Source organism: Rattus norvegicus, chromosome 6, assembly GCF_036323735.1.
Source record: "Rattus norvegicus strain BN/NHsdMcwi chromosome 6, GRCr8, whole genome shotgun sequence".
Taxonomy (NCBI): Eukaryota; Metazoa; Chordata; class Mammalia; order Rodentia; family Muridae; genus Rattus; species Rattus norvegicus.
Window position 1 is genome coordinate 131747046 of NC_086024.1, and position 72089 is coordinate 131819134.

The window sequence follows — 72089 nt, forward strand, 5'->3', positions numbered from 1 at the left end:
TACCTAAGCTTTCCTGTAGGGAAGAGGCAACCACAAGGTGATGCCTAGGTAAATGTTTGAACAGACCTCTCTGAGGGTCCAGGGAACATACAAGGACCTGGCACTGCGGAAGGTGACAAATTCCTGCCTCTGCCTGGAAAATTCAAAGCCTTAAGATGGAGGCAGAGGTGGCCCAAGTACATAGCATCTGCTGGACTTGATCTTCCTCACATGTCGTCTCCTCATGTTCTTGTGCTGTTCACTTTCATCTCTGACCAAACTAAGGCAGGAACATCAAGTTTTGAATATCAACACTAATACAATTATCATGCCATTGAGCAATTTTCAAGGGTCACATTCTCCAATAATATAAAATTGCAAGGTGTGTTTCATTTTTTCACTAACAAGGAGCCACCCTTTGCGGGTGTCACAGGCTATATGGTGTGTGTGCCCGGGACTGAAGTTTTAATCTTGGTTTCCCAAAGTGACCATGTTTAAAGGGGAGTTGGTAAGTAGAAATGAGGTCATCAACATGAGTCCAAACTCAACATGGTTTGCTGTCTTTTATCACTACAACACGCAGAAGTACAAGGCAGGCTCCAAAGGAAGACACACGGCAAGGCCAGTGTCCATCTGCTGAAGAAGAGGCCTCATGAATGAGAGTATGCTGAAACTTCTTACCTCTTGGAAAATTACTACATAAACATCTGTGTTCAAACTACCCCAGGTCCAGCATTTTGTTATAGTTGCCTCAAGAAACTGATACACATTGTAAGACAAACATTTCTATTGTCTGCTGATCATCTGTCAATTCTTATCATCTACTATTAATGATCTGTCTTCAATCTATCTATACCTATATCTGTTGACTACCTATCAATCACCTATGGATATCACCTATCACCCATGTTTCTGTCTATTGCACACTATCATGTTCTATCACCTATCTATCTATGTCTGTTACATCCACTATATCATCCATCTGTCTGTCTATCTATCTATCTATCTATCTATCTATCTATCTATCTATCTATCTATCTAAATATCTATCTACTTATCTATCTGTATGTATCTTCTGCTATCTATCACCTGTGGGAGTTCAGTTTTCTTTTCAAGACAGAGTTTCTTTGTATAGCACTGGCTGTCTTACAACTAGCTCTGTGGACCAGGCTGGCCTCGAACTTTCAGAGATCCACCTATATCTGTCTTCCAAGTGCTGGGATTAAAGACGTGTTCTATCACTGCCTGGCTTCACCTGTGTATTTATCTGTCTTCCTGTCATCCTCATTATCTTCCCAGAATCTATATAATCTCTCTCTACAGTTGTAAAAGACAGATTTATTTCAAGTATAAAACAGTATGAAATAGATTTAAACTTCAGATGGTCCATCAGGTAAGTGATTCCTATTTTGGCCATGATAAACTCTCTTTACTCCTAATCCTACTCTGTGTGTGTGTGTGTGCATGTGCGTGTGCGTGTGCGTGTGCGTGTGCGTGTGTGTGTGTGTGTGTGTGTGTGTGTGTGTGTGTGTAATCACATGGTTGTAATCATGGCATACATATAGAATGTTTTAATGTTCCTAACTAATTCTTCAATACCCAAAGAAATTTACAAATATAACAGAGGCAAAACTGTTCATCTCGTGTCTTTGCATTGATGACTGAAATATTATGTGTGCAATTTTCCCATTCATAACATTATCACAGGATCATAGGAAATGCACACAGAGGAAGGAAAGAAACCACAGAAGGAATCCTAAAATCACTGATACCTTTGCCCTCTGGAAGAATCTGACTGAGAAATTTAATGAGAGGTCTTTCATACTGTGCTCACATGTCTGTGGTGCTGCCACATGAATGCTGGACACACTTACCTCTTCCCCATATATTAATGATCCTTTCTGCACCTGTTACTTTTGCAGCAATTATGCACTGGAAGGGGTCTCAAGTGTTTAAATATTTAAAAGTATAAGATTTCCTTTTGAAGGTAGAAACGTATAAGATCTCCTATTTTCATGCTCCAAAATGGCACTTCGTCCTGAGACCAGAGAACTTATACTTTAACAAGGTACGTAACATGGACTGAACATTCCCATCCCATTAAAATTTGATGTCAAGTAAACAAACAAACAAAAAAAGATGTGAACTTTTGGAGGAGAACATGCTGAGAAGGTCGAGGAGAATTGGAAAGAAGAAATATAAAATGATATGAGGTATGCGTAAAATCCTCAAAGAGTAAGTGTAAAAGGTGTTTTTATAAATCACAAGTAAAACTCATAGACTGAAACTCGAATAGGACAGTGTTAGGCAGGGCCCTGAGGCTGTATCCCAGGACATGTGTGCTCTATCAACAATGAGAACTGTGCCCACTTTCTCAGGACAGTGCCCTAAAGGTTTCTGTCTACAAACCAGAAAGGGACTCCCTCAGGCCTCACCCATGACCTCAGCTCCCAGTTCCCAGGGCAGCTTGATAGGACTGTCTGTAGTTCAAGGTGGACTTGAGGAAGGAAGGCAGCACTGCTCATCTCTCCTGTCTAGCTCACCCCTCCAGAATTCATTCTGCAATGAAGCGTTCCGTGAAGAATCATATTAACAAATCCCAAGTAGCCAGAGGCTGTCCCAACAGCATTAGCTAAGTTGTCCCTCTCCAGCTCCCTCGCCATGTTAGATCTTAAACCTGAAAACTCAGTAGCTTAAGGGAACAAACTGTCCCCTTGGAACTCTGTCTTGTAGCTTGGAAGCTGGTGCACAGGACAATGTATCTCCTGGCTCTGCTCTGTAGAAGTCAGGAGTCTTTGGCCATGGCCCCATCAAGAGGTCCAGCTAAGAAAAGCTGACTTCCTGTTCCCCCAAGTTGGTGGTGAAATCTATTCTATGTTAGCTTGGGACAGAGGTTGTTGTTCCTGTTTCTCAGGTCTAATTGAGGATCACCTACAACTCCCGCTGCTTGTTCCTGGATCCCTTTCTGAAGGCCCTAATCTGTGTCATCACTCAGGCCTTCAATAAAGACATGGTCCCCACAATGAAGGTCTTATCTGCTTAGGCCAGGCCCATCTGCAGAATCTCTATTAATTCAAGATCTAAGTTCATTTGTGAAACACCTTTGCCCTTGTCAGTAAGGCAATTTATACAAGGAAGTACCATCACTCTGTGCAACGGTTCAAAACCACAGTGGACAGAGAAGAGACCACACAGGCTGTGATCATCAGGGTTGGGCTGTATGCCAGCATCCTGACACTCCCTGTCACTCATCACCACTCCCCATTCACCTTTCTTTCTCTGATGCTGGGAACTTCCCTTTCTTTCTACATCCTGTGATGACCTGCTAGAGAGTGCTGCTGCTGCTTTGGTCATCATCCATCCTCAAAGAGAAGCCTGCCTAGTCTTATTTGCAAGGAAATAGATATTCCTGTGGCACAATTAGACTAGGAAGCCCTTGTTTCATATTACTTCACAAATAGTTATCTGTGCGTTAGCCTCCTCCTTGTCCATGAAAGAAATATCCCAAGAGCTCTCAGTGGCTGAAACTATGCTCTTTTCATCTTAGTAATGAGCTGTCATTCAGACTAAAATAGCAACATTAAAACAAATTTGTGTTCTCATTCACGATTTCACAGATTGAAGATCTGAACCTACAGTGGGTATCGACGATCCCAGAATAAAGGTTTTATAGCTTGTTGGAGTTGTCTTTTATTTTTAACAAGATCACTTAAAGGAAGCATTTGGTGGCCTTTCTTTGGCAACTGAAGCCCTGGCGTAGCTACTCTTGCACTTTTGGGTTACTGTTCAGTGATGTAAGGGTGAGAGGGAGCATGGGTATTGCACTACAGTAGTTGATCTGATAAATGAGAGTGTGATGCAGGAACTAATGAGCAGGTAGTGCATACTGGGTGGATACGCTGAACAAAGGGTGATTTTTACCCTGGCTGGGAAGAAGCAGGACAGCAAAAGATGACACCATGACGCTCAGAACGGTCATGAAACCTTCGGCGCTGCTTATTTCCACAGTCTTCCATCAAACCCTTAGGCTACAGTTGGCCACTAAGGACTAAAATCAGAGACAGTGAAAGCACATATCAGATAGTTCTGCCCTGAGGAGTCTTACTCCTGTGTTTATTCTTTCCCCACAGCCAAATCTAGCATCTTCCCAGTCTCAGTCTAGAAACCATCTCATTTGAATTTTCACTTTGTGCTGGTTGACCACGTGCATTGTATCAGGGCAGAAAGTTTAGCTACTCAATGCCATCTTTCCATGTACGCCATACATAGTATTTCCTTCAGATTAATTAAACACACAGGTGTTGAGGATTGGTTCTGCAGTAGATGCAACCGTGTGCAAAGTATCACCGAGCTCCATGGAGCGTCTGTGGAAGTGAAGGCAATAGGTGAGAAATAGACAAGGAAGTGAATGGAGTCACTCAGATAATGCAGGTGCTGAGGAGGAAGGGGAGGTGATGGAGAGCACCATGGGGGTAGACAGGGAAGACTCCTTTGCTCTGATTCGCTGTCTCTGCCTTCTCTGCTTCGCTTCCTGTTTTTATTTTTGTTTGTTTTTAAATTTCAGTTATGAGTACTTATATTATTTTCAGTCTACTCTTTCCCCTCTCCAATTCCTCATGTGTTCACGACCACTCCATTCCCTCTCAAATTCATGACCTCTCTATGTTTATTATTGTTACATATGCATATCTATAAGCATATCTGTCTATCCACCCTTCCATCCACACACCCAGCCAGCCAGCCAGCCATCTACCCATCCATTCATCCATCCGTCCGTCCGTCCGTCCGTCCATCCATCCATCCACCTATTCATCTATCCATCCATCCATCCTTCCTTCCATCCTTCCACTCACCCACTCACCCACCCATCCATCCATCCATCCACCCATCCACCTACCAACTCACCCACCCATTTATCCCATCTATTCACCCATCCATCCATCCATCTATCCTTCCACCCACCCACCTAGCCTATCTATCTATCTATCTATCTATCTATTATTATTATTATCTATCTATCTATTATTATCTATCTATCTATCTATCTATCTATCTATCTATAGTATTGCTTCTATGCATATGTTGTGGGCGTATTTCGGGATGACCATTTGAGGTATCTATGGGGGACTTGTCACTCCCTCTCTTAGCGTGTACCTCTAGATGTGGGTGAGTATTTGAGATTTTCACCATCCCTGCTAACATGTCAGTTGCAGTTGTCATTTGTTTGGGCCTTGTTGAGGGGACTATAATGTTAAGTTCTTATAGGTACAGAGCTTCTCCATCATTTACAAAAGACACTACCTGGCAGCTGACAACTTCTCCTTTGGTTCTTACAATCTTTCTGCAGCATCTTCTGCAATGTTCCCTGAGCCTTGGGTGTAGGAGTTTTGTTGTAGGTGTGTCAAATGTAGCTGCACACCATGCAGTTGTGTTCTGATTTTAGAGAGGTTGTTGATTTCTGTGATGGTCTCCTTAGCTTGATTTCTAACATCAGCTAACTTTCATCAGACATCTGTCCCTGCTACAGTCACAGAGAGGACAGCCTACAGCAGAGCTCACTGCTGACAAGTCTATCTTGAGTTGGCTCACATTCCAGGGTGAAGGTCTCAGTCTCATAAAGCTGTTCCCAAGTCATACTCATCACACACAGTAGACACCCACATGTGTGTCTGTCCAGCGTGGCTAAAAACTAAGATCTCTGCCTTTCCCTATCTCCTTTTCACTGTGTTTTCTGGGGCAGTTCATGGAGCTTAGGAGCCCAGTGACTCATTTGCACTTCTAAATTTATTTTATTTTAGGTTTATTCTAAACTGTTACAACATTCAGGCATACAGAGAGACAGATACATGGAACAAGGCCTGGGTGTAGCTTTTGCATCCCCTTTGGCCACTCCACCTCTGATCTGGTCACCTCCATCTAGAAGTTCTCTGAATCTTGTACTTTTGAGGGTTTCTTTATTCCCCTCTGAGTGTTGGGAACTTACCCTGCAGCCTTGAGTATCCTTGGCAAGGGCTCTGCCATTGTGCCACATGTGGAGCCTTCCTTGTGAGTATTTAAGGGGCTTCATTCTACAGTCATAACCTATTGTATCATTACCTTCATCCTCTCCCCCGTCCCATGGAGATAGATGGGGACATTTCCAATGTTCACCACCAGAGTTGGTCCTTGACAACCTACAACCTTCAAGCCACCTGTCACCTGGTTAATACACAAAAAGGAAGTCACCATTCAATGAATTCCAAGGATTGGAGGGACCTCGTACCTGAAAAGGGGGAGAAGGGATAAAATCTAAATAAGCAGATGGATGTAGAGGTAAAGGGAAAAGAAGAAGAAGAAGGAGGAGGAGGAGGAGGAGGAGGAGGAGGACGAGAACGAGGAGGAGGAGGAGGAGGAGGAGGAGGAGGAGATAGGTGCTGAGTGATGGAGACAATGAAGATGACAGAGGTAATGGACCTGGGTAGATGGAGTTGATGGGGAAGAGATAGGTAGAGAGGAAGATGGCAGAGTTGAAGATGAAATTGATAGAGTTATAAATGTCTGCACAGGTGGTGATGATCGGAGGATATGAATATAGGGATGGGAGAGAGAGGTGAGGGAGGGAGAGAGAAATGACAGAGGTGGAGGCGGATGACAGAAAGAGCTGTGCTAGAGAGATGTGAATATGAAAGATGAGAGATGGCAGAGACTGAGACAGAGGGAGGAGAGAGCAAAGAGAAGACTGGGGTGGAGATGAAACAGAAGTGGGGATGACAGAGAGATAAGAGTACAAGTAGAGATGAAAGAGGTGGAGATATGGTGGCCCTGACAGGTCCATAGGTGGCACTGGGTGAGGAGATGCAGGGATCCTCTTTGAGATGATCTGGGGTGCAGACACATCCTTAACTAATCATGAAATCAGAAAGAAGATGTCAGGGGCAGAGGGGCTGCTAAAGACTCAAGAATTGTACACACTGCTACCTGATGTATGAGTGGGAATCGCGTATCTACATCAACCTCTATTTGGAAACATGGATCAGACTACACAGTGTCACTTATAGGGCACCCTGTAGTGATGGAGTGCTGAAAGCATGATCGGCTTTATTGACTCTAGAGAGGAGTCACAGCTCCTCTCTTGCTAAGCAATTGTTGCTAACATGCTCCTGATTTCCAGCTATTGCTTTTAGAAGGTCTGTTCCTGGTCAGTGATCAGTCCTGTTGCTTTTCTTCAAATTCTGTACCATGGGACTGGAGTTGATGGAGAAGAGATAGGGAGAGAGAGAGAGAGAGAGAGAGAGAGAGAGAGAGAGAGAGAGAGAGAGAGAGAGAATGTGCATGTGTGTGTATCTCTCTCTCTCTCTTTCTCCCTCTGTGTGTGTGTATCTGTGTTTCTCTCTCTCTCCCTCTCTCCCTCTCTCCGTGTGTGTATCCGTGTCTCTCTGTGTATCTCTGTCTCTCTCCCTGTATGTGTGTGTGTATATCTGTGTTTCTCATCTGTGTTTCTCTCTCTCTCTCTCTCTCTCTCTCTCTCTCTCTCTCTGTTTGTGTGTGTGTGTGTGTGTGTGTGTGTGTGCGTGCACACGCATGCGCACATACCTGTGTTCACATGCACATGAGCTGGAAGTCATCAGGCACTGTCTGCCTAGTTTTTGAGACAGAGTCTTCCTTAGCCTGAAGCCTGTTGGTTCAGCAAGGCAGGCTGGCCCAGGGATCTTGTCTTCACATTCCCATGCTGGGATTACAAGCACAGCCCATGATGCCTTGTTTTCTACAGCCATACTGGGAATTGAACTCATGTCTGCATGTTAGCATGGCAAGCACTTTCCTGAGGAAAGTATCTCTTCAAACCTGTTTCACAACTGCACACTCTGTTTCCACACTGCCCCATAGAAGTCATCCTTCTCTCTTGTGATACGTCGTCCTTTGGTCTAGGGAGGAGGTGGTATCCTTTCTGTGATTATTTTGTTGGACATAGTCACCCTTGTCTATTTGGCTTCTTTCTCTGTGGACCATTCCCTTCCAATGTTTTCAAAGGATTAACTTCGTGGATTAAAAGGGATCGGCATCCTTGCAGCGTCTTTGGCTCTGACCTCTGCTGACTTCCCTTTACTTGCAGCTACATAGATAGAAGAGTGGGCTTCATAATCATAATTCAGTTGTCTAGGAGAAGCATGACAATTCGTTACAAAGGTAGGTGTTCGTAAAGAGGAAGAGATGGACCAACCCAGATGACATCTTGGTAGCATGTCTTGGCTGGGTCCTTCCCAGGACATCCTGTTTTTTGTACTAAGCTGTTCTTGGTAATCAGGAATGCACACCCATCCTGACTACAGAGGATCTGGCTGGAACGTATGCTAACACAAATCTGCCCTGCTGACAGCTAGTGAACTACCTCTGTCCTTCACGGGCCTTTATCTTAAGTGTTGAAGGGTCTGCTATTAGATTTCCTATGTTGTCCTGTTTATAATATCTTCCTAGGCATAGGACAAGACATAGTCATTGCCATCTTTTCTTTAGAACTGTGCCCTCAACGCACTGAAAGCTTGTAATCAGTGATGTCCAGCATCCCACAAGCATGGGCAAGCATTGCACACAGAAACAGCCGAGCTGATGCTGATCTCTGCCGCTGCCACCAGCAGCCCTGTCTGCCATCCTCATCCTCACCACCATCATCTCTGTCACCATGGAAACAAGGCTAAGCTATTTAAGCTTATCTGGTTAGAGGGACTCCATAATCCCCAGGACAATTATGCATCTTGAAAGAGGGAAACACAGAAGTTCCATACAAACAAACAAACAGATGAGTGCTCCCCCTTGTCCCACGCTCTGACGTGCTGAGGACCATTACATCCATAAAGAAAGCTACCACGGCTGATTCTCCCACCCTGTGGAAACTCTCTTCCTTTCTCTTCATGCCATACCCTAGTCTTGTCTTAAGAGAGTAACTATTTTTCTGATTATTCTGTCGGTGCCTTTGATAGGCTGAGGGTAGACTTTCAGTCTCCCTGTTTCCTACCACGGCAAATCTCTTGTGCAGATTGCATAGATTTATGTCCAAACTCTGCCATAAGTTTTAAACATCTATTTGGACAACATTCATCTAGAATTTATTATTTCTGCGTTACTTCATGAAGCATGGGCTGCACATGGAGGGGAATGAATACAAAACCGAGGGAATGATCAGAAAGTGTAAAGCACATAAGCTGTTCAAATTCATGGCCTGTGCCTGGATGGTTGTATGTTCAGGACAGGCAGGTACAGCACTGGCTTCTAAGACTGACTCCCTAGAGTATGGATGGCCAATGGAGTTCCGTGTGACCTACGTGGACACCCACTGGTCATTTATTCTTCTGCACCAGCAAGCTGTTAGCTTCAAGTCACTTGTGTTGGGAATGGATGAATCCAAGTCCGTCTTCAAGAGTGAAGGGTTCTATCTACAGAAGGGGACTTTTCAAGTGGGTTGTGCTGGCCTAATACTGTCCAGTTCCTCATTCTGGGGAAAGCATTCTTTGCTCCACATGCTGTAGGAGTCTTAGTGCAAAAAACTTCCTGATACTGAGATGTTGAGCCAGGACACTGAGTAGTTTGGGAATATGTGTGGAGATTCGGGTTTCCTCTTGGAAGACAGGCATTGCCCTGGACCCTCATCATCATGGTTTGCTTCGTCTAGGTGTGACAGCAAAGTCCTATGTATCCTACACACAGAGGCATTTTCTACGCTGAGAATCGATTACCACCAGGAGCTCCTGGAAAGAGTCAGCATTTTATTGATGAATGCTGTTGATGTAGGCCTTCCACTTTGAGCTGTGACCTCAGGGACAAAGCCCTTACCCCAGTTTCCCTCACCTAGCTCCTAATCTTTTGACAAAGTTAATATCTTACGTGAACTTAAAACTTACTTCCGTTGCTGAGCTCCTCCTGGCCCTTTCACCACCGGAAGCTCTGCTGTGGTTGAAGCTCACCTGCCAATCATTCCCTGGGAACCCAGAGCATGTAGCTTTCAGAACACAGTGCGAGGGGAACCAGGAGACCCTGGCTACTTAGTCAGACCCAGCTATTGCACACAGCCCTCTGAAATATCATCCTATTGCATTAACATGGACTCAAGTCCGAGAGGCTTAGATGTTGAGCACAAGACATAATCCCTAAGGCCTGGTGTGGCCATCTCCTCCCACTCCCCAATGCTGAATCTGAGATGTCCTTGTGGCAAATGCTTCAGTGAAATTCAACATTGGGAGAAATGGAAGAGACCAAGGAGAAGCAGGTTTGGCAAGAACAGAATCCAAACGGAAGCCTCACTTCTATCTGCACCCAGCCTGCCCTCTAGAGAGTGTGTCTCACCCTGGCTACCTCTTCTGTCCTTCTGTCTCTGCTTCCTGTCCACCATGAGGCTGACTGGGCCCTCCACCACATGCTCCTGGCCTCACAATATTCTGCCCAAGCACTTGGGTCCAACCAAGCTTTTTCCAACAATTATGAGCCGTAGCAAAAACCTTCATCCCTCCAGTGGATTTTGTGGGTACTTGGGGCAAAACAATGATGTAACTAAAAGAATGGTGTTCTTTAAAGATGACTGGCGCCTGGGTCTGTGACAACTTAGTTACCTTTGCCATCCACTCACCAAGTCCCCTGCATTCTCACCTCACATTCCTTTTGCCATGAGTGAAGAATGCTCTCCTGAAGCCCTCACTCCTAGATTATCTTAGGTGCCGTGGCCAAGCAAGCATCACCTATAGCTCCCGTAAGAGTCCTGCTGCTCTCCTGGCTCTCAGATCGATGCCCTGGAATCATCCCACCTCACCGGATGTCCATTCTTGGAAGGAGAGAGAGAGAGAGAGAGAGAGAGAGAGAGAGAGAGAGAGAGAAAGTTAAGTGGATTTCTGCAGTATTGGCAATCCCCTATGGGCACTAGTAACTGGGCTCAAAATCCCAGAAGCTAAGAGCTAAGAGCAGGGATGGATGAACAAGCCAGTGAATGAAGTCTGAGTAGTGACCTGACTTTAATCTTAAACCAACTGAGACAAGAGAGACTTTCCCAGTGCCTGAGGCAAGCAGGAGAGATTGTGTTTCCCTAGCCACCAGTCAATACTGATAAGGGCTCGTGTCCTGACGACAGAGATGCTAAAAGGCAAGAGAAACCCAATTTCATCTTGTAACAAGGAGTGAGACTCCCGGGTAGCAAGCAAACACAGTTGGTTATGATGTAAGTATTGATGAGAATGGGTTTTTGCCAGCCTGAATCAGTCTAGAGGATTCCAAACTCTCAACTGAGACTGACCACTGGTCTCTGGCACTGTGCCTGATGTCCCAGCCCAGTTCTTCCTCCTCTCCTAGGAACGTCCTATTGGCGCTGGCATGCCAGAGACAGGTAGGTACTCAGAAACTCCAAACCAGGGGACCAGTGCAGAGGTAGGAGAAGGCTTTGAAGGGAATTTCTCCCATCCAAACACCGCTCACTCCTCAGTGTGGTGGACACCGATGTTCACAGGGATTCAGGACCATGCTGAAGACTCCCAATTCACCTGATGTTAAAGACAGCCCATGTCAACAGGACAGCGTGTGTGGTAAGGAGCAGGGGCCACAGACATGATCCAAATCAGCTAGGATTTGAGCTTTAAGCTGCTGCGGTCCCTAGGGATGCCTGGGCCTGCCTCGAGTCCTCACCGCACCTGGGGCTTAGCAAATCGAGAGGCAGGTATGACTTCACTGTCTTAAGAAGACAGATCCCGGGGGCAGATTGCTAATCAGATTGATGGAAAACTACCATGTACTGATGTCCCAATGCCTGCAGCTCCTTCTGTGCCCCAGCACAAATTCCCCACACTTTCCTCCTTGGTCAGATAGGAAAAGAATGAAAAAAAAAGGTTCCTTTTGCCTTCCCACCCTAAATATTCTTGAGTCCACTCTTACATCGGTTATGTTGTATGACCCCCTCTCCAACTCTCTTCCTTAAAGGATTTTATTTTTTAACCTTCTCAGGGAGATGTGGAAGTGGAGTCTTTCAGGGCAGAGGGCCAACCAAAACTGAGTTTTTATGAAAATGTCTAAAGAAAACCTGGATTTTGGAAGCTAATTAAAAGTAAATAAATTTGGGCTGGGAAGTTGGCTCAGCTGGTAAATTATTTGCTATATAAGGAAGGATAAGATCTTGAGTTCAGATCTCCAGAATCCACACAGTGGGATTAGGGAATCCACACAGTGGGGTAACAGAATCCACACTGTGAGGTTATAGCGTGAGACTACAGAATCCACACAGTGGAATTACAGAACCCACGCAGCGGGATTACAGTGTGGGACTACAGAATCCACACACTGGGGTTGCAGAATCCACACAGTGGGGTTACACAATTCACACAGTGGGGTTACAGTGGTGTGTACCTATATCCCCAGTGCTCCTGTGACAGGATGGGAGGCAGAAACAGGAGAATGTCCAGAAGCTCACAGGCAACTAGCCTGCTATACAAAATGGTGGACAAGAGACCCTGTTTCCTTCCAGTTAAAGAGATGGCTCAGTGGTTATGAGCACTTGCTGCTCTCTCAGAGGATCAGAGTTGGCTCCTCGAGGCCATATGAGGTGGTTCACAATAGCTAGTAACTCCAAATCCTGGAGTCCTGATTGATGCTGTCTTCTGACTTCTGTGGCCACTGCACACATGCACATACACATACACACATATACATGCAAACACACACACACACACTCACGCATGCAATCATGCACAAACATGCTCAGCCACATAAACCTATAATTAAGAGAGGGGGAGGTGAGACCTGACTTCCGAACTTGTCCTCTGGCTATCACATGCACATGTGCAGGCCTGCAATCACACACACATGCACATGGGCACCTCTCATACACAAAGATAAACATATATATATATATATATATATATATATATATATACATCACACTTGGACACAGTGATCCTTAATAATTAAAAGATTTAATAAGCTGATAAAGCAAATGAAAGCTTTCCATTAAGAATAATAGGGAATGGTTCGGTCAGGAAAGGAAAGTGTTATCCACGTCATGGTTCCATTTATGTGTGTACGTGTTTTCTTGCACATGCGCAGACACACTGCATGCTAAGTGCACACACGCTATAACATAAAAACGCACAACCACCTACAAAGCCATGCCCCCGGAAGTCAGAAGGGAGTGAGCTGCTCCAGCAGGTTCTAGTTGAGTTCTCCCCTGTATTCCTGAGAGGTTCAATTAAGGGATGCGAGCCATAAAACAGCGCGTTTTCCTCCCTGCCGTGATGCATTGTTTTTAATCTCACCGCCTTGTATTATATCACGTCCCTATAATTCTTCCGACAGGAAAAAGCTTGTTTTATAAAAATATAGTCTCCAGCGTTTGAAATATAAGTTTGCATCCAGACAACATATATATCACGGAGCCAGCAAACTAACTCACTTACTTAATCCACTAAAGTTCAGGTGCTTCCTATATTATGCGAAATGTCTTGAGCTATGCCGTTGCTGCCAGCACCCATCACTGCTTCCTTGCTCGAGAAAGATGAGAGGGGAAGGGGGCAGGGATCCCCTCCTGGGATGCTACAGTAACACATCTTTCATTATTACTCAGTGTCAGGACACCGGGTGATATTCATTGTGCATGAACAATAAATTACTATTTACCTGGCAGTGTCTTTGATAAGACCGTCTCCTGTCTCTCTTTCTCCCTCTCTCTGTCCATGCAGTTTGGAGCAGGGAAAGCCCCTCTCCTTTAATTCTTATTAAGGCACTACCTTTCCAGAGGAAGAAAGCACACACTTCCAAAGCCGCCACTCTCTGGGGTTTTTTTTTTAGGGACCTTGTTTTTATTGGTTTGCTTTTATTTCTCCCACCCCACTGTGTTTGAATGCCACGGTGACTTCTGTGTATACAAGTCTCATATTGAAATGTCGGCTGCAGATATATGCAATATTAAAGAGCGCTTATGAATTTTTGACATCTAATTAGTCGCTACCCAGTTAACATGTCAGGACTCAGAGGGATTAGGAAGGCGGCCCTTTCTGAATACGTTACAGCGAGGCTCTGTCCTTTCATGTCTTATTCTTCAATGGAGGGGGTGATTATTTGGCTGTGATTAATTGATGAAGCCCATTGGTCTGGCAAGTGGAACCCGGTTCGCCATTGCGCGCTCTTGTGGCTCTCAGATGGGCTCGGCCGCACAATCACAAGGCCCCACTCCTCCCTGGTCCCCTCTCTGTGCCACTTGAGGAAGAAGGACGGTTGTTGGCCCTCTTGCCACTCTTCTCTCTAATCAGACCAGCCATTGGCTCAGCATCCTAGTTCTGCAGAGTACCACATCCTGACACCCTGGTCAGGCCACACAGAACAGGGGATGGGGGAGCACCTAACCCTTCTCCCCCTAAAGCAATGCCTCTGGTCATGGGTTCTCTCATGTTCGACTTTTCAGGATGATTCTTTGGTGCTTTTAACACCTGTGGCTCTCGAATGGCTCGGTTTACTCCTGGTACAGTTGTCTGCCAAGACACCAGGTGACTCGCAGGGTTTCAAGAGTCCGCTTGCCATTGTCTCTTACTGGAGACGTTCAGAAGCCACACATGTGGGAAGGCAGCCTGAGACCTCTGCCTCCTCTTAGATACAGGGTGCCTGGCCCTGAGCGTTGCATCAGCGGAAGGGATCTGCTGGTTCCTGCTTGAACCACCGAGGGGCATCGAGTTATTCTACTGGCGCAACTGTGAAGAGGTACTAGAAGGAAGCAGATGCTCTCCACAGTGTCTGCCTCCTCAGACCCCAGTAAAGCTCCCCGTCTCCCAGGCATGAGCCTTGGACTTCATGGTCTTGGGCCAAAGCTCAGCAGGAGCTGAAATATATAAATTAAAGAGGCTGGGAGGTGTTGGTGAAGTACAGCATTGGGTTTGCTCAAGGGTCTACAGTCATGATTTCATTTCATGACTCTCCTTCAATATATGTCAGTGTATACACAGGCACATGTGTAAACGTGTACTGGTAAATACATACATGTGTATGTAGTCACACATTCGTGCATACTCAGGCATGCACTGTACCCTACACAAAACCCCATGTTCATGTATAAGCGTGAACATAATATCACCTTCATGCATGCACACACATAAGCTCATGTGCAGTAGCTCCCCACACGTGCACATAGTCACACATTCATGCATACTCAGGCATGCACTGGACACTACCCATAGTCCCATACTCAGGCACAAACGTGCACATTACACATAATATCACAATCATGCATGCACACACACGAACTCACTACAACAGTCCCCACACATCACACGCACACTGCATGTAATATGACACCTATGTATCCATTCACATACTCACACGGTATCGCCACACGCTGTGCACACGCACACACTGCATGTGATTTCACACTCTTGCCTACAGAGACACACACAGCCATGCACACAAAGTCCCACACTCATGCACACATAAACATATTCATGATGTATATACAACATATAGTATAGTCAGTCATACCAATGTGCACAGAGTCCCACACTTGGGTACAAATCAAAGGTGCACACTTACACATGGTACTACACTCATGCACACACAGACACTTTCTTCCCCACAGCTTTCCAAACAAAGGCTTTACACCATCAGACTCTCCCTCCCAGGCTTCCTGGTTTTCTGGACAAACAATTACTTTGGTCTTTTTTTTTTTTCAGAGTAAAATCATACCCATTATGAACTCCAGCCATTCAAGTCTATAATTGGGGCAGCAACGGAGCCGAGGTCCATTGGCTTTTTAAAATGCACCAAACTCTGGCCAAACCGTCCCCAAGATATATAATCACGAGTAGAGTAAGCCTTTACCTTCATCAGCTGGTGGGTTTAATTGCTGCACTTGATGTCAATCAGGGCCAGCCTTACATGTGCACATCCAGGGCCATTTCAGAGAAATGGACTTAAGCTTTCTGCTGCTCCTGTCAGCTATGCTGTAAAAGGGGAAAGAGGCAGGAAGGACCTGCTCCCTGGCAGACAATGCTGGGGGCCTCCTGATACCCTCAAATAAGTCTGTCTGAGGTGAGCCTGGATGGGGTGTCGGGATGGAAATGGGACAGTTCACAGATGTGGACCCTGCCATCAGCCTGCCCTTTGTCTCCTGAACTTTTCACATGGATAAAAGGCAGCTGGGGTGGAGGGTCATGGGATGTGTGTATCTGCTTAACCAGGGGTGGAGGTGGGTGGCGCTCTCTGGGATTAAAGGTGGGTTTCTGTAGGGCTAAGGTGAGGCCAGGAAAGAAAGCTCAGGCCAAGATGTGGGGGGGCTAAAAGGAGAAAGGCATCAATACATACAGTTTTCCTTCTCGGCTACAGTGGGTTCTACCCCAAGGAAACAGTGAACTTCACAGTGTAAGAGGCAGCTGAAATTTAGAATTATTGTTTCCTTCTAACAGAAGACTCATTTTCCACGGCCACATTTGCAGCATAATAAGCTTTTTGTTATTTTTTCAATTAGAGTCAATTGACCTAACAAAATGCTAGGCAATTAAGTGATTTTTGTAATGGTCCGGGGGTAATTTAGCCGAGCTCGTCAGCTGTGTTTCATGAAGCCGAGCTGTCTCTTTTTTTTTCTCCCCTTTCCACTGCCTCTCTCTCTCTCCTCTCTCTCTCTCTCTCTCCCTCTCCCTCTCTCTCCCTCTCTCTCTTTCTCTCTTGAGCATAATGGTTCATAATTTCGAAATCTCTCCCTTCTGTTTCCCTCACAATAATTCGCAATTACAGGAAGTTGTTGGAGGTGATTTTTTTTTCTACCTTGCCTTTTGAGTCAGTAATTTTAAATAAAATGTACATACTTATAAAAAGCCAGCTATTACTGAAATCACTTTTTGTGTAAACTCAATTATTTTATGAACAGGGACACCAGCTTACACTGCGTCCCACTCTGAAGCCCTAAGCTTTATTATCTTCTGAGTAAAAGGGGGTGGGAGACTCACGGTGCTCTTTCTAAATCAAACCAGCTCCCAAGGGGGTAAACATAACTTCAGAAGAGCAGAGGGGATCCAGGTCACCTGGTTGTGGTAAATGGCTAAAGTGTCCACTCCCTGGCCCCTGGCCAAGCCCAGTGTCCCTCCCCCTCCCCCCCTCCCCACTCCCCAGGGGCCATGCCTGGACCAAACCTTCTCATTCACTGATTTATGGGGGAAAGCTTCATTTGCTTAATTGATTCATTTCCCTAAGCCGGCATCTGGAGTTAGAATTTCTTTTAAAAGCTGTAGTTAGATGCGACGACAGGACCCGATGCTCCTCCACTGAGGGACTTCCTGTCTACACCTATCTTAAAGCGGTCCTATCTGCACTCATGCTTGCATAGGGACAACCAACGGTGGGGGACACCATGCTGCTGGGGTTCTCTCATACAAATTCACCCAGGAGGCCACTTGAGTCCTTACCAAGATCCATCTTGAAAATCTTTCCAATGCTCACATCTGCCTGGCTGTCTTTGTTTTGAAAGGGTTTCTGCTTTCTACCCCTTAACTGCCACCCTTTTGACAAAACACGCCAGAAGCAGCCCTCTTTATGCCTTGGCGGGGAAACTCTGCCAGGAGGGGGCGGTAGAAGAGCAAGACAGCCAAGCGCCATTGCAGCCAGCCCACCAGCCCAGGGACGTCTGGCCTCTCCTATGCACCTGCAACCCAGTGCTAAACTGGAAATGTCTCTTAGCATGTATCACCACACCGCCCTGGGACTCATCCCCCATACCTGTGTGGATCATATCCAATCGAATGCCCCTCTATTTTCTAGGGTTAGGCATCCCTAATAGCACCTCGAAAGCTGTGGCCACTGCCAGCTGGATGCTGGGAGCCCTGGGGGTGAACGGGAGACTCCTTGGAGGAGTCTGGAACAACTGTGCTAGATCAGAAAAGACAGGTGCCCAGTCCCACCAGGCCTATGTGGACTCATTTACTTACCATTTAGTCAATCGTGATTTTCCTAACCATAGTTTAAGAAGTTTGGATAGATATCATCTCAGAGGGCTTTCAGTTGTAAGTTCTCTACCAAGACATTGTGTATGTAGCATCACATTCCTGTTCTCTTTGTAAAGGTGGAAGGGATCTCGGTTCAACTCCAAATGCCTCCCCTCTTGCTCCCTCTCTCTCTACCTCCATCCCTCTCCCTCCTTCTGTCCCTCTCCCTCTCCCCCTCGCTCTCCATTGGATAGTTTGCCCTAAGATAAGGCATAAAGATATTCTGGGGGCTTAGTTATTTCATAGCTCTTAACAAGGGACATTTTTTCCGGGGGTGTGATTCATACCTGTAACTTTGAGCTAATGGAGATATTGAACCGTTTCTCCATAGTCATGGGCAGCCTTGGGCTTGGCTTTTAGTTCAACTTCGAAGTCACTGTGTTTTGGCCTGGCTGGGACTTGGCCCAGCCTCTCAAGGCTTTGATTAATCCACTGAACCTCTCATCTCTCTGACTATAAAAGCCTCGGCTACAGTCCTGAATAGCATCTTACAGAAGAAAGAAGCCAAAGCAGAAAGTATTAGACTTTCATCCAGCACCATAGGAGGGATGTAGTTATTAAATTTCAGCTGCTTATCAAACTGATATGAAAGTCATTTTGCATGATTGCACTGCATCCTGGAATCTTACGCTTTTATTTGCTGTGTATCTCTGTGCTTTCTTATTAGAAAAAATACTCAAAGGATAAAAAAAAAGCTGATAATATTATTCAGTTTTGACAATTAGGTAGGGAAAAGACATTTAAAGCAATGCTTTTCCACTGCAGCTGGCAATAAACTCGGAGTTCCCCTGGTAGCAGTCTACACAGTGCTACCCAAGGTGACACTGGCTTTGTCTTCTAATAGCCACCTACTGGTTTTACTGGGTCCAGGTGGAGTCGGGGAATAGTCCCAGTCTGTCCTCTAGTATCTATGGATGGCATTTGTGGAATCTTCTAGATTCTCTTTTATTTGCTCGCTCTGATTTACTGTCGCTGCCACAGTGCTGGTTGGCGGTGGAAGCAGCTGGCTGGTAGTGGACCCCTTGGAAGGGTTACCTTGCCCTTAATTAAACAGATTTTGTTTTGTTTTGTTTGTGGCAGAGTCACGTGCATTCTCTTCTGTCAAGCTCCAAACTCAACATGAAGCCAAGGATGCTCTTGAAGTTCTCTATTACCAGAGCCTGGGATGACTGGACTGCAGGGTCAAGCCTCATTTCATCTTGGTGGTGGGGATTGTTCCCAAGGCTTCCTGATCTCCAATTCAAGGCTGGAAGGATGGGGGTCTTAGCCAGTCCTGTCCTGCACCTCCTCCGTCATTTCCCTTCATTATTTCAACAGTTTACTCTTAAATCACACACACACACACACACACACACACACACACACACACACACACACACAAAATCAATGATCTCTGTAGGTATGCACTTACTATCTTTTTCTGTTGTCTATACAAACATTAAAGTGATTTAACCTATTAGCATTTCTCCTTTAGACTTCTTAATGGCATATTTTGAAACTTTCATACATGAATACAATATATTCTGAAAATATTCAGAATCCTACCAATTGCTTGTAGCTCCACCCCCACCTCTCCTACAACTTCCTGCCCCGCCCCTTCCAATTTGTCTGTATGGTTACTCACAATTGAAGGAGCACCCACTTTATCATCACCAACCTCTCAGGAGCCACTCAAGGAAAACTGACTTCTCCTTTCCTCCCCCAAGAATCTGTGGCTGTCATTGGCTCCTTAGAGAGGGGTGGGGTTCCTGATAGCCCCTCCTCTTTCATGCTGACTGACTCCTGATAAAGGTCTTTTGCAGGTAACCACAGCTGTTTTGTCTCCATGAGTATCATGATCTTATCATGTCCAGAAGTCACTCTTACCAATTTTCCTCAACCTCTGCTTCTTATAAGCTCCCTCTTTTTCAATGTCCCTGAGCCTTGAGGGGACAGAGATAATATAGACGTCCCATTTGGGGCTAAAATCTCCACAGACATTTATGTTTACACTTTGGCCAACTGTGAATTCCTGTCTTAATCTCTATTCACTGAATAAAGAAACATTACTGAAAAGTCTGGGAACATCACTGATCTATGGATATACAGATAATAATTTAGAGGGCGCAATTGAGCAAAATAGTTGTATTAGGTTCACTCCCCAATCAAGTAGGCTTGGCATGATTTATAGGTTCAGACACTGGTTTCCTCTTGTGAAGCTAAACTTATATACAACAAGAGCAGTTAGTCACCACTGTAACCTTCATGCCACTATTGTACCCATGGGTATGTCTTCCTGACCTGTCCATTATTATTGTTTATAGGGCTCACATCTGGGTAAGACTGTAGGTGACCCCTGATTACCAGAATCCTGCATAGGACCTTACAGCCCTGTGAGGGCTCTGCAACAGGAAGAAAACTTCCTGGTCAGACCAGCTTGGAGTCTCTACCTCCTATGGGCAAAGTATACAGTGATTTACAATGTTTTGACCCTCAAGTGCTTATACGAAACCAAGAGTGATACCAGTAGCCTGTGTTCTCTGGGATATCTCTAGGATACCCATGATCAACCATAAGAGGGAGGTAGTCCATAGTGATACCAGGGGAAGGGGAAATATTGGGGGAGTGTTTAGAGAGGGAGAAGGAAGGCAGAATGGAGAAGGCAAAGAGGAATAATTAACACTGAAGATAATTGAAAAGGCCATATTTGAATCTACTGTTTTATAAAGTGCCCATCTATGTACACACACACACACACACACACACACACACACACACTCACACACACACACACACACACACACATATACATGTTCATATAAATTACTTTTGTCAAAGATAGCCTACCCAGGAGATAATGCTCATCCCAGAGGTCAAAGGTTGTCAAACGAAAAGCACAGTGCCAGGCGTGGGATGTTGTAGACTTCTTAACAGATTTGTAAAGGTAGGCCAGAGGAAATGCAAGGACTTGACAAACGCTGCCTAGTTGGTACAGGATACCCACATGACCAAGCCAGGACTGTGAGGCTGTACGGGATGGCTGCTTTGGTCTTATCTGCTGTCAGAAGCTCTGACTACACAACTGTTCCTGGAGTGTCTGTCTGCTCATGACTTTACAGCCAGTCTTCTCCAGACTTTCTGGTTTTAGATAGGGAAAAGGGCATAGCCTTTATAGGGAAGGCCCAGGGTCTTGAAAACTCAGCGCTACCCTGGACTGGTACAGATATAAAGAAGGGGCAGCCCACTAAATACAGTTCTAGAGGGGGAAATGGAAGCCTCCACAAGGGGAGGCCTTTCTACTTCAGGGTCAAGATGGATCGCAACTAATTCACTGAGCACTTACCAGGAGCCAGGCATGATTGCTACTGACAGGGAAACTGTGGTCTAGCTGTGTCACTCAGAGAAGACACGATGGCTTGTCGGAGGGCATCAGTACTTGTGAAAAGTCAAAGTGAGGCAGAGTCAGTCAGGAAGGGAAGAAAAGAAGACTTGAGAAGCCCTAACTAAGTGTTCCAGGCTGTCTGAGAGCTCTTGTGGGAAAGTTAGCACCTTATTGTCTCTGTGCTATTGGGAATACCCCAGCACAAAGTAGGGGTATTTACTTCTTGGGCTCTTAATGAGGTTAAAGCTTCCAAAAATCCCAGCTCTGATGGCGTCACCTCCTTACTTCCCTTTGTAGCTCTAGCACCATGGCCTATTTCTCTGAAATTCTGACCAAGAGATTTGAAAAGAGCCAAGCAAGTCAATAAAGGCTGAGAGGAGAAGCCAAGGAGTTGGGAAGGGAGCTACTCTGTTAACTCAGAACAAAGATGTGAGCCACAGTCTCGGCACAGCCAGTTGCACACAGGGGGTGAGAAAAGGAGCATCCTACTAACTGAGTTGATGGAGGCAACGTGGACCTTGACGGTTGGCGTGATGAATGCATCCAACATTGGATGGGGCAGGAATTCCTCCAAGTCTCTGGGTGGCTGAGGGTAGGAGTGTTGGGCCTAGCCAGCTGCCATGCTAGTAAGACCTGGGTAGCACTGGGTATGTAAACCCTGGGGCAGTTTTCCTTAACCAGGAAACGGGATGCAGACCACGCAGAAGCCTCTGTTGTGGTGCCTTCATCGTCTCTTCTACTACAGAACTAAAATGGCTTGGAAAAACTATAAGTTGGATTGATATTGAAATATGAGATATTAACATGACTGACTGTGTTTCCTGTTTGAAAATGGAGGACCCTGTCCATCCCCATCTCTCACAGCAGTGTCTTCCCCATCCTCCTAATCCCTCCTCTCCTGTCCTGCTCTGTACTTTTGTTCCTCCGGGCCATGTCATTTGCTCTCAGTGCCACACTCTGTCTCATCCCCTGTTTCGATATCCCAATGTCTACTTCTTCCCTTCCCTAACTCAAAACAGGCGCTCTTATGGGTGTCTTCTTTGCATAAATAAATTTCACCTCACTCCTTGGCTCATACAAGGAGAATAGCTCAAATCTTGTTTTTCTCACACTTAAATTTCTATAGCCCACTAAACTGGGATAATTGTGGTACACTTCACAGGTTAAAAACAGCCGATTAAAACTGGAATAGAGTAAAACCAGTAGGGAAGAAGGAGGTGCTAGAAGAAAATTAAATTTAAAAATTTCATTTAGTACCATCATCACCTTTATACATTGCCCCCATATCTTAAAGGTTGACTTTTAATTTAGGGGTTTGTTTTTGCAGAATCTACCTCGTGAAGGACAGAGCTGGATTTTGACAGTCAAAGGCAATCTTGAAAATCAGTTTACAGAATTCCCGATTTCAAGTAGATTCCAGGGAAGCAGACAAGGCTGAAATGTATCTGCAATGAGTCAAGCGTAGAGTTTATTTTTAAAAACACATACTTTGATTAATTTCAGGTACCTAATTATCTCCTCAATTTAACAACCATTTCTGTTTAAATGACAGCTTTTAAAATATTTGACTCTAATAAACCTCCCCTGAAAACTTGTTATGCTATTAATTTGATAATACATTTTTAAAATCGGATGTTCATTTCGTAAAACCAACTCACTGAGTGTCTAAAAATAAGCCAATCCCTTCTAGAGTGCGTGCCAAAACAATGTTGTGTGATCTGCTACCTCAGTACCAAGACGTCTATGTCAGGTGGCCTCCCTATCTGTTCTGATGGCTACCGGTAAAATTTTTCTGAGACTGAGAGTCATCCCAAGTTGAAGTTAATCCAAAACCCCCAAGTCCAATGAAAGCTTGGTAGAAGGAGAGGCCTTCTTGCCATCCAACCTCATACTCAAATACCACTTGAGAAACTCGGATTTTTCCCTTCCCCTCATGTTCCTGATTATACTTGTATGAAGATGCTTCGGGGATCTCAATGCCTTCTTAGCATCAAAGCATCACAAGCTCATCAGCAACATGAGAAGGAGAAAGACTGTGACAAGGAACACGTACTCACCTGCCTCGTGAGGCATGACGTGTGGAAAATTGGCCCGGGAGTCAGAGACTCTTGAGTTTAGGACTCATTCAGCCAATGACTCATGCTCCAGCCCCCAGATCTGCATTTACATAATGAAAATTTGGGAGTAACACTTTTATTCTATTAGTTTACAGAGGTAAGAAGCATAGCTTCCGAAGAAGGTTGAGCATTGTTAGCGGCGCAAGTCAGAAAGCATTTATCCTATGAAACAGTGCTGTCCTCTATGTGGAGGATATAATTATAATACCCACAGGCGTGTGCCTTAGTGCATAGTCCTCTATACACATGCCCATGTGCGTGCATGCAGTAGTATCTGCCTGCAGGAGAATTATAATCTCTGGGAAGTTGTCACTTAGAAAAACGTCATCATGGAGAAGACCCAAAACACATCCAAGGTTCAGGTTCCAACGTCTTTATCATCTTTGTGGTTGTGATGAAGTTGCTCCATCTCTCTGAGTCTGGGTAAAGGTAAGTACCTTCACCTATACACAGAATAGAAGCAAGGATGTGTGAGCGCATCATGAGGCACTTACACTAAATTTGCTCATTTTATTAGGCAGAAAATATCCGCCTCAGCCCACAGCAAGTGTTTGGTGCAGTGTTCGCAATGACATCAGTAACTAGGGTAACACCAATGGTGACAAAGGCAATAGGAGGTACGAGGCTGTGTCATTGCAGAAATAGGGTTCCCGGGACAATAGGAAATTGCATCTCAGAAGCTGGAAGTCAAGGGCCCGTGGGCTATGAGTCACCGCTTTTCTTCATGCCTGTCAGTTTGTTTTTGAGAATCCACAGAAATAGAAACGCTCTATCAGACCAACTTGGATTGCCATCTGGCCCACACATTTTCCTGGCACGGCCCGAAGGCCAGCATTGCTAGTCTCCCCTCCGAGCAAAACCCCAAGTTTAACAGAACCAAAATCTGCTGCTGTGATTCAGGGAGCACAGCCTGGGTTTGTCATCAGAATCTGTGCACGAGCAGTAGGTATGAGGCAATTAATACCCATAAGGACTGATCAGTACAATAGCCATTGACAAGGCTCCTGGCTGCGTTGTTACAAACTGCACCAGACTCTTGAGTAGCAACAGCAGTAGATTGCCCACAGAGCTTCCTTATTGAGTCTGTTAACTTGTATTGTTGACCTTGCTTTTTCGCTGGGAAACATGGAGAGACTTAACTCAGAAAAATGAACTAATGCAGGACACTTAGAACTTGGCATCCTACCTTTTGACGACTGGGGCAGCAAGCTTTAACGACTGAGTAAAAAGAGGGGAGACATTTGTTTCAGTCCCTGGCTCTCTTCAGGTTGTGGAATGGGAAGACCTAGGTGGCCCCCAAATTTATTTCCTACTGTATGAACTAGGCCCTGGGGCTCAGAGTCATGAGTGAGGTATCTTGGATAGACAGAGTAAGATGCAAATTCAATTTTTCAGCCTGGAAAGAAACCTTTAAAATAAAAGGTCTTATGAGTAGAAAATTGGGTGATGAAGTCTAAGGTGTATGTCAGCATCTTTAACACTCCATTGGGGTTCAGTGGTTTGCTTCTGCACTGCGATATCAATTATATCACATGTATTTATAATGTATTCCATGGTCAGTTACACTTGAAGTATCCAGTTTAAAAGAGGAGTTCAATGGGCTTTGGAAAGTTCTTTTATTGCAGGACTTTCTGTCTTCCATTTGTGTTTCTATTCACCTTTGTGAAATTCTTGGTTCTCAGAAAATACCCCTCAGACTCATGTTTTCTAGGCCACACAGTAGGCGAGAGCCTTGGGGGCCATGACATCTTCAGTGGGTTTCAGTAACTTCCCTGAGGGTAGGTCTGAACTCTCGCTTAGCTACCCTCTGAAGCAACTCATAAAGGAATGAGACCTAACTCTGGACACCTAAACTGCAGAAACAAGAGACTCCACAACAAGCATCCTCCTTGTGAAGCTGCAATAGCACAAAAGGCCACACACTACATTGGACTCACCTGAGCCTTCACAGTTCTCAGGAATGGCATGTGTCTACCACATGTGGCTTTGTGAAGGATTTCTGTCTCCTTCGAGCTCTTGCTCTGGATTTGAGATTTCTAGGCTGAGGTGTCTGAGAGGGAAGTCTGAGAAGAGGTATTGATAGGGGGTTCATAGATCAGGGGCTGTGCAGTTAAGTCGCTGCACTTTGGTGGAATTATAATTCCTCATTGTGATAATACAGATCTGGGAAGCAAAGTGTCCTTCTTGGGCTCCTGCGAACAGTGTGAGGAGATGGGAAAAACTTTCCAGAGGAGCAGGGGTGTGAAACATCAAGGAAACTGAGCTCCAAGCTTGGTGCATTGTGTATTTTCTATAGGTAGACATTGACTTTTGTGGGTAACCCTTGTAATTCATAGACTCTGAGGCTAAGAGCTTAGTTCCTTCAAATCCAAAGTGAAGATTTGTTCAATGGATATTTAGGAAAAGAAATTAAAAAGCAAGCATTGGCTTTGGAAATTGCATGAAGTAGGAAAAACTCAGGGAACTCTCCCTTCCTTCCAGGAAGAGCCACACCGTGGGTGCTTCCCTTTGCACCCAAGACCACAGTTGCATTTTGAACTGAGCTCCCTTCCCAGCCTTCTCTTTAAATATGTAAAACTCGGCATGCATCTAATTGTTCCTTCAGTTGTCCACTCGTACCTTCAAATTATGGGACAAGTGGCCAATTGGGCCTGCAATTGGCTAATTGTGGATGCAATTAGCCAATTGTGGGTATAATTAGGCGCATGTAGAATTAATCATATGTGCAAAGTGGGCGTCCACCCTTTGAAATTGTTGAACTAAACCTGTTCTAGATGCACATCTGGACCGGGCACAAAAGGGATGCAGAGAGAATCCTGGATGAGTCACTCTGCAGAGAATCATTAAAGCAAATCTGCGCCTGGTAAACGAGGACATGTGATTCAACCCTAAAATCAGATGGCCTTGCTGTCTCTATGAGGAGCTCAGCCCAGACAAGGCTACACAGATAGAAGCATCAAAAACCAATTGCTCGAGGGCTAGAGAGGTGGCTCGGTGGATAAAAATATCCACCCTGAAAGCATGAAGCACGTAGTTTGAACTGCTAGCCTCCGCAAAAAAAGACAGCCATGATTTTACGTGCCTATCACCCCAATACTGGGAGACACACGCAGACCCTGAGAGCTCACTGGCCAGCCAGCATTGAGGAGAATATGAGCTTCTGGTTTGGTGAGACACTGCCTGAAGTTATTAAGGCCATTTATAAAGAAATGTGTGAGTCTTGCTTGGTCTCAACAAGCATGTGTGCCTCCTCATGCATTAATACATACACACACACACACACACACACACACACACGCACGCACGCACGCACGCACGCACACACGCACACACACACGCACGCACGCACACACGCACGCACACACGCATGCATACATACATCATACTTCTCACAAACATACAACACATAGCCACAACACACACACATAAGCCAATAGTCTTACCTCAAGTTTTTCTGAAGTATCCCGGTTGCTGCTGTTCCTCCATTAGTGACGATTTCTAACTCTTCTTTGGATGGATGAGTTGGTGGACAAGCTCTAACAGGCAGACCCATCCCAGTAGCCATCCATCAGGTACCACATTCATTTCAGTCCAAACACTTGCCACTGCGGTCCATCACCATTTCAGTCAAGTGATGTCTTTGGGTTTCTTGGGAGAGAAGAGATAAAATCGAAGCGTGGAATGCCCAGGCAGACTTATTAGACATCGGTAAAGCAGTCGTACTGTGGGCAATGTGCTAACTAAGATACAGAAATTTAAATATGTTAATGTCTTGATTGATCAAGCCTGGATTTCTTCACTCCTTCCATTCCGTTTGTGTTGAATAAGTTTAAACGTTCTGTCAGACAGCAGTACTTTTTCAAAGTGGTGGAAGCGGAGGTAGATGCGTAGATACCGCCCTACGAATGGATTTCAGTCTGACTGGTTAGTAACTCTAAGACCTTGGTGTAAGCCTTGGATTCCACCTCCTGAAACAAAGTTTCCTCATCTCTGAGGACAGACTGATACAAACTGCTCATGCCTGCCTGGCAGGGGGCAGGGGGTGCCCTTCCCAATTAAGTTTAAAAAGTCCCATTAAAATTTTATAACAAAATGAGATGTGGAGAAAAGAGGAAAATTGAAACTCGGAAATTTGAAACATGCATGCATTAGTAGCTATTTCTTGCTGTAAAGAATTTCTTTATCTGCAAATTTTGCAAACTAGAAAAGATCAAAGCCCAGGCCTTTGTGGAATGCTTGTTTCTCCTTAGAAGAAAGACCACTGTAGGCTCAAAGCTGTCAGCGGATGCCTCATGGGCATAAGACTAAGTCCTGCACATTTTAGCTACTTCCATACTCCTCAACCAACCCTAAACTCCTGTTCTTCTCTTGTCTCCCATGTATGAAGAATCTTCTAGAAGCCCACCATACAGACTGGTTGGATCACTTGTGGAGTTATCAACCTTGTATCCATCCCCTGTGTTTCCAGGATAACGGCTGGCTTGGGACAAAGGCCATTTTGTAATGAATGGAGATGTATGAAATTTATCAGTGAGTGGGGAGAATGGCAGGCATCTTGGATCAAGGAACATTTCCTAGATATAGACAACTATTTCCAATTGTGTACATGTAATTACTTTCTCCCTAGGTTCTTGTAGTTAATGGGTTTTAAACACATATTTAAATAATCTTAAAGCATGCAAATAGCAAGTGTATTCTACGTAGTTCAAGGAAGCATGAGGAGTGAAGGGGGAGAGGAAAAAGGAAGTAAGAGGAGGGGAAGGAGATGAAGGAGGGAGAAGCAAAAAGAGGGAGGAAGATAAGGGGAGGGGGAGAAACTACTTAATTTTCTGTTAGTCCTTTTTGTTTTCCTCGCAGGTGTTAACTCATTTGTTCTTATTTAAAATAATGACACCAAATGGTTGCCTTGTTTGGAGAATGAGACTACTACTGACTCTCAAAGAAGTCAGGTGAACTTACATAATTTACACAATGCCTGTGGACCAGGAAGGGGTTCTGAATAAACCATGCAAACATAAATATTATAAACATGTACAGGGGAAGACACGTGGTAACTGTGTTTCATGTTCAAAGAACAATTTAGAAGCATCTGAACCCACCACTCCATGCGGTGACTTTCAGATCAATGCTTACGTTCCCTAAGAAAGCTTTGACTGAACATGCGCATCCTGAGCGAGGCGAGCACGTGTGTTTCCCTCTGGTTGAGTGGGGTTCTAGAGCTCTGGAGTTACAGATCAGGGATTGCATTCCAAATAATTGAAAGAAATTCAAGATCAGACTCAGATTCGGAAGCTCTATGCCACCAAAGGGCAAAAACTCGGCAATGACATGAGCTTTTCTATCACCTTGAAGACACCAAAGCAACTCGTAGAAGAAAGACTTTATTTAGGGCTGAGAGATTCAGAGGGTTAGAGTCCCATGGCTATTAGGATGGGAAACAGACAGCAGGCAGACAGGCATGATGCTGGAGCAGTCGCTAAAAGTTTACATCTTAATGCACAAGCACAGAGCAGAGAGGCACTCTGAATGGTCCCGGGCTTTTGAAATCTCCAAGCTCAACCCCAGTCACGCATACCCCTCCAACAAAGCTAAACTCCTAATCCTTCCCAAAGAGTTCCACAAACTGGGAACTCAAATACATGATCCTATGCGGGCCATTATTCAAACCATGCCAGGGGACTAGCACATTGGACATATTCTTCTACTGATCCCTTTGTGCAAACTAACTGTTGTACTCTCCAGAGACAACATAGGTGAATCTGCATCAGATATACTGTCAACATTTAAACAAATGTATACCCTTCCTCCCACAGTGCTTGGCCTGCTCTCCAGATGTTATCTGTCTAGAAAGTGTGTTCTGTCACTTTGTGATTAAAGTTAGATACTTTCTGTTACTTTTATGGGTTCGACCTTGTAACTTGCGTTCTGATCTGTAACTGTCAGCTATGCCCGAATAGTGCTGTGTAACAAATGATCCTCATTTGGTGTCCATAGTTCATGTAAAGCATGAGTAGACTGAAGTTTGCAGCTCTGCCTTCAGACCCCACTCCAATCAGCTAGTGGGGCTTAGATCTGCTCCTCTTCGTGTTCCAAAACACAGGTTAATACATATTTTTTACTGAAAGCAGTGGAAGATAGGATGAGCGGTCATTCACATTGCTCCCAAAGGCTCTTGCTTAAATGTTGTTAGCATTACACTATTTTACATCCCATTGACAGAAGCAAATCAGAACATCAGCTTCAGCATCAACGAGTTGAAATGTAAACTCTCCTCAAAAACGAAGGCTATGTGAATATTTATGAATGAGTAAGAGAGGTGGATGTGCTATCTTGTGTCTTAGTTCAGGGTTGAACAATGTTATCTAAGGTTTGCTGGGAATTGTCAAACCTGCAGAGCACTGTCAAGAAACTGAAAGTGTGTCCCAAGAAGTAGGTTTAATCAAATGTGCACAAAGCTGCTAAGGCTCGACATGGCTTGCCCCATCCCCCAAGAAATGCATGTTAGCATTTAATCTCCATTATGAGTTATTAATAGGTAAGACCAGGTGAGAGGTTTAAGGCTATGCCCCTATGAATGGCCAGTCTACACATGTGATTCATAGATTGAAGGCTTAATGCACTGTCTCTAATGGATTATAGAGAATGGGTTTACTATAAAAGCCAGTTTTCCATCACTCCCTGCTCATTCCCTATCTCTGCCCTTGGATGCCCTGAGCTCCTGAAGAATCTGCCAGCAAGACAGTCACCATCAATCCCTCGTCCTCGAGCCAGAATCACGAGGCAAGCAAGTCTGTTTCTTTATAACTCACCTGGTGTGTTGTGTTCTGTTCTTCACGGTGGGAAATTAATGAAGCCCTGGTCTTTTAGTACTGGCTCAATTCAGAACCAACAAACGGGATGATAGTCACCTGGTTTTAGACTTGCCCTAAAGGATAGAGGAAGAGGTCGCTGATATGAGCACTATATTCTCAGGGAACCAGTCAACCCAGAAAAGAAAGACAATAAAGACCTATTCTAAGAGAAACTAGTAAGTATGAGAATGATGCATCATGCCATTTGGGAGCTATTTGATGATGGAGGGTCAGAGCCTTGGAAGTGTTAAATATTCTATACAAAATGAAGATTGAAGAGTACTTTATTGCTGTATATGTATATGTATATGTATATGCATATGTATATGTATATGTATGTGTATGTGTGTGTATGTGTATAAGTAAGTATATGTGTATGTGTATATTGGTATATATGTATGTGTATGTATATGTGTACAAGTATATGTGTATGTGTATATGTATGTGTGTGTATATATATGTGTGTGTGTTTGTGTGTGTGTGCAGGTATATGAGTATGTGTATGTGTATATGTATATGTACATATAAGTATATATGTATGTGTATGTATATATGTATGTGTATATGTATGTGTGTATATATATATGTGTGTGTGTATTTGTGTGTGTGTGCAGGTATATGAGTATGTGTATGTGTATATGTATATGTACATATAAGTATATATGTATGTGTATGTATATATGTATGTGTATATGTATGTGTGTGTATATATATATGTGTGTGTGTATTTGTGTGTGTGCAGGTATATGAGTATGTGTATATGTACATGTATATATAGATATATATGTATGTGTATGTATATATGTATGTGTATGTATATATGTGTGTATATGTATGTATGTAGGCATAGGTGTATGTGTAAATGTATATGTGTTCATTGGTATATATGTATGTGTATAAGTATATGTGTGTAAGTATATGTGTAAGTGTATACATGTGTGTATATCTATGTGTGTGCAGGTATATGTGTATGTGTATATATGTGTGTATATCTATGTGTGTGCAGGTATATGTGTATGTATATGTGTATATGTATATGTGCATATAGGTATATATGTAATGTGTATGTATATGTGTGTAGGTATATGTGTATGTGTCTATGTATATGTATGTATGTACATGTATATTGAAAAGTTTTCATACCATGTTGATGTCAAACAGAGAAATAAAACTAAAACAGCAGGAATCAGTTTGCTTCCAGAGAGAGGAGAGGAATTCTTCCCCATTGTGCTTCTACCTGAGACTTTCCTCATGTTTATTTTTGTCATAGGTGACTGCTTAGTTTCAGCCTTCCCCACTCTCCTTTCGAAAGTTACATTTGGAGAGTCAAAACAAGCTTTTTTCCCCAAACCCCGAGCTGCAAGGTTTGTAAATGCTTCTGCCCCATGACACTTCAATCCCAGATGCAGGAAGGTAAACTGAGGCCCAGGCCGTAAAGGCAATGACTTGAAAAATAGGGAGTGAGCGTCGCCTTTCTACAGATTGAGCCCCACTCTTCTCTGCCTTGCTGGTAAAGATGAGAGGGAGGCAGAGCCCAAGCTTCACATGGGGGCTGTGCTGTGAGCGATCTGCGGTGGGCAGACCCAAAGTGTTAGCTGCCTGCTGCCTTTTGAGTATTTATAAATAATAACATCCGTGTGCCATGACTGCACCCCTTCTGTTTAATGGCATCCAGCACTGAGGGACTTAATTATTCTCTGAGTCATGGGACATCCATCATGGTTTTCCAATGGCTTCGAGAGTCAGCTCTCCTCTTGGTGGAGAGATGGGTGGAACATGAACGGGACTCCTCCTGGAGAGTTCTCTCGGCTGTGAAGCTCGGCAAGGAGAAATGTGAGCACCGAGGTGTTTAGGAACACAGTGTCTGCAGATGTTATTTATGGGTTTGAAAAGTTAAAGGTGGGGGCTGGAGGCATGGTTCAGGGGGTGAGAACACTTGCTAGGCAATCTTGAGGACCTGAGTTTGACCACATGTGGCCTTTGCATGTCTGTAACCTTAGGGTTGTGGGAGCAGAGACGGAATGATCACTGAGGCTTGCCGGCCTAGCCTCAGGTTTAGCAAGAGACCCTGTGTCCTGAGAATAAAGTGCAGAAGGATATAGCAGAACATCTGATGTCCTCCTCTGGCCTCTGTGTGTACACAGGGCAATACACATGAACATACGTATGCACATATCATGTACATACTTACGTCATACCCATGTGCAGGAATATACACAAATATAAACAAATAAAAAGTTTAAAAAATTGAGAAAAAAAAGTTAAAGCCATCCTAACCCCTTGCTATATGCCAGGCTCCATGGTGGTCCATTTTTAGTTAAATATTCTGATGATTTCTCAAGAGACCCTAAGCAGGCAGATGTATTCCCTCTCACCTGACAGGTAATAAAGGTTAGCACCATAGAGCTAAACAACTAGCAAGGTCAACTGTGTGTCTGCCATGGGAACACAGCCCTCACAAGGATCCCAGAATCTCTAGATAAACACACACAGAGAAGAGCGTCTACTGAGAACTGTGGGTGCTTAGCCTCTCGTTGTCAAATACAGGAGTACAAAGAAGCCAACGTAACCCAGAAAATGGATAGATGCCGATCTCTTTAAGGATCCGTTGTGAAGGTGCTGCTAAGTTCTCTGTCCTGGCCATTGGTCACAATGAAATCTTGGTAGGTTCCCATATTGGTCAATGGGTAAATAGAGTTCACTGTTCTGTCAAGGCCATGGCTCTCAACCCTCCTAACTCTGTGACCTTTAACACAGTTCCTCAGGCTGTGGTGACCCAGTCATAACATTTTTCTCGCTACTACTCCATAACTGTTGTTTTGCTACTGTTATGAATCCTATCATAGATACACATTTTTCACTGGTCTTAGATGACCTCTGTGAAAGGGTCATTCAGCCCCCAGGGGGGCACACAGCACAGGAGAACCGCTGTGTTAAAGAGGTAATAGTTTTGAGGGGCTTCTGAGATGTTTAGAATGAGTCAGTTCATGACACATGGCCCGCATATAGATCGAAGATACGAGAGTGTTTATTTTGAGGAGGGATCAGGTGGCCCCTAAATTCTCTGTGTAGCTGAGAGTGCTCTCCAACTCCTGATTCTCTTACTTCTACCTCTGGACTACTGAGTCCACAGGCATCTAGATGATGGCCAGCCTTTAGATGTTCTGAAGTCAACTGTGCGAAGTTTAGTTCTTTTTGATTTTTGCCAAGAGAACTAAAGCGTGTTGATCCCCTTTTCTTTCCTGGATTTTATTCTGGGACTACTAACTATGGTGTCCATCATCTTTATAAAACATGACATGGCACAGTGATGCATATTTTAGGAATTTACCTTAAGAGAAAATCATCAGAGATTCAGTGCATTACACGTGGCTGTCCGCTGCCGGATCGTAATGAAAAAACTCCAAAGACATGCTATTGTATTACAGAGAATTTACTCAACTGCTCATCGGAGCTCCTTTAAGACAGTGGACACATACAAGTCTATGTGTGCACACATGGGCATGCATTTACCCACCTGTGTACACACCCACACCCACAAATGTTCCAAGGAAGACTGCTCAGTCAGTGCTTCCTCTCTGGGAGGAGACTGATTATGGATGAGTCTTGGTGGTGGGGTGTGGATGGTGTGTGCTGTATTTATTAAATTCTGTCTTCCAGATTATTTTTCTGAGCACTGCATTTGTTCGTTCATTCATCGTTCACTCACTCATTCATGCTCAGGTGTGTAGCCTAGTGTGAGCGTAGGCTGGAAATCAACATGGCATGTCTTCCTCAGTTACTGCTCACCTCATTTTTCAAACCAAGGTCTCTCATTGAGCCTGTAGCTTTCCCTTTTGACTAGACTGGCTGACCAGAGAGACCCTGAGGTCCTGTTCTAGTGCATTATGGACACAAGTCGCCGTATCTAGTTTTTATACAGTTTCTAGGATCTGAACTCAGGTCCTCATGTTCTCTTTGCCCACGGAGGCTTCTCTGCAGTCCCTTGCCTTAATCCTCTGATGCATAGTCCAGCCCTGATTTCAGGCATGAGCATCACCCAGGCTTCAACAAACCCTCGGAAGCACTCATACCAACTTCCTAACCCCAGTGAACCACATGCTCTCCCCAGAACTGGAAGAACGCCAGCTCTCAGTGAACCCAGAGGGTTGCTGTCTTAACATTTACCTTTGACTGGAGGAAAATCCTTGCAATTTCTACCTGGATTGTTAAGTCTGCCCAGCAATTGTTCTCTAGTTAGACTGTGCTTCCTGTAGTGGCAACTTCACTTTAGAGGAGTGAAATTTGGTAGCTCAGCTCTTAATCCTTTGACTTCCTGTCCGTCCTTGCCAGAACACAGTGTGTGTGTATGGAGAGGAAACACCTTCACAGGTCTCAAGTAGTCAGGTATCCTTACGTTATGACCTACAGAAGTCTCTGGAGGTCATTTGGAGACTCACTGCCTTAAGTGACTAAGACAAGCCCATGAATGAATGCTCTATTTAAAGAACTATTTTAAAAAGACATTTTAAATGATTTGCTATATTCTGTGAGTCTGTATTTGTCTAGCTATCTGTATCTACTTATCTATCTTCTATCAATCTATTATCTATCTACCTCTCTGCCTATCTATCATAATTTCTCCATTTTTCTTTTCTCATCTCATTGCTGTCTGTCTGTCACATATGTGTGTGTGTCTATCTACCTACTCTATATCTATTATCTATCAATCTATCATCTATTTACCTATTTATTATAATTTCTCCATTTTCTCTCCTCATCTCATTCTTCTTGTCTGTCTGCCTCTCTCTCTCTCTCTCTCTCTCTCTCTATATATATATATATATATATATATATGTGTGTGTGTGTGTGTGTGTGTGTGTGTGTGTGTGTGTTGGTTCTCATAACCAGTGAATGTCAACTACTGAGTGCCTACAGGCGTTAGAGATTGAGTATAGTACATCAGGGAGACTCGTTGTGAATCTGTTGAACACTGGCTTGAGGGCTTATTCACCAGACATAGTCACAAAGCAGACTTACCCCTGACCTTTAAGCCGAGAGCCTGCAAGTGCAGGTAGACATAGTAGCTTTCCTCAGTTCTTTGGCCCCGAGGTCTCACGTACTCTCCCATCAGAAACTCCAGTTAAGGTGCCCAGTACCATTTATATCCACTCTGCTCAGTGCTCTTTGTGATGCTGTGGGCGGGACCATGGGCCTCTCCACCGCTACACTGCAAATGATGCAGGAGTCTCTATGCAGTGCTGTAGACCACAGGAGCAGCCTTGCCCTGAGCCTCATCCTTGAGGGGCAACATGAAACACATATACGTGTCTGTTACCCTACGCTGAGACAGTGGTCACTGTGTGGTGTTGCCTCACTGCATTTAGACTCTAGAGTCCTGCAAATTCCACGTGGGCTCTGAGGTATTGGCTGACCCTGAGCCGAGGGCCAGCTTTCCCTCCGGCTCCTTGTAGCTATAACTGTGCACAAATATGTCTACTTCTGTCTAACCCTGGAAGCAGGGACTCCAGAGAGGTGGAGATAGTGAACGTCTGTCACTTTCCCTAGCATCCTAGGATTGGGAAACAAGGAATCTAATTTTTCCTGGCATCACCCATGTGCACTTAAATACCTCCCTGTGGGTAAGACTGTTAACAAAAGGTCTCACAGCCTCTTGTCATTTGTTAGTTTGTTGCTTTTTCTTGCTCCATTGTTTCTTGGTTTTGTTGTGTGTGTGTGTGTGTGTGTGTGTGTGTGTTTTGCATCTGTCATGTTTTGAACAGATTCAGCTAATGCAAGAGCGAAAGTGGATCACTGTCCTCAGGCCTCCTGGGTGACTGCATGCTGTCTCTGTGAGCACCAGCAGGTAAATGCTTTGAGTGCCCAACTGGAAAGAGATACAGATATCGGTGAGCCCAGCTCCAGGGGCCCAGGATCCAAGTCCTTGGTAGGAACAGTTCCTTCTTGAGGTTCCAGGGACAAATCTGGGCCCAACAATCCACTGGCTCAGCTCTCTCTCCCGGCCTCTCCCTGAGTTAACACCCCAGCACACACAATACCAGCGAAGGTGATTATCTCTGCTAGCATAATTCCTCCCTAACATCTGCTTTCGCCCATAACACTCCACTAATTTCCCCCTCATTTCATTACACATAATTTTCTTTCAACACAATCTACATGTATTAAGTGGTAATGACTTTCCAGTTAAGAGCAAATCGACACCAAGGGACCCCCGTCCCCCCCACGGTTGCCTGCCGAGCCTGACGCTGGCTATTAGAGATAAATTTGGTACCTCAGGAAGCTGGAGCGAGGTAATCAATCAATTAAGCGGTTAGGACATACATTATCAAACTTCCACAGTGCGGGGGGCAGGGGGCCATGCTGATCTTCTTGCCATGATTTTTTTTTTTTAGGAATTCAAAAAAAATGAATAACTAAGATGGAGAGCTATTACACAGGCAGGCTGTAATTTGCCACTCAAAGTCAGGGGCTGGTGCGGCAGGCTCGGTGCTGCAGTTGGGAGGGTGAGCCTTCGGCCGAGGATGCACACTTTCTGGGTTTTTGGTGGGGGCCTCGTCACGGGACCTTCATGTGCTTTCAGAAAGGAAAACGAGGTGGGATAATGGATCACTTCGCTACCTGGAGCAGGAAGGTGAGGGCAGGGAGCTGTGCTGTCACCCCAACCTGTGGACTGGAGAGTGGGAGAACAGAGAGTGACCCAGAGCACAGAAGATTGCAGACAGACCCAGCCTGAATCACAGTTGTCTCCGCCATCGCTGCCTCTGGTTCCCAAGGAAGAAGCCAAATGCACAGGGCCCTGAATAAATGCAAAACACATTCCAGTCCTTGTTTGCTGAGTACTGTTAACTGTGTGGAGAAAAATAGGTATATTACTACCATCCATCTGCCATAGAAAGGGTTTCAAAATACCCCCAGAAACAGAGCAGCGGACTGCCTAGAAAGTGTAAGTCGCAAACAAAATAGGATTGTGCCTAATAATATAATATACTTGGCCGGCGTTTTCCAAAATTCAATTCATCCCATAAATACTTCATGAGCTTGAAATGTGTCTTAGCTGTAACCTGCTCCGTTTCAAAGGTAAATTAGCCTGAAAGAGAGAGAAGCCACATTATATATATATATATATATATATATATATATATATATATATACATACATATATATATGTATGTATGTATATGTATGTATATATATATAAAGAACAAATACTGTGGGGATGTGACAAGAGAGAGATAAAATGCTTATCGAATAAATTAATAAACAGAACATTTTCAACACGGGTGGCAAACACAAGGAGTGGCGTGCTTAAGTGGGCTCGGATGATTTGTGGTAAGTAAATGCTTAGAACTGATTAAAGGAAGATAACCGGTAAGCGGTAAGGCCGGTGAAGAGCGGTGGCTACAGGTCAAACGGAGCGCCAGGATTCTGTGGATTTTATTTAAATGGGAGCGAAGCATGCAGAACAAGATGAATAAGGGCACGTACATTGGAGTGATGCGTGCAAAGATGAAATCTCCTTAGACTCGAAGAGACACGACGTGACACTGACGGACTAATAGCCTTTCTTCTGCTGAATTAATCATGCGGTTTATTAAATATTTTAATAATCACTTAGATTTCGTATTTGAAAATTTCTTGTGTATACAATATATTTTGATCATATCCACCATCCCCCAATTTCTCCACAACCCTCAGCGCATTGTTTTACCACTTCATGTTTGCTCTCTCCTTTCTCTCTCTCCCTCCCCCTCTCCCCTCCCCCTTCTCCTCCCCTCCCTCCCTCCCCCTCTCTCTCTCCTAAATGGCTAAGTCCAATTAGCGCTGCCCATATGTGCATGAGTGAGAGACCGTCCACTGAAGTATGGGGACCCTACCAAAGGCCAGCGTCCCAGAGAAGAGACCTGCTCCCTCATATATTAGCTAATAACTAGGAAGCTAGGGATGGGGCCTCCAGAGCCCCGCCCTAACCCATGCTGACTTTTGACCTCCATCTGATGCTGGTAACCCCGGTCTCTGAACTCAAGAAGTCACCTGCCCTGTGTCCAACACAGAAGACAGTGCTTCATGCACTCTCCCCGTTTTACACTCTTTCCACCCCACCTTCCTGGTGCCAGCTGGGTCCCTGCTCCAAACATTGCGACAGATCTATGAGCAGAATGGATCAGGTTCCACCGCCAAGATACAGACTTAAATAAAGATAGAGACTTAAATAAAGGAAGGGAGGGGGCACCAGGGACTCCAAATGATTCCAAGGCTGTCTCAGCCCAACACAGCCATTCTCCGAGTCTAACGCTGAAGCTGGACGTTTAAAATTGATCATGGAGTTGTGGGATTAGGCTTTACAATGTGCGGCAAAGAATGGGAAGTGAACCAGAACACTGGATGGGACAGCCCGGATGCTCTGAAGCTATGCATAGACATAAGCAAAAGTGCGCATGCGCTTGCCGCTACAAAGGCAGCAGGGCAGTCGAGGAGTCGCACCTATGTGCTTTCTACCTCTTCTGCATTCGATTTTTTTTTCTTTTAATGTAAAACTTCCAGCAAGGGAAGCAGTTCTCCCCAAGTCAACCTCATGCTAGTTTGTTACTGATTGTACCGCATGGATTGAAGAGGTAACATAAACACTGAGGGGTTCTCAACCTTCCTTACGCTGCAACCCTCGACTACTATGCAATTATTTCGTTATTACTTCCTGACGGCAATTTTGCTACTGTTATCAATCTGATATGCAGAATATCTGCTGCGTGACCTCTGTAAAAGGGCCACTGGACACACAAAGGGGGTCATGACCCACAGATTGAGAACCCCTGGCTGAGCAGGCACCATGACTATTGGGCAAACGTGAGGCCTTGCGTTCAAGGGCCCGGAGCCCACATAAAAGCCTGGTGTGGCAGCATGAACTTGACACCCCAGTGCTAAGGGCGTGACAGTACAGACAGATCCTAGGGACTCATCAACCAACCAGGTTACCTGGAACGGAACTGGGAGCTGCGGGTTCAAGGGGACTCCATCTCAAGAGTGTGCTGAAGAGTGACAGAGGAAGACACTCGGTGCCAACCTGTGTTCTCCAGAAGCACACACGTGACTTAGCACACCCATACTCACACACACACACACACACACACACACACACACACACACAATTAGCTCACGTATAGTTTGTGGCAACACTAAGATTTGGCCTCTTAGTTCAGTAGAATAAAGTAAAAGTGGGTCATTTTCTAAACTGTGTCTGTGCACTAAAAGAAGTGCTAGGCTCTTAAGCAAGTGACCCCAGACCTGTGCCCAACCCTCTATTCCGGTGGAAGAAACTAATGAACATCAAAAGGACAGAAGAGGCCATCCAACCTGGATAACGATACTTGACTAAGCTCTGAAAGAGTCCAGTCCTGCCTGCCTAGCAGAGAAATAAAGGAAAAGGAAAGACCACCACGAATGGCCAGTGATCACAGCTCAACATCTATACAAAACCAAAGCTGAATTATCCGTCATCATGAAGTTCCCGTACTGCCCCTCCCTCCTGCCCATGTGCAGGGAGTCTGGGAGCCAGCGCAATGAAGGATTTTATCTCTGAAGCAGAAGGAAAACTCGTGTCTACTTTGAGCCCAAATTGTTCAAGTCCCTTTCGATCAAGACGTGGGGTCTGGAGGTCAGTGTTTGGGTGGGCAGACAGTGAGAGGCTGGGCGATGTCCTCCCGGCAGACAACGGTGTCAGGATGAGGATTCAGGAGTGTATCCAGGATACGCCTGTACATGTGCTTCTCGGTCAGGATCTCAGTCACGATCTGCTGCATGATAGAGCTCTGAGAGCCTGTGTTCAGTCAAAGCAGAGCCCCCGAGGGTCTGAAGAGCACCAGCTTCCAGAAGCAGCTGGGAAGTGGATGGGACCGGAGCCCTGTGGTACCAGTTGGTTGACCTCCTCCTGTTCTATTCCCTCCCCTCCTCTGTTCCCCTCCCTTCCCTTTCCCTTCTCCCCTCCCCTCTTCTTCCCTCCTCTCTCCTCCCTTCTCCCTCCTCTTCTTTTTCTTTTCTCCCCTCCCTGACTCTTGTCTCCTGCCTCTCCCAACCTCCCCATCCTTTCCTCTTTGCTACCCCACTCTGCCCCCTTCCTGTTCTCTCTTGGCCTCCCCTTCCCCTATCTCCATCCTCTTCCCCATAGTCCTCCCCTCTCCTGTTTTCCTTCTGTCTCTTCCTCCTGGTCCCCTCTTCCTGATGCTAATAAGAGTGGCACCCAAGGCCCCCTGTGTCCTACCCAAGCACCCCTTACTGAGCATCATCCCTGGGCTCTATTGTTCTTTCTGGAGGGACAGAATGAGGAAAGGTTTTCTGTCCTTGGATTTCAACTCAACTTGGAAATGTAGTAAAAAAAAAAAACCCAAACCAAGAATTTATCACAGCGCTCTTCAAAAATAGGTAAATCCAGCGAACGCCATTGTTTCTAGATCCAACAGGCCCAGCTGCCTGTTTGTCTCCTGTTTAGCTTTTGAACCACAAGCTCCCTACTCATCCAGATATTCAAGCCAAGAAAGTTTTGAATTTTTCAAGACGAGCCGGTAGACAGGACACTACGTGAACAGCCAAGTAGCTTATGCCGAACCAACGCGCTCAGTTCACCATTTGTTTTAAGACAAAAGTAGAAGCGTTAGGGGGAGCAGAGTCTTCCGGAGGTCTATTCTGAGGCTGTAAGACTGGGGAGGAGAAGGCGTGACTGGCAAGCCTACCTGGTGTGTAATTCCAGATACAGCTGACCCGGTGATCCGAAGGCTTCTTTCAATTGTTTCTTTAACCCCCAACTCCCAGCACTCTCTCCATCTGGGAAACATAAAACAAACACACAAAAAAGCGTGACTCAAAGGCCTGCCTCACCCTGCCGGTCTGGACACATAACCTCCCCGACCCCAGGAAAGGTGCTACTTCATGATGTCTGCAGTTTCTTTGGGCCTAAGAACTGGGCATCCCACAATGCTAGCATAGGCTTAGTTTTGCTGATTGGCCTTTCTGGCCTCTCTTTCTCCTGCTTCTCTCTTATTCAGCTTCCATTCCTGTCATGAGATGGCCGGCCTAGAACCTCACAGATTCACACCTCCCATTTCCCACAGGGTTGGGATAACAGGGCTTGGCTTGCAGTCTTTCCATTGCTTTCTGCCCCTACTAGGGACAACTTTCTCTCCAACCAAATTTTCCTGAAGAGAAGATGAATTCACACATGCACTGCACCAGGTATGGAAGTGCAGTTTATAATCGTTTTGCATGCTGCTGCTTTGTTGGGAGGTCCCTGCCCTATCCCCCAGGTTGGGTGGTGGTATATTCCTATAATCTCTGCAGTCCAGAGACAGAGGCAGGAGGATGGGTTTGAGGCCAGCACAGTGTGTATAACAAGTTCCATCCAGGACAGGCAGGCTACATAGTAAGACCCTGTCATGAGGAGAGGGTAAGGGGGAGAAGGAGAGAGGGAGGGGAAGAGGGAGGGGGAGAGGGAAGGAGGTGGCAGGGAGGTGTGCTAGAGCCTGGGGAACAGTCACTGGGTTTGTACTTAGCACCCTAAAATGTTAGTGTACAGGGATATAGGGAATTTCATGGTTGGAGTATCTATCTTCTAAGCTGGAGAAACTGAGGCTAGCCAAAAGAAGGGACAGCTTCAAGGTCAGACCAGGCTCAGGACACCACTCAAAAATTTTGGAATTTGAGTCAGCATTCTTACTGCACTCCCAAGACAGTGTTGGCTCCAGGGTTCCTGTGACATTCGTTCTGTTTTCTGGTACAAACATCCTCGTTGTCTTCAATAACACAGTCACACAAATTGGTAGCTCTCGGGTCAAATTGCATTCTCTGGTTTCGTAGAGTCTGCTTAAAGGTGGTCACTTCACAACATTCTATAAGACGGCTCGCTCTGCTTACTATGTGTCAACTGTTTTCAGAGACCCCCTTTGATCTCTGAGCTAGGGATAAATATCACATTTGTATGGTGTGTGTGTGTGTGTGTGTGTGTGTGTGTGTGTGTGTGTGTGTGAGAGAGAGAGAGAGAGAGAGAGAGAGAGAGAGAGAGAGAGAGAGACCACAACAGTATGGGTGCACACATATATGTTCATGCTTGCACATGGAAGTCCAAATCCTCCTCATTTTCTCTCCATCTTGTATTTTGAGGCTGGGTCTCTCTGTGAGACAAAAGCTCACCATTTGGGGCAGTCTATCTAGCCTGTTTGCTCAAGCAATTCCCTGTGGAGGTCTGCCAGGCACTGGGATGATCGGTGGCCACCACCAAGCGCAGCGCCTGACTTTCCCCTAGGGTCTAGGGATATCAACTCACACTTACAGGACAGACACCTTTATCTGTTGAGCCATCACCCATTATTATTCCTGACTTCTTTGAACATACAGTCAGCTGTACACAGGGAAGTGATCCTGAAAGGACGGAGAATGTGGCAGGCATATGGCTGGAGGGAGGGATTCGTAATACAGATGACAGATACATATTTATGCATTTGTACACATATGACATTTAATGACTAATTATTTTGCTGTGCACACAGACCCCTAACGTCTGGATGCTCTAATAGGCCTCTCATTGCACCAAGGCAGGACCTGGCCTCCCTTCCCTGGCTTCGGAGCCTGGTGCCCTCAACACCTGGAACCAAGTAGATGTGGGAAAGGACTTAGTCATAGAAACATCTGCTGCCTGCCCCCATTGCCTGCCAGAGGCGCGTGAAGCTATCATGCAGTGCGGCCTGTGGGAAGTTTCCACCAAGTGGCAGCTTCTCTGTCACTCCTCATCCTCTTCCTCATTGCTGTTTGTTCCAGACAGGCTCTCACTGCACAGCCTGGGCTAGCCTGCTCATCTGCCCGATGAGATGACAGGTGCACACTTCCAGGCCTGACTCACAAGCTCTTATCCCGAATCCTGGTCTTTATGAGGACATATTCTCGTTGGTCCTCCACTTTGGGGGACTCACAGTGGAACCCAGTTTGGGATGCCAGGGGACATCGTGCTTTTCCCTGAAATGTCTCAGGGGACTTCCCAGAACAGGACTACCAACTTCCTCTCCCCCTCCTCCTCCCCTCCTCCCCCTCTTCCTCCCTTCCTCTTCTTCCTCCTCCCCTGCTTCTCCCCTTCCTCCTCCCATCCTCCTCCTCCACCTCTTCTTCCTCCTCTGCCTCCTCTTCCCCCTCTTCTCCTCCTCCACCTCTTCTTCCTCCTCCTTTCCCTCCCTCCTCCTCCCCTTCTCTTTCTCCTCCCCCACTCCCTTTCCTCTCTCTGGCCGTCTCTCAGCACAGCAGAAGCCCACCTTGTGCCCGCCCTCTCCATGGTTCAGGCACACCTCTCTCCTCCAATAAACTGTTTGCATTCCATCTGGTGAGTGTTTGCTCCGAAGACATTTCCCTGTCAATCTCTCTCGCCACATTAAAAATCTGTCATTACGGTTGCGTCGCCGCCTGGCTCCTGAGATTTCTGACTGCTTTACTGCTCTCCTCATTTTTTCTCTCTTGCCGGCTACAGCCGAGAAGCAGAAATAAAGGTTTGTTGTTGAGACATGGCCGGGAGGGAAGTAGGAGGCGCACATCTGTCAAAGCATTACCTTTTTTCAACCAGGGATTAAGGTGTTTTACTGCACTGGCTGCCGAGCAGTCACACTGAATAAATTTTCTCGGTAGAACATAAAAATGAACTCATACATTTTGAACCAAGTTTCCTTCTTTGGAGGCAGCCCGAGTCATGAAGCAGAGACTGCACAGGGGCCCTATGCAGCCAGGAAGTTTCTTGAGACCCACCCCACCTCCCACAAGAGCTGCATTATTTAAATGCCAGTGGAGGGGAGGGAAGCATCTGGATTGGTGGGAGACTTAGCTGGGGAATGCTTCCTGTGAGAAAACAGAAAGATCCCAGGCTTGGTGACTACAGGCTCTTCCCCTGCTAACTATGCTTTCCGAATGCATATCACACAGTCCCTTCCCAGTGGCATCACTGGCTTTCCGAACTGCCCTGAAATCTTGCACTTTGCAGAGGCTGCTTCTGGGAGAGCTGTCCCTGCCACATCTGAGGCTCTTGTTGAACTCTGACCTTTGCACATGGGCTAGCCTGCTTGAGGTTCTGAAAGCTCACTTCAGTTGACCCTCTCTCCTGTAGAGGAGCAGAGGGGCATAAAGAAAGGTTGGTTCAGGGAGGGCCTTGTCCAAGTTCTGGCTACCAGTGAACACAGACCTGGGATAGAGCCAGAGCTACATGTCCTCAAACATCATTCTGTTCTACAGAGGGGGCGGGACAGTAAGGAAAAGAGAAGAGCAGCAGCATCGTGTTCTGTGTGAGTGTGTGAGTGTATGTATGAGCATGCATGCGTGTGCACGTACGGACATGCATACACACACGTACACTAATGATCTATATTTATCTGGTACAGGAAATCTCCCTTTACCTGGTACAAAATGCTAGAGACTTTGCAAAGAACTTGTCCTCAGCCATGGCATTCGCTGGTCCTTCTATAAAACATTTATTTACTCATACCTGCCTGTCACTGCGCACTGGGCACACATTGTGAGCTCTGATGTCCTTCAGTGGCCCTGACAGAGAGACATGCTATGCTCCAGGAGCCCATTCATATCATTCATCAAAAGTGGAAGTTGTTCTTCCAGAGAGCAGGATGAGGGAGAACACACAGGGAGGGGCCAGTGTTATTTCGAAGAAGGTTGGGACAAGGCTATAGAATTCAAGGCTATAGAGTCCTTTGATAGAATTTGGTGACATTGTCCCTAGTTTTCAAGAGGGACAAATGACCCACCAACTCTCACAGACCTTGGCTGGCTCCCAGAACCCAGAAGGGTTCCACCTAAGTACATCAGTCCCAATCCTGGGGCTACCACATAGGCATCCTATAGACAGAACCCTCACTACAGCTTTTCCCCCGTTTTTAAGGATCCGCCTTGTGTTTTGTCCAGGGCCACTTAGATCATGCAGGATATAGCTGGTTCTTTCCAGAACCTATCAGAAGAGTTTCCCTCTTTCTGTTTCTATGATCAGACACCATGACCAGAAAGCAACTTAGAGAAGCAAGAAGGGTTTATTTGAGCTTATGGTTCTATAGGGATGAGAGTCTATCCTAGCAGGAAGACAGAGCAGCAAGAAGAAAAGTCTGGTGGCTGGAGCAGAGAGCTAAGAGTTCACATCTTCAAATGCAATCAAGGAGCAGAGGCCAAAGTGGAAGAAGCCCCCCTCCCCTAGACTTTAAACTCAAAGCTCATCTCCAGAGATGCGAGCCCTCCAGGAGGTTGTGGATCTCCATAACCTGTCCTACAGTACCACCAGCTAGGTAGTACAAATTCAAATGCCCAAGCCTAGGAAGGACATTGTCATTCAAGCAGCCACACCCATCTTCACAGTACCTTTGACAACTATCCCTCTTGGGACATTTCTAGGTCCAGAAGGTGACTGATAGAGTCTAGGGCAGTGGTTCTTATCCTGGCATGACCACTCTAAGGCACTTCTCAACCTGTCAACCACTCTGATAGCAATGCTTTCACAGGGGTCACCTAAGACCATCTGAAAACACAGATATTTACATGACATTCACAGTGGGGACACCATTACAGTTGTGAGGTAGCAATAACAATAATTTTATGGTTGGGGTCACCACAACACAAGGAACTGTATTAAAGGGTCGCAGCATTAAGTAGGCTCAGAACCAGGGATGCAGGGACTGGCTGGACCACTAGACTAAGTTTACAGTGAGCAAAGAAAGTCAAAGACTCACACATAGACCAACCAGAGAGGTAAAGCTTCTACGAAATGTCTGCAAACATGTACCCCCATAAAGAGGCCACAGAAGATGAGGAGTTCCAGGAGAAGGATCGAGTGAAGGGAACAGATGGCAATGCATCCAGTGAGCTATGAGGTGAGATGAAGGGCTCAGCCCCCACTTTAGCCAACAAGGAGGAAGGATACTTTGCCACCAAACATCCTTTTTAAGGAAGAGGATGCAGAACCTTTTTGGTGCCTGCATTTCTCTTTTCTGGATCCATTGACAAAAATGGAACTTGAGGAAGTAAGATGTTTTGTTTATTTTGGGGTGCAGTCCACCATGGTGGGGAAAGCACAGCTGTAGAAGGGCAAGGTGGCTGGCCACATGGCACCCACAATCATGAAGTAGAGGTAGAGACACTTTGGGGACGGGTCACTTTCTCCATTGTACTTAGCCTGAGACCTGAGCCCAGGCAATGCATCCAGTGAGCTCTTCCCATCGCAGTCCAACTGATCTAGAAACTTCCTCACAGTCATGGCTAGATGTTAACTCTTAAATGATTCTAGGTCCTGGCCATCTGACCATCTGGGTTGATCTTCACCAACCCCCTTTTCCAGCTAGATGAGAGAATTGATGTGGTTTAATAAAAGTGGGCAATCACTATCTTAAAAAGCATCTATACACAGGTAACATTGCATGAACCAAACAGATTTTATTTAGGAACATATATGTAAATGTATATACATATATGCATTGATAACAATCTGTACAAAAAAAAGAGGCCATGAATTTGAAGAGGACAAGAGAGGGGTATATGGAGGAGTTTAGAGAGAGGAAGAAATGTTGTAATTAATCTCAAAAAAAATAGAAAATATTTGAGGTCCATAAAAATAAAACAACAGAGAAAGCATGATAAAACATGGAAAACATATTTCCTTCAATCTCATGGCGAAGGCTTCATTTCTAAGCCAGGAAAATAAAACAGGATATCTGCAAGAGAAATGCTTGACGGTTCAAAGATACAAAGGTTTTAAATGCTGTGGTCACAATCACAAAGCAAAGAAGACTACACACAATACACAGGAAAGACAAATCTGACTGACCTATCAAGTGGAGGCAAGCTCATGGCCAACCGTCCTTGCGAACAGTACGATAATTGACAAAGTAGATGGTTAGGGAGGCGGCAAGTCGTGAAGTATTATGGACACAAGAAGAATCTAATTCTTACTGATGCTTACAGGAGCTCACATAGATTGATAATGAGAAGAGAATGCACCTCTCAGAATTGGGAGTAGCAGAGATCGAGAAGGTCATAAAGGCTCACAGGACAGGTCTCTCTGGATTATAACTTGTCTAACCCGAAGAGTAATCCTGACCTTTATCATAAAAATATAAAGGGTAGAGAACTTCAATATTTACAGACACTTAAAACACACCACTGTCACTGATAGAATAACTGGTTATAATGGGAAAGATAGGGTAAAATGTCCACCTAAAGAGGGGTCACAGTGATAATCCAGCCACATAAAGAGCACAAAACCAAAGCCAGATGTGGCAGCCTAAACTTGTAACACCAGGGTTGGTGAGGAGTAGACAGGTGCGCCCAAGGCCACTGGCCAGCTGGCTTTGTCAAAACGTTCATCTCCAAATCCAATGAGGCTTTGCCTCAAAAATAAGAGGAGCAGTGATATAGGAAGATACCCCATATGACCCCTGACTGCTACATGACAACAAGCTACTATTTGCTACAAGGCAAAGCATTGACTCACTGACACAGGTGAACACCACACACACACACACACACACACACACACACACACACACACACACACCCATAGAGACAGAGAGAGAGAGAGAGACAGACAGACAGAGAGACAGAGACAGAGAGACAGACAGAGACAGAGAGACAGAGACAGAGATAGACAGAGACAGACAAAGACAGAGACAGAGAGGGAGAGAGCACAAAACAAAGTCATTCTAAATGAGCAGACACCTAACAGTCAATGAATGCGAGATTGGCAGACGGAAGAGGGCAAGTGCATGCACACTCATGGTAGAAGACTATTTCTGAAGGAATGAAAACACGCGGCCTGCTTATTGCAGATCTGAGGAGACTTCCCCAGGACTCATCTTGTTGGTGTGAGTTCTTCCTAAGGTGCAGGTACTGATTGCGTCACACCCGAGTCCATTTGACTTTAAATGCTCTCTACACTTAAGAGCAGACCTACAGTGCACAGGCAGGAGCAGAAGTGAGCGTTCCCAGACAAGGGTTTGAGAGATGGATGGTTCTAGTCAGAATTCCCATAGCCAAGTCGAGCCAGCTAGAACTAAAACCTCTCTCACTATGCTGTAGTAGTCTTTCTGAGCAAATTGAGCAAATGTCCCAGGTCTCTTTTAGTGACACTTTCTGGTCATGTGACTGGGCCAGTTGAGAGAATCATCGTGAATAACTTTGGTGGTCCCAGAGTTACCAGTCTTGTAGAATCCCAGTTATTGGTCTTGGCCTGTGTTGCCATAATGTCTGACTACTCGTCACCATCCAGCCACCATCCATGGCTTGGAGCATTTCCTGGTAGTCTTGTATCCAATTCTATCTATTGTTGATAGCCAGCCACCTTGCAGATCAAGTGTGATTGATTAATGCGAAGTCACGTACGATTCAGTTCATTTTCTATGAAAGGAAGTAAAGGAAAGAAAGAGAAACCACAAATTCTTGACAGCTCTCTGCTGTGGTAGATCAATGTTTTCATCAGATGATACTGAACAGCATCCTAAGTCAACTCTATCCATGCCCACTCTACAGTTGCCAAACACGAGAGACCCAGCAGGGAGGTCCTGGGCTGATAGGATGTGGGTGTGCATGGTGGGTGATTTTTACTCTCACCTTGACTGAACTTAGAATAACCACAGAAACAACTTTCCAAAGATATCTGTAGTGTGTGTGTGTGTCTATATACCTATGTAGATATATACCAATATACCTATATACCTATACACATATAACATATATACCTATAACACATAACATATACATATATACCTATATAACTGTATGCATATATACATCATATATACCTATATGCATATAACATATATACATATAACATATACCATATAACATAACACTTAACATATATATGTATACATAAATACATATATACTTATATGCATATGTACATATATACACATATACCATATAACATAACACTTAACATATATATGTATACATAAATACATATATACTTATATGCATATGTACATATATACACATATACATATATACATATATACATCATATATACCTATAACCTGTATATACCATTGTACCTACATACTTATATACATCATATATACATATTATACACACATACACACACACATATCTTAGGTTCATTGAGAAGGGAAGACACACTCTAAATGTTGGTGGCACTTTACAGTCTGGGATCTCAGCTCAGAATGGATAAGGAAACAGTGGGTTGAGCATCCATATCCATCTCTCCTGTCTTTCTCACTGCTGAGACTCTTCCCTTCTGTCCTTAAGCTGCTTTTACTTGGGTATTTTGTCCCTGCCACAAAGCAAGAGGCTACTCTATGACCTAAGCTCCTTCCACGAGCATCTGTTCTCAGTCAGCCTGGACAGTTAGATGAACATTTGGGGTTTGGGGGTGCCCCTGTCTAGGTGTGAGGCTCAGTTTTCCCACCACTGTGGAGCTGAGGGCTCTGGGTGATTATGTTCCCCTTTTTCTGCTTTCTGCAGAAAATTCAACACTCTACCATGTGAGGAGACCAAAGGAGATGCCCTCTGAAGCAGCCAGCCTCTGGTCTGTCATGTAGGGAATGCTGAATGACACCTCGCCAGCATCCTTCCTTCCTGAAACCATGATCTTCCCCCTTGGGCCTCACTCACTCACAGAAGGTCAGATGAACACACAGAGACATGGACGGATCCGCAATTAAAGTCTTCTACCCCCACCCAAGTTTCAGAATCAGGTCTTGTGTGATATTTCTTTCTTTGTGAGCATTTTACAAGACTGACTTTTGAGTCTGAAATACTTGCAGTGTAAGGACACTCGTCTGCAGCCCCCGACAGGACAGAGAATGGGATTTATAGATGCGTTCTTCTTAGCTTAACAATGTCACGGACACATTTTGGTCTTGGTGGCCTTCATTGCCTTTGCCAACTTCTTGAGTTTTCTTGTTCCTCAGATAAACCAAGCCATAGCTGTAAATCATCCCCAGGTCACTGGCTTAATTATTGAGAAGGAGTGAGACCCACTGGATGGGTACTTCGGATTCACTATTGCCTCCTTTTGGATGCTTCTTTCTCCCGGACTTTCCCAGGGTGCTCCTCCGCTGCCTTTGAGGGTACCAGCTCTGCAGCAACCCCGGCACTTTCAGGAGCTAGAATTGTCTTTCCTCAAAAAAAAAAAAAAAAAAACAAAACATTAAAAATAAAAGCCAGACTGTTCTGGTTTCTAGGAGTTGTAATTCAACGAGTCCCTGCCTCCTTTGTAGAAAAGAAGTTGCCTCCCCCACCACTCACCCTGAGTTTCTACAGCAGGCATTGACCTGACAATGACAAGGTTATGTGCTGGCACCTAAGAGAAGGCAGGGGGCACTCCTTATCAAGGGAAGCCAGGGCTTATGGCCACAGTAATGGCGTGAGGGTAGGCTTGGCATGGTCACCCTCTGGTCCTGATGCTTTGCCTCACAGCGAGCCTGCAGAGGAAGAGGTACATGAGCCTTGCGTTTATTGATCCTCAATGAAAAGCACATTCTTTAGAAAGTTCAGCCGTGACTAACAGACCCAGTCCCACACAGTGACTTTACTGATAGGTTCTCTTCCCTTCTGCTCACTTCCGGACAGACCACCTGCTCTACATCAAAAGGCTGCCACGGTCTTCAGATGTGCTTCTGCCTTCTTCGTCTTGACCTTGGCACTTCTAGGTAGGAACATTGAGCTGCTAACGTGGGAAAACCAAGAATCTGGCTGGCTGCACATGGGCCAGAGACAATGGACCCTGTGCATGTGCCCCTGCTTCTCCCTAAAGGAGGGCAATACTTTTTTTTCCATACCAAATTCTTAATATGGACTTCCTTAGCCAGCCTCTGTAAAGAGCTGATTTCTGGTTGATTCATGTTTAAAATTCAAGCTCAGAACAATGCTGTTGTGGCTCTAACCCTCTGCCTTCCGGATCTCTCATCAGGAGAAGATTCCCAAGAAACAGTTGTCCCAGGCAACTGGCATGGGTTGTATCCTCAAGCCTTTACAGTGCCTGGTCCCCTGCTTCCTTCCTACTCAGACTTAGCCTCTCTGTCTCCTGAGTCCTGGTGTGAGCAGATGTGCAGGTGGCTGCCCTAAACTTTGTCCCGTGCCATTCAAGTGGGTGTTTAGCCAGTTGACACCATGGCTTGTGGTTAACTCCATTGAAGCACCTGCCAAACTGGGGCGTTCCTCCGTGAGATCACCAGCGTGACCAGGACAAGAGCTCAGATTCTGCTGGTGAAGTGTTGCTAACTGAAAGCAATAAACTGGGGCAGGATGGGAAGGAAATTAATTGTCACACGTTGTCCTGCAGTTTCTCTGTGAGTTATTTTTTCCTTTAGCTCCCACCACTTTGGTTGTATTTCTTAAAGGAAGAAAACTGCACACAAGAGAGAGAGTAAATGCCCATTAGAAGATGGAAGAGAGATCATAGTTGAAGAAGAATGTTCTTCAAGAGATGAACTGAGGTTTTGGAGGTTGTTACTGGCCGGCCGGTGAGAGAAATAATTGCCGCTCTCTGGGGGAAAGCTCAGATGTGAGAGCTAGGTAGGAACATCACTGAAGAGTTTCTAAGAAGGTGTAAGGAGCCGGCATTAAAGTGTTAGCAACAGACACAGAAAGCAAAGGAGGATGTTGAACGGTAATAGATAGGATTTCAATAAATGTCAATGGCCCCACACTGTACTTACCACATAAAAGAGGCATTCAGGCATACCTGAGTACAACCAGAGATGCCAGGGGACAGTCAGTGATATCAGGGTCCAGTCAGAACACCAGAGTTCAGTCAGACACTAGCATACCCAGAGACACTAGAGTACATTCAAAAGTACAAGAGTTCAGTCAGACAACACAGTACAACTAGAGATGCTACGGTACAACCAGACACAATGGAGTTGAGTAAGAGGCATCAGATTGGAGTCAAAGCTGCCACAGTTCAGTCAGAGAAATTAGAGCTCAGCCAGAGGCCCCAGAATTCAACCAGAGATCCTAAAGTTCATGCAGGGAGACATCAGATCTCAAAATGGCTGTAGTCTAGTCAGAGATACCAGAATTCTACCAGAGAAATGAGAGTTCATCCAGAGACACAATGCAGTCAAAGAATGAGGGATCAATAAGACACCAGAGTCCAGAAAGAGAAATGAGATCAGCATTTAGTTAGAGATGCCTGGAGTTCAGAGGCCAAGCATCAGTCCTGGACACTTAAGAGTTCAGAGAGACTCGGAGTTCAGCAAGAGACCCAGAGGTCAGTCAACGGTGTCAAGCTCAACCTATATCTTTCATATAAAGAAAAATCCCTCCTTTAAAAAAAAACAAGAAGCACAAGAAAGTATACATTTGTTCATCTAGCTTCAAATGCCACATTATGGGAAAACCATGAAAGTTTTCTTGTCTAATCCAGAAAATAAAAACAAAGACTGCAAAGGTCAAATCATAAAGTTCAGATCAGACTTCCAAAGTCCATTGGTGCAGCCACCAATGAAGCGGGTTCAGGATGCGTGAATGGCCTCTTCCGAGCAGGAGAGGGCGTGTGTTTTGAAGTCAGACTGTGTCGGCCAAAGCCTGTCATGTCTATTGTGTACAGCCCATCAGTGCACATTCCTGTGCTGTTGGAGCTTGCTGAGAAGATGGCTCTGAAAATGGGGGCGCCTATTCCTCCACTCGGACCCAAACAGATTTGTCTCAATGTGCCTTTTAAGGCTCCTTGTCGGGGGAAGAGCTTGTCCCCTAACTATAGGACACAGTAGAGAGGACAGTGAGACAGCTAAAGTTTAAAACGTCATAGCAGACATTGATGTTGCTTATCTGGAATGCCTGCCATGGGATCTAGGAACTGGAAACTCGTCCATGGAGAGAGAAAGCTCGATGTGGAACCCGCACTGCCTGGTTCACCTCGCCCAGGTGTTCCCATTGTGTCCTGCAAGTTCCTGATTTGACAGCATTTTTCTCTCTGCCTGCTGCTTCTCTCTTTCCCCTACGAATTAGTGACATGTGCTTTTTCTTTTTCTTGCCATGCGCTTAAAAAGCTCACTCATTCAAAACGTAGAACAGAGCTGGTTTAGATTCTACTCCAGCCGGAGAGAGTCTACGAACCCAAGAAAATTAAAAACTGAAAGAATCATTTCCCTCAAAGGCCTGTCACAAACATGGCTGTGAATGGTTCATAAGGGTCCTTGAAGGGTTGTTGGGTCCTGAACAATTGTTAGGAGAGTCATGACCAAGAGTTGCTGGTGTGGCCCACTCTCCCGCCATCATGGCTTTGACTAGGCCAGGCAGTGGAAAACACCTGCCATCTCTAGAGCTGCTCATCCAAGGCCCTGGTGACATCTTGTTTGGTCATTTTTTAGGCACGGCCAGCCTATGCCCTGCAGGATGTTGAGCAGACCTGGCCTCTACCCACTAGATGCCAGTAGCAGCCTTCCTCTAGTTGTGACAAGGGGGATGTGACTCTGGGCACTGTCAAGTGTCCCCAGAGGGCAAAAATCATCCCTAGTTGAGCATACTATTCTGAGGAAAGCAGGGTGCGCAGACAGTGGGTGACAGAGACCTTACTGAGGATTGCCTACGGAAATCATATGGGGGCTACTACATTGTCTCCAGTCTCTGGACCAGTACCTGGCTCCCAGTAAGTTCTTGGTAAAGTCAGAATCACAGAAGAACTCCTCCCAAGGACAGTCTCTGTCTTTACTGAGCAAGGCCAGGGCCCTGTCAGGCTACTGTCCCTTGGCCTGGACAGCTGCAGTGGGTACCACCTCAGGGGCCCGGCCATGCTGGGTGACTGTTTATCTGTAAGCCCAGGGCTGCCTGCTGGGTGTATTAGCGGCCATGAAATAATGATGAAGCCTAGGAGGGGTAATTAAAAGCCACAGTGACATTGATCTGCTGAGATTTCTGAAAGAGCCCAGAGCACACAGGGCGACTCTCATTCTTACCTCATGCAGGCCCAGCCTGATTGGCCCCCTGGGCATTGATAGGGCCATGGAACCTCACCTGTGGCCGGGAGACTCCCAGGGCAGCAGTCAGGCTGGCTTCAGAGGCTGTGCAAAACAGGAGGCCTGGGCCTGGGGGGCAGCCCAGCTGCTGTGCTCTGCCCAGAGAAGGCAAGGACAGCTCACTGTTAAAGACACAGCTCTCCTTCACTATGCCTCAAAGCTTCACCCTTTTCGCTTCAGGCCTGGAGACTTAGCCAGGCAGAGAAGTTGATGTGTTTCAGGGGACACCTCATCTTTGTCCTTTGGGCCATAGAGTCTGCATGAAAGGTTGCTTCATGAAGGAAAAGTAACCCAACACTTCTTGACCTTCTGCTCGGGGCAGGGAACTAAGCATGCTTTCCCCAGCAGGCACAGTGATTATATTCTTAAAGTAATTGTCTCTCCAAAGCAGGACCCTGATAGAATCATTGTTTCCTTGTGTTATACTAATGATCAGCTATCTCCTTTGTTGTTAACTATACAGAGATGCTCTCTCTCTCTCTCTCTCTCTCTCTCTCTCTCTCTCTCTCTCTCTCTCTTTCACACACACACACACACACACACACACACACACACACACACACTGCATGTGTACATGTGTATGTGCTTGCATTTGTGTACCTGTGCACATACATGTGTGCTCATGGACATACGCACACACTTGTCCAAGCACACATACTTGTAGACCAGTCAGAGGACATTTCTCAGGTACCACATTTCCTTTGAGATGGGATCTCTCATTCATTTGCAACTCATCAAGCCAGCTAGACTGGCTGACCAGAGAGTCCAAAATATCCACCTCTCTCTGCCTCCTCCCTGGGGATGGGATTACAAACCCATATCAAAGTATTTGGCTAATTATGATGATAATGATGGTGGTGGTGGTGGTGGTGGTGGTGGTGGTGGTGGTGGTGGTGGTGGTGGTGATGCTGGTGTTTCTGGGAACTGAACTCAGGCAAAATTGAACTAGGGCAAAGCAAGCACTTTGCCAACTCTCAGCCAGCCGCCCCCAACCTTGTTTTACGGTGATTTTGCTCAGAGTCAGACAAATCTGAATTTCTATCAGCACATGGTGTCTGAGTGAGCCTACTAATCAGCAGGGGTAAGAGGATGGACACGGTAAGCCAACAAGGGCTCAAATGGGACTGTGTTTGCCAAGTCCAAATCTTGAGAACTGGAAACTCATCAGCTCTGGTGCTTCCTGTCAGAGCCTTGCCCACACTCCAGATCCTATGACTTAGCAGCCCTGTGAAGGGAGTATCCTCGGCTCATTTCACAGATTGGGTAGCTGAAGCAATCCAAACCAGCGAGTTCACACTGCACAGAGAGCCTGGTTGGTTGTTGTTGGGTTTTTTTTTTTTTGTTTTGTTTTGTTTTGTTTTATTTTTGTTTGTTTGTTTTGTTTTGTTTTGCTTTTAATTCTATCAGCTAGAACCACAGTCACTGCTGGCAAGTGGCTCCTCAAAGCCCCATGACTATCTTCCTTCCTGCCTGCCCCTGAACAGGCAAGCGCTGTACCTCCATACATAATCACAGCCTCTGGCCTTCCTGGGTGACATCCAGTCTGTTTTCTGCCCTTGCCTCTGTCACATGGCTGGGGGATGGGAGCTGCACCTCTGATCTCCACACGGTGAAGGGCGAAGGAAGTCGAAACTCTGTCAGAGGAGAGGTGTGACAGGTCTTCTTAAGGCTTGACAAGTCAACTGTCTTCCCACAAGGTCAGAGTTGGACACCTGCTCCGAGGTCATAGGTCTCCGTCTGCCCTGGGAACTGCCTGGAACAGGTGAAAATGTCTCCCAGAATTCTTGGAGAGGTGTTCGAGTTAAGGTCCTGGGGAAAGATCCATCCTGAAGTCCACCCTCCCTGTTCCTAGCTGTACTGTGTTAGTTTTCACAGAGGGCTGCATGGTGCCGGGTGATGGGAAGACACATTTCTAACATGCCCAGAATGATGGTGGACTGGACCTGGCTTGAGCAATTTGAGCGAGCAGTTATCGAGCTGGGCACATAGACCTACTTACTTACTATAGGTCTAAAGCAATGGTCACTTCTAATGGATCTTCTAGGTCATTACAGCCCCAGGCTACATTACCAGACACTGTCTGGACCTCAGCCCCTGAAGTGATGCTTTCATTCAATCCCAGTTGCCTTCCACGAAAGGAGGTCAGAGTGACGGGTGCAGACCAAGGCCACGTGACCCACCTCAGAAGACAATGCGTGAAGTAAAGTCAGTCAGGGCAGCAGAGAGGTCTGCCTTCCACTGCTGTGAGCAAGGACTATCTCTGCTTTGCACACGCCTTCTGCTTCTGAAGAGCTGGTTTATAAACAGAAGTTCCACTCACCCCTGTGTTAGCGTATATGCAGCAGGAGCAAAGAAAGCTGTTCTCGTGCCGCTCGGCGGGTGACTGGCCTGTGATCTTGGAGTCAAATGGTTTTCAAAGCTCCCTACCATTTCTCTGTGGGTAAAACCTGACCCGAATTGTTAAAACATCTTGAAGTCTGTAGCTAAAGCCCGCATTCCCCTCGTGGTGAGAACAAACATGTTCACCGCTGCGTCCGTAGAAACACGTTCTGTCCCTGGGTGTTACCTTGACCCTGCACTGTGCAGTAATGAGACGCGGTTCTGATTTATAAAATACAGTCAACTTCAGGGTTCTGTGAAAGAGACTGAGGACTCACAGATCAAATCCATAGGCTCAGTTCAGAGCTGTGTCCCTTCACAGCTTCGGGTGGTGTCAGTCATGGCAGTTTGACACATGGAGTGGCTTTGACTACAATTCTGGCCCATGCAACTGTGGTCTGTGATGTCCTCAGCCAACTGGGAGCTCCTGGGAGACTGAGGCCCAGTGTCAGAGAGGAGCAGGAGCCTCCTTCAAGCAAGGCTTTGGGTGTGGGCATACATGGAAGATTCCTGAGAAAGGGGTACTGGGGGACGGTCCTCCCTTCTCTAGGCATTTTGTGATGACTTGCAGGTCATGGGCAAAGAGGCAGTGAAAGTTTAATCTCTCCAGAGTTTGCATCTGTGTGCTTGGAGAAGTATAGGGCCCCTGGGAGCCGGGGCTGGGGAGGAGGGAAGAGAGAATTAAGACCTGCTGAGGCCACAGCAATTAGCCGGAGTCACCAAGACCTTTTTCTGTGGTAATTGGCTGTCCCTGACCTGGTGCTACAGGGGACGCCTGGGTCTCTAGGGAAGCACTCAGGGACGTCGCCACTCACAAAGGGCTCAGAGCTGACCAGGAGATCCAAGTAAATAAGGTGGCACTTGGCTTCCAAAGGGCGAGGAAATGATGTAATAAGGACTCCCTGTGTGCAGGTGCCAGGGATGTTGGAGAGGCATGGCCTGAGGCTCTGGGCTGGGCCTCAGCTGTCCACTCCTGTATTCAGGGCCGGGCATGTCTTTCTCCTCCTTGGATCTCTGCTCTCATGCTTGTTTCTCTCCTGCTCTGGGTCTCTCTTTAGCTCTCTCCTCCTCTGGTTTTTTTTTTCATCTGTGACCTTGTGTGTTTTTCTTGTGTTTCCTGGGCTATTTCTTCTCATGAGCACACTTGAGGGTGCTTGGCTGCCCTCAACAGATATAAGTGGACACCACAGCTGTTGCTCCCTGCTTTTCAAGGGAGCCTGGGAGCTCTACAAAGAGAAGGGGTTTGTAGCACATTTCGAGCATACACATCTACTCAGGAAATGTCTGTGGAGCACCCATGACCTGGTCCACCACTAGGACAGAGAGAAAGTGGAGGTGGATAAGATGATAGAAATATTAATAAGTAAAAATGCTGTGTCAGGAAATAAATACCATGAGGAAAATAAAACCAGACATGGAAATAGGCTTTGTTGGGAGCAATAGGAAACAACCAGGCTTGCAGACAAGGTATCTTGGCCACATTCTGAGGGAAGTGTAGCCTTGACCAGCTGGGGAACATCCCAGCCAGGGGTAATAAACAGAACATAGGCCCTGTGGTAGAAGCTGGCTGAGTGTATTTAGAGACAAGGGAAGAGCAGTCAGGGCATGATAACATGACAGGAAAGGCCTCATGCTTACCCATGACTTTCAGATGAAGAGATTATCATCAAATGATTTCACAGAAATTGTACTGGTGTTACCGAGCTGAGATTCTAACTGGCCCTCTGCAAGAAGCAGAGGGCATTCCACAGAACCTTGGTACAAGGGGAAAGAATACCAAATGGTGTTGGGTGGTGCTGGCACTCACCTTTAACCCCAGCACTTGGAAGGCAGAGGCAGGTGGATCTCCCAGGTAAGGGCCAGCCTGGTCTACAGATGAGTTCTAGGACAGCCAGGGCCAAACAGAAAATATCCAGTGGGACTCTGAGTTACAGACAGCTCTTAAGGGCCTGTCTAGGAAAAGTTACCACCAGGCTTCTGATGACAGAAGCACATGCCACAGCTATGGTCTTGAGGTCTAGATCCCCGCCACTATCAAGCAGAAGCAAGACAGTCCCAAAGGAATTGGTGACTTTCAGTGAGGGATGGAATCCCAGGGGAGACATTTCTTCTTCAGTGGCTAAAAGCCATTTTGTTTTCTGTCGCTGTGTCACATAAAGCCAGGGTAGAAGTCTAAAGTACGACTGGGAGACTAAGGGAAATCGGAACCAGGAAAAGCTCGTCTTCTGAACTAATACTTGACACCTTGTAGATAGGTGGACAGGATACATGGACAGTCAGTGCCGCAGACAAAGCTTCATTTCCACAAAGGGCAAGACAGATGTCACCCTCAAACCTGACTCAATGTTTTAAATTGTAAAAGGTGATTTTGAAAAGAACTCATTACATGTAATTTTGTTACATGGGAACTCTGACCTCATTAATGAGGTATCTACTCTACACAGCTTCCCCACCAACACACACACACACACACACACACACACACACACACATATACACACACATACATACACACACATACACACATACACACATGCACACACATATACACACATACACACACATGCACACACATATACACACATACACACAATACACACATACACATACACATACACACATACATACACACATACACTCATACACACACATACACCCATACACACACATACACACACATATACACACATACACACACACATACACACATACACACACACACACACATCACACACACACACCCCTAATACAGGACACCTAATTCACAGAGTAGACAGGCTCACCCAGCAAACAATCCCATGAGGAAGTTTTGGATAAAGAGGATAATTTCCACACTGAGCACTAGGGACAAACTTAGAGGCAGAAAACTTACTCATCTGCCCACCACCCCCCATTATTTTTGTGTTTCCCTCTTTTTTCCATCTTCATTAAGGAAAAATTTTCTGAGTTCCTGTTGGGTTTTGAGCGCCACACTAGTGGATGTGGGTCTAACAACAACAAAAAACAAAAACAAACAAAAAAAAAAAAACCCCAAACAAACAAAAACCAAACAAACAAAAAACCAAAGTCCCTCCAGTTTCTCAAGCCAAGTTTACTTCTGAGATGCCAGGTTGCATGCAAAGCTGCAGTCCATGCTTGAGGTCAACTTTCCAGAGGAAAAGACAGCGTGGAAGGACATTAACAGCCTGACAGGAGCTGCTGAGGCTGAGTGGAAGCCTAGCACTGAGGACGGAGGGACGCTTTGCTCATCTCAAGCTTGGGATAAATGCTGGCTCATACAGCCAGAGTCCCTGGGCCCATGTGGCGACAGAGGACAGCAGAGGGCCCAGGTGAAGATCAGAGTTGTTTGTCTGTCCGAGAGGATGTGAGGAAGGACACATGCACTGCTCACTGCATGGAAACACTGATCAATGGCTGAAGACTCTGAAACTGAACATGAGTCATGTCCTGGGGCTGGAAAGCCCCTACCCCAGTCCTTCTCAGGGGTTCAGCCAAAACACTGGAAACAGACCGGGGGGCCCAGTCTCACAGCCACCAAGCAAGGGTTTCTGTTATGACCAAGCGTGCTGCTAGGCCCTTGAAGATGTGGTGATCGTTAGGGATTCTTAAGGCTTTGGAAGCCAGCCTTCTCCTGAGGTGAGCCCCGTCAGAGGTAGGCACATCACTAGAGAATACTGGGAGAAACAAAAACGGGAGACTTACAGCGTCCAATTAACTGCAAGGCTCAGGGCGAGCCACAAAGCCTTTACCAATGCATCGGTCTTACCATTTAAGGACAAAGCACCACAGCCCACTCCATCTAAAATCGGGTTAAGGTATGTCCAAGCACTCTATGACCCCATGAAACATATTACCAATAAGAGAAATTAGCATTAATTTAAAAGGAGATCTTGATACAATCACGGGTGAGCATAAATAATAAGTTATCTCTCTGTAAGCGATATCACACATGCCAATATAGGCAATTTGATTTCAGATGGGTCTTCAAGTGTTATTTTAGCTCTCGGAGATTTTTTTTTTTTTGATAGCCCTGGAATCAAATTAGTCCACGGCTATGATAGCCATGGGGGAAGACAATTTAAGGAGTGATAAGAATTGTAATATCAGTTAGTAGCAGCCTGCTAATGAAACTTCAAAGTTGAAACCCAAGTCGGAGGGTGCAGATAGCTTCAGAGGAGAAAGTCCCATGCCTCTGCCGTTCTCCGTCTGTCTGCGTTGGACGCTCTGCTCCATTGCATTCGAACCTGGGCAGCACGGCCAGTTTTCATTCTGGCCCACGTAGGGTTATTATGGTTTTTTCCACTTTTAATCCTGAAAATCTGTGACCATGTCATCAGCTCCTTCTTAATTATAGCATATTCTTTACATCTGTCCTGCTAAATAACTGTAATTGAAATAGCTCCGGCGTGAATTTTTGTAATGTTCCCCCCAAGACATCCCGAAAGTGACTCACGAGGAAACAGACTGAAGTCACAGCTGGAAACCCGTCAAGGATCATTTCCATTTTTACATGATTAATTTGAATTTAATATCTTAAATCAAAACCTGATTAATTTAAATAAAATTTTGATGGTGCCCTGCTTCTAATATACATTGCAGTAATTAGATTCGGCTTAATGTGATTTTTTTTACATAATTAAAAAAAAGGGGAAGTCAAGTGTAACAATGCAGTGTTGATACAAATCTGTCTACATATATATAAGGGACCTGGCTTTCGGACATGAGTCAGGTGCAGAGAGTCTGGCTGATGTAGGTGATGCAAGTGAGCTAGGAGGGAGGTGACGGGTCTGGGCTTACCCTGTGTCCACAGCCAAACAGCTGTCACAAATGCTGAAAGCAGGGGTGGATTTTATCCTGCAGAAGTGATACAGGGCTGGCTCTGGCAAAGAGGTGTGATCCGTGGCCTTACAGCTTCCCCAATGCAAAGCTTTGCTTCTGCCTCTGTTAGACAGAGGGTGAGGCTTCGGCTGAGGTCTGGATGGGCCTTGGGTGTGTCCCCTTAAAAGTTTTCATGCTGGGGACTTGGTCCCTCAGGGTGGAGGGTTATTCACAGGTGGTGGGACTTTAAGAGGCAGAGTCTAGCGGGATGCAAGCAAGTCAAGGTGAATCCCCTTTAGAAGGGGTGTGCTCTGATCGGACAAAGTGGGTTAGCTCCCACTGCAGAGAGACCTGGGTTTCTCAGCAAGCTTTCTTGCTTCCTGTTCTGAGCTTTGGCCATGGCCTTCCATCTTTCTGATACTAGCCCCACCCAGCCCTCACGGGGAAGAATGAATGCTGGCACGTGGGGCAGGATTGATGTTGGCAGCACACTTTTGTACCTCCAAGTTTGAAAAGCCCCTTTCCTTCATAATAACACAGCCAGGTTCCGGTGTTTCGTTATAGCAGCACAAGGCAAATCAAGACAGCCCTGCCCTGTCCATGCATCCCTCTGGGAAGGATGCACTGACCAGAACGGTGGGGATGCCAGGCAGAGGCAAGCAGGGTTGCTGTGTTATCTGTTCGCGTACCTCATCTTTGGAAATTCAGCTTCTGCATCAATCTCAGGAGCAGAACCTACACCCTTTTTTTTTTTTTTAAGGACTCTGCTTCCCTTAGTAAAGGGCATAGTTCTGGAGTCTGGAGCTCTACCCCAGCTTGAGGGGGTTCTTGGTGGATGTACTTTCAGAACTTCTAGAAACACAGCAGCCATGTGCAGACAAACTGAAAGTCCAATTCTAACCAGGCATAGTGCCAACACCTTTTATAAACAGCAGGAGTGCCCTGATCAAAGAGTGCTACAAGAGGTTCTGGAAGGTTCACTGAGGAACCTGATCTTTGCTCTAATTTGTTCAGACAGCCTGGTGCAGCATTTTCTCCTCAGGCCAGGGTGATGCCATCCCTGGATGGGCTAAGCATGATACCATACTCCAGAGAGCCCTCACCTTGGAAGCCCTCTCTGGATACGTACGAGGCCATAGACCCAGACCAAGTCCCAGTGGAGGCAAAAATTTAAGGGTCCTACCTGGGCTGAGATTACCTTAGAGGAAAGGAGGAGAATGTGGGCTCCCACTCAACTTGGACCTGAACGCAGTGAAAGAGGCACAGCTGTACACACACACACACACACACACACACACACACACACACACACACCATTAACATGTGTACCACACACTTGGTACTACACTAGTAACTAGACAAGGTGACTATTATGTTAGTTGGCTTTATCTGTGCGATGTACAATGCATGTATGTGTATGTGCATGTAAGATCAAGTCTTATACCTTAAATATTACACTTCTAAAAGCCAGTGCATGTTATGCCTACTTATTATTTCTTAAATCAACCCAGCCTTCTTTTAAATGTGCCTGAGTGAGAAACGGTAGAGACTATGACGCACGCATTATGCAGAATGGAGTTCATCCGGAATCATAAAAGTCACCACTACCAACCCAGATGAAATGCAAACTCACTTGGAATCCTGTAAATATCGGATGACTTTCATGTGTGTAGTATCATGGAGAGAAGAGCAAACTTACCACTCCATGACTCAAAACTGATTAAAAAATATAGAGCCAGAAAGACAGTTCAGTGGATAAGGACTTTTGCTGTCAGGCTTCAAGACCCAAGTTCCATCCCTTGGGCAAACATGGTAGAACGAAAGAGAGAAGGGATCCCTACGGGGTGTCCTCTGGCCAGCAAAAGAACATGGTATGAATGAACCCTCATAGACCCTCACACCACATATATGCGAGGATTTAAATGCATAATTAACTTTAAAAACTATGAAATGTTGAAACATGTCTGTAAGGTACTCCTACCACACACAAATTTGTCCCCCCCAACCCCACTTCTGGTTCTCTTCCTTCTCTCCCCTCCTTTATTAGCTCCCCCATCCCACTATCTAGACTTCATTTCTTTGAACAACCTTCATTCACACACTCTATTCTCTGTAAGACCTTAGAGCACAAACAGAAGAACCAGAAGTTGCCTGTGCCGGGAGGCAGCAGAGGGAAGACGTGTGTCAGGAGAGGACTCCTGATAAATTTCAGTGTCTATGTTCACACTGGCTTTATTCTTAGTGGCCCAATCGCCCCCTCAGAGGGCTAGATTTCATGCCCCCTCCCTGTGGGCTGTGGCCATTGTCCCAGTGAGTAGGACTGGGCCGGCTGTCACTCAGTGGTGGGGTAGAACTCTGACCTCGGGTGACACCTGAGCATCTGTAAGCAGGGGTGGGAGGTGGAGCAACTTACTCATTAACTCTGAGTAACGATGGAAAAACTCACTGGATGGTCCCTTGCTGGAGTCCCCTGTGCATTCCGTGTGGTGAAGTTACTGTGCCTGTCTGCTAACTCTACACTCATGGCACCTGTCACCGTGCTAAGACCCCTCCGAGAGTTGCTTCCTGGGCACCCATTTCCCGTCATCTTGACTCTCTTGACATCCCTGTGTGGCTTGCAATGTTCAAACCCCTTTTCAAATCTGAACACCAAGGATCACAGAAGGAGACACGGACCTGGCTGCCCACCATGGCTGTCTACAGAATTCAGTCTCAGCATCACTCGCTCCTGTTGTGTGACTTTTGCAGACAACTGAGTGTGGCCACTCTACCGGGCTGTGGTCCCTCCAGACCTACATATCTGCTGTTAGTGTTGGGAAGTCACCTGCTGTGGAACAGCCAGCTCACACCCACCCGTCCAAACCTTCCTCGGACACTTCCAGTTGACATACCTTAAAATGGGTCTCGAGGAAATCACTGATTTGTTATTTACCACAGAGGGCCTACCAGGATGACTTTCGAACCTGACAGTCAGGACTTTTAATGACAATCAACGATGTCATTTCTTTCTAAATTTAAGCACACCCCCCCCCTTTTCTGCATCAAACCCAAGAACTGGCTAAAAATACCTAAGCACTGAGTGAGAGAGGGGAGATTTTTACCTCTACAGCCCTATCTTCTTCTTTCTTTAATGTCAACGTTAAAGTCCAAGCAAAATGAATCAGGAGGGGCTATCTGTAAGGAATTGCTCCAGGGCAGGGGCAAACATATCTCCTGCAACAGCCAGGAGAAAGTTCTTTCAAAGAGAGCCGTGGACCTCAGGGGAAGGTTGTGCATCTTCCACATTTAGCCGTGTGAACTCTCCTTTTTTGTATCACAAAGCGACAGGGGTCGGGGCTTTGTATGGGCTGTGATTTAAATGGTTAATTGAAAGGAAGCTGTTGCGAACTGTTTCTGCCTATTGTTACCCGCACAATCTTATCTAGGTGGACAGAGTTATTTCCAATATGTAAATGTTCTCTGCATTTCTACCAGATAAAATACTTCAAAATCCAGGACCTGGTGATCAGACCTTGCCCACCCCCTGCCTCTTCACCCCCTCTTACCCCAGGAATTGTCCTTCCTCCTCCCTGCTACAATTTAATGTCATTGCTCAAAGCCCCAATCTCAGCCACAAGGGTGTAGAATAGAATGGGGACTTTTGCCCTGAGCCCGTGAGGCAGAAGAGAAAACAAAGGGTCCGAGAGACCGGGTGATTGATACATCAAGCTATTGCAATGAGTAGGCAGCGTGTAGAGCTTATTTCCTCCTAAGCCTTATACCCTTTGAGTGACAGGGAGGTCATCAGAGTGTTTGGCACCAGGAGACTTAGTGAAGGCTGCACAACTGTGGTTGAGAGTCAGAACTGTCCACTTCAAGTGTTTGGATGAAGTCTAGCATGGCTTGCTATTCCTTTGTCTAGGAAGAGCTAAGCATTACAAATATCTTTAATAGCTATTTCAGTCCCCCTCCACCCCCGTCAGGAAACTATCCTACAAGACTCTGCTTTAACTGGACCCTGAAACTTCACAGAGGCCCCACTAATATCCCCACAAGGACAGGCTTATACACTGTCTTGTTGACAGGTACTGAGGACCAGGCTCTGACATGGGAAAACAGGGAAAAGTCTAGGACACAGGCTAAATGCAGGAAGGTCTGGGTCACAGCTGGTTCAAGACAGACAAGCCTCTGGAAAAACATCAGAGTGCTCCAGGCTATGAGATAAACCCCAAGCGCTGACTAAGGAAGACCTGGTTCCTCTGATGTGAACAGATGGGTTGCCCTCCTGCACACCACTGTTCCGTTGGGGGGTATGCCTTGATACCTAACACCTTGTACCTTACCTCCATGGGGGAATGCAAAATGGCAGACCTCAAGGAAGCAATGCTCTACATTTATTCATGGCTCCGAGAGACTCTGAGACCAGGCATCTCTCTCTCTCTCTGAGTGAAAAGCATTCAGGATGAGAAGTAAAAAATGACAAGAAAACCTGTCCAGGGACCATAAAACTTCCACGTCCACTCCAGTGTCATACAGACAGTCTAGGTGACACCATTCAGTCTGTAGAAATCTGGACAGATTTCTTAATGTCATCAAGGCCAAGGACTGCAGCCAGGGCCAGGAGAAAAGCAACCTGAGTGTCTGCCACAATAGAAAGAAACACTGCAGCACACGAAAATATAATGGCCTCCCAAAATATACCGAGGGGTGTTAAGCACACTTTGTCATGAGTTTCTCTGTGGTTCTCTCAGTCTTTTGATTAAAAGCAAAAACCCCATGTCTGAAACATGTCCTGTCAGAAACTCAGGTGTGAATTTGAGAGAAACCAAGTCCCTCTGCTCCCGGCTTGTTGGGTGGAGGCAATGCCGTCTCTCCATCTTCTCCGCTCCTCTCTTGTCCATCAGGTAGGTGAGGAGTGTGGCAACCTCCAAAGGGATCCTCAGTCCCTCAACCCCATCCCAGCAGCCCTTTACCCCTGCAGAGCATCACCTCCACCGTCCCTGGAGAACATCACCTTTGCAAATCCATCTCTTGCCTGAGATGCCAGGAGTGTCTCTGTCTTTGTTTCTCCATTATAATAGATGTAAATTAATGTTTTGCCTTTGTTTGCTACAGTAATCATAGAGGCAAGCATATATTCCTAACAGCTATCTTATTTTCAATTTGCACAGCATACTGTGCTTAATCCCACGAGGCAGCCCGTGGCTCTAGATATGAATTTTAAAAAAGTAATTAGCCGGAGCAGAAGGTGTATTCCGTGACAAGGAGTGTGCACCACGGCCTGGTCAGAAGGATCCTCCGGGGGGACCCTGCCAGGTCACACAGCCCCCTGTGGTTTGTGGTGTGTTTTGTGTTTTCTTTCTTTATCCCCATCACTGCTGCCTTTGTGAGAACCAGCTGATTTGTTCATGAAAATTTAAATCATGTCTATACTAGAAGCTGGAATTTCTCTTTGGGGTTGTTGTGTGAGATCCCCTCCCCTCGCATTCTTGCCAATATTTCTTTCCTGTGATATTCATGGCAGGTGATAATTTTTTTTTCTTTTTCCTTGTAATGCTTTCAGGGAGGAAGGGTGAAGTTGGAGTTGGTTATGGGTAGATTACGTGGTGCAGCTCTTAGAAAGATCCACCAAATGCCTTGGGTCAAAAGGACAAACCTCCTGCAGGCTTTGACCATGGGCTGTGCTCCTACAAACTTGACTCTTAGGAGATCAGTTACAGAAACAGCTGGAAATCTGACCGTAAACAGATCTGGGTCCTGTCCATCACCCCAAGGTTAGCCTGACCCTGTGCACACTCCTGTGCAGTTGGCAGGTGTATAAACAGGAAGCCTTTTTGTACCTGGCACTGAATCGGTGCTGTGGGCATGTACCCAGATGACCAGGTAGGACCCATGCCTTCAGGGACACTGTCACTGACAGTAATGGCCAAGACCCTTGAGGATGGGTGGTTTGAGACGTGCCACTAAGGTGGATTTCCACAAAGAGGCAACAATGAGACAGTGTGGGTCAGGCAACTTGTCTTCATGTGGTCATAACTTTTGCTGAGTTACTTGTCGATGGAGTAGTGTGTATTTTAATCAGGTCACATATTCTGATGCTACCACCCTTCAGGTCAATCGGAACTGGGCCACCGAAGTAGCACATTTTCCTGGTAGACAACCACATCCCCAGTAACGTCTTAGTTGTCCTCCACTTACTTCCTCAGGAGACTCAGAAACAGCTATGAGCTGGCACCCTGTCTGGCCCGACACTTGACCAGGGTTAGCCTCACCTCACAGGGGAGAAGGGACCAGAGCTCTGAGCTTCTGAGGAGAGCCAAAGACACTGCAGCCATTTAGACTCAAGTCTGCTCTCCCCCAGACACCAAGAGCTGAACACAGCTTTGATTATGTAACGTGAAGTAAGACAGAAGAAAAAGCACGGATGTAGTTTAAGGTCTTTGTTCCCTTTGTGAAAGAAGCTAGGGAATGTCCCTTCTGATGAGAAAATGTCATCTCACCTTTAATTCTCTAAGATCACAAGACAGCATGTTGCTAGAGAAGTATGTCTGTGGGCCTCTATGTGTGGATGTGTTCATCTGTACTTGTATGTGTCTCTGTGTGTCTGTGTGTCTGAATATGTGAATATATGCACATATGTCTGTTTTCATTATGTGTTCATATGTATGTGTACATGTATATGGGTATATTTTTGTAAGTGTGTGTCTTATGTATTATACATAATATGTGTGTAAGCCTAATGTGTCTGCTTGTATGTCTGTCTATGTATATGTATGTATATATGCTGCTTTATGTGCATATATGTTAGTGTCTCTATGTGTATGCAATTATATGTGTCTAAAGGTATCTTTGTATGGGTGTGTATATATCTGTGTTTGTTAGTGTATGTCGCTCTGGTGTGGGGTCATATATATATATATACATATATATATATGCATCTATATGTCTGTATATATATGTTTGTGTGTCTGTGTGCACATGTACATATGTGTCTGTATATACACATATGTCTATATACATTTGTATAGGTGTGTATCTGTATGTATATACCTGTGTCAGTCAGTGTATGTTTACATGTAAATGCATCTATATGTGTGTATATGTATGTTTGTGTGTCTGTGTGCACATGTATATGTGTGTTTGTGTATACACATATGTCTATGTACATTGTCTGTATGTGTATGTGTATATATGTATGTGCCTGTATATTTTTGTGAAAATGAAAATATATACTTGTACCTGTGTTTTCATGTGCAAATGTAAGTGTGCATATGTGTGTGTGTATCTCATATCTCTGTGAGAGGGAAAAGCAAACAGGTTTCAGACTGATTTCCAGTGGACTACCAGAGTCTGGATACACATTCTGACTTGCACTTGGCATTCATCTCAGGCTCCCTCGCTTGCCTTTGGCTTCCTGGGGTCTTCAGAGGTTTTATCCACTGTGGTCACACTGGGTGCTCAGTGTTGCAGTGGAGAGAAAAGCATTTAATAAGACAAATCTCTGGAGCTCTAGAACTAGAGCTCAGAGCAGCTACGGAGTCTTGGCTGCCTTCTTCTTCTTCAAACAGACCAAGAAAGTTGCCCTCCATGGCAGCACTTCGAAAGCTCATACTGGTTAGACGTATCCTCTACTTCAAAATATCACACGATCCTGCTTGTTTCAGGCCTGCCCCACAAGGGAAACCATTTAAACCCAGTCTGAGGATGTCTTTGGGTCTACAGAAAAAAAAAATGGATCACAGGGTGAGGAGGTGGTTCAACTGTTAGAGTGTTGGCTCACATGAATGTGAGCGCTTGAGTCAGCTCACTTGAGAAGCTTGCTGCTGCAACTGTCGCTCTGGTGTGGGGTCAATAGATCCCTTCTGTCCACCAACCAGTCAACCAAGTTTTGAGCTCCAGATTAGATGAGGAACTTTGTAATTAAAAAGAAAGGTGGAGACAAATGGACTGAACTAATGTCTGCTTTTAGCCTTACATGCATGCACACACACACACACACACACACACACACACACACACAGAGAGAGAGAGAGAGAGAGAGAGAGAGAGAGAGAGAGAGAGAGTCATGAAATGAGCCAGTCATGAGTGACAGAGCCTTCTCTTGGCACATTGTCACAAGGCACAGAAGCTTGAGAACTTAACATGTTAGTGTACAAGCGTCTCATGAATTTATGGGGGAAGGCACAAAATGAAGGAATTCACTCATGTGACGAAGGAGTACAAGAATGGATTTCACGAGTTATTGAGTCCCAAACTACCTACTGTACCTTTATCAAGCAGAAGGGGCCCCCATCTACAGTGTGGACAGGAGATGTTTCATCAATTACAGTGTGACAAATAGGAACTGGCTTTGAATGCTCACTTGCTGGACCAAGTGTGAACTCCTCAAACCATGTCGGCTTCCTTGCATGTAAGGTGTTAAAATGAGCAGTTGTTTGAGCATTGAGTGCTCAGGAGGGCTTGTTTTGTGGGTTAAGAACATAAAAGTGGAATCTGAGTAAGATATTGCTCTCATATTACTCCTTCGAGAACATTCTGATAACGGGATGACTGGCCCCTGAGGAGGAAGATGCTGAACTAGGCCCTCCCTCTCCATTCATCTCTCTGTATGGAGAAAACACACTATTTTAGGAAGTTGATTCAAAATGCATTCAGAGGATCTTTCCTTCAGAAGGATATCTATTCTGATGTCTGTGCTGAAGGTGGGCTCCCCTCTCTGCTTGAGGAGTCCAGTGGGTGTTTTGGGGTTGATTATTCCTGGAATCCTCTCTTGTATACCTTTAGCATTGTAAGTGAATTCTTTCATTCTCTGCCTTTCCCTCATGAGAAGAGAGGTCGGGTGTCCTCAATTATCTAAGAGCAGAGAACATTTTGAGCTGAGCCCAAACTAGCAAGTAAGAATGGGTGCATATTCTCCTCTCTCGGCTCTTGACTGTTGACTGGATGTAACTAGTGTTTTGATGTTCTTACCTTAGACTTACTGTGATAGACTGTAGCCTGGAGTTGTCACTAAAATAAAACCCGTTCTTTCTTATGTTGCTTTGTGTTGTGTTATTTTATCACAGTGACAGGGGTGAAACCAGAACCATGAATGAACTAGACAACCTTGCCAGGCAATGCCAACTATGAGCTCAGTAGAGTGTCTAAGGACAGAAGCTTGAGTCTAGGAGTTAGACTCTTCTCCATAAGCATTTCATGTGAAGGTGACAGCCTCAGACACTGTCCCCTCTATCCTAAAGTAGATGACTTGTCTTGATCTTGAGGATTAAGATGTCCAGTATATATCTTCCCATAGCCCATATAATCATAAATTCCTAGGGTGAATGCCATGTGGATATGTTTGAACAGAAAATGGAGGAGTAGGTAGATAGGCCTTGAACTCTGAAGCAATGTATAAGCAACATGCGAGAGAACTTTCTAAACTATCAATTCTTGCCCTTTGCATCTTGTGCATCTTTGACAGGATGCTGGAAACTGGATTTCCCCGGAGGAAAAAGTTACCATGCACATTGGGGATCCTGGCCAGGGGTTGGCAAATCAAGAGTCATCATACTTCAGAATGGTTCATATTTCATTTGGGCTGCAGGACCCAGCAGCATCTCAGTCCCTGGCCATAACTTGAAATCAGTGTTTACATCTTGAATGCTGGGTCCTGGAGACAGATGCAAAATGCCTTCAGAGTTCATGTCCTTAAGGTGTCTAGTCAAGAAATTTGGGAGTCTGATCTTCACAGTCAGGAAACTCTTTGGTCCTATCCTGCTTCTCCTCCTAGGCACCTGTCAATCTCACCTCACATCCAAAAGAAGACATGACCGTCTAACAAGTCTGTGAAGACAATTGGAGTCATATGGAAAGAGAGTATGAAAAGGTAGAAGACGTGAAGCAGACACCATGAAGGGAAAGGTCTTGAGGCCACATGTCCCACAGCAGGTTCAGCAACTGCCGAGCATCCCTTAAGTCGCAGGGCCACATCCTTACAGGAACCCTCTGGGCATCATTCTGAAGGGCTATGGGGGAGTATACAAGGTAACTTGCCTGTGGCTAAATGGCTTCATCAGTATCTGCTTCTCCTTCTGCAGGTCAAGGCTTTGGACAATTCAGGAGGAACATAGGGAGGGAGAAAAGGAAATATCTCTCAAAAGTATCTTGCAAGGCTACAATAACAAAAATAGAGTCTCGCATGAAAGGAAGGCAAAAAAAATGAAACCAAGCCATGACAGACAACATCCGCTCTCATTTCGGTTTCCTGGAAGCGGAGTGTGGTTGGGCAGATGGGCGCTCTTTCGTTTCTCTAGAAGAAACGATAAGATGTAAATACGCATGGCCATCTTCAGAAGGGCAGGGTGAAGAAGGGCGTCTGTGCCCGGTGGTGGCTTCTAGGCTTGTGGCAAGCTTTCTTCTTTGGGTTGTGGCCCCACCTGCTGAGGTCTACAGCTACAGTTCTCAGGGGCCCATGAGCTCTCTCATCTCCCAGAAATGGGTCATCAGGGGGGTCTGGCAGCTCCCTTCCATATAGGTACATTTTTCCAGAGGGGCTTCTATATGTTTCTCAAGAGTGGCCAAAGATCCTATAAATCATCACTGTCATCTCTTAGGATCTACCCTGACATCCAGTTGACTTCCATGGAGCTCCAGGGCATTGTCTCAGATCTGCATTA